The following is a 69,822-nucleotide window of genomic DNA, read 5'->3' as shown; positions in this document are numbered from 1 at the left end:
GTAGTAAAGCTGAACCTCGTGACCCCTCTTTTTTCAGGCAAGGGCTTTCTCTCTTCACTCTATAAGAGCTTATCGCTTGTGGTCATACAAATATATTGTATGACATGGGAATGAAATGTGGAAACAAAATATATAATGTGTGTGTGTGTGTGTAATCATATTTTATGTAGATAAAGGGAGTTGAGAAACACACATGACTGACTCACAACAACTTCTAAAGACATTTCCTAAGAGGCATTCCCGTTATCTGACCAAGCCGCTGAGAACAGCAGGAGATTTAGTAAGAAGGGAGTGACCATCACAAAGCCCAGAGTGTCGACCTCCCATGTCAGCAAAGCATCCACCCTCATGTAGAGCCATTACTCTGTTGCTGACACAAGGCTTTGGCCTGTGATCAAGCAAAAAAAAAAAAAGAGACATTGCACCATCAGTGCTATTCTATTTTTACATAAGTACAGTACTAACACACGAGAGTGTGGAGATGGCTTGATGAATACGGAGCAAAATTTGCAGCTAAACAACCTTCCCAAAAGAGAGAAAGCATATCGTGATGTTTGACACAAACCACAGTGGCAAGACATGCAGACAGAGCAATTGTTTCTGGTATCTGTTGTGTCTCGGTCACAACATAACTGCCTGCTTTGTTTAGCTAAACACTGCTAATTTATTCCTCGAATGGGCGTTTGTGTGAAATGTTCATCGAGATGTGTTAAGTTTCAGCTGCAGCCAGGAAATGTGATACATAATATTGTGCTGCATTGACATATGTGAGCATTTCTGCAATTTGATTTGATTTGATTTGATTTGATATACCTAATTGTCTTTATGGGACTCAGCAATGTGCTTATCATGTTGTTCCTCAAAAAATGTGTTGTTGCTATCTCCCAGCAGGTATGTGAGAGGCCTTCTGTTATATGTATGATAGCATTCTTAATATGTATTTGCTAATTTGATCAAAATAGAATTAAATTGTTGATTTTTGTAGACTCAGTAGTTACCACTGTAGTGATCAGTAATATGTCAATGAGATAGTTACGTTTTAGAACCAAGAAATCATCAATGGTAGCACATCACATTCAGTGTTTATGTATTTTCATTTGATTTGTCCTGCAGTGTGAGGACAAATCCCACTGTGTGCTATTTCTATTTAGCTTATATTAGAAAGCATCCAGCCTGAATTTTAAATTATCACAGCATATTTTTATCACAGTGGGTATGTGAAATGCAAACAGACATGTAAAGGATGATTATTTGCCTGAATAGAATGAAATAATTCAGCTGATACACGGGTACCATTGGTTACTCCTGTTTCTTATCTGGAGCACTTTAGAGTCACTGACGTGGTTTGAAAGAATGAATGTTTGAATTTATTCACTACATCACTGCTAAGATTTATTACACCTAGTAAACAGAGAATCTCACTTTGACCAGAGAAAGGCCTTTGCACAATTTACAGTGTAATAACTTATATATATACATACACATCAGGGAATATCTTGCCTCCCAGTGAACCATGTTTTTGCCAAGGCACCATCCTTCAGTAGGTTTAAGGATTTTGTCAGGTCATCGTAAATAACTGTAAAGGCTGTTCTGTTTGGAACATAAGGATCACCCTGTATTGCAAGCAAAGCTGACCAGAAGATATACACCAGCATTCATCTGCCATAAAAGCAGCTTAGCATCAGATAAAATATTATTTTCAAATTTGCTGTGGGAGGGATATATGTTTTTGTCCACACATCAGGCTCATTTTATTGTGTAAATTTCTAGAAAGTGATATTTAGTACTGTGCTAATAAGATAATTACTTTAAAGCTGCACTAATCAATATTTTTATATCAACAATGAATCAAATAAATGTATACTGCAAAAGGGGTCATTCATAATGACAAATTCACAGATAATTATCATCCCACTCTGTAATTCCCCTCAGCTCTACAGAGCATTTTAGCATCTTTCAGCTAGTTGTTTTGGTTTCCTGTGCTGTTGTGGTTCACTCTCACTGCTCTCAATTAATGCTGCTTTAAATTACTGCTCTAAATATGTGAGAGAGATGTTTGCATTTCAGACATGTGTACCTTATAAACCAATAAAAACAATTCAGATCTTTTCCTCCTCCGAGGAACATAAGTAAACAGAAACGCATCATATTCAGTTGCCCTCGTGAGCAAGTTTAGGGATAATAGTTTATCATTATACGTGTTGGACTAAAGCCAGAGATGAGCTCGCTGACAGTATGAAGTCCATCCTTATCAGCTGGCAGTCTACATTTTATTATTTTATTAACTTGTTTTCATGACAGATAGTTAATGTTATCCCAAGGCATCCAGGTTGGTAGTTCACCATAAAGACAGAATAAAGTGCAGTGTTATCTAGGGGAAAAGTAGGTTTTATCGGGAGATAGTTGGACTATATAGGACCTTGCTATTCTTGCTATGTGCAAAGTTGTCATAAGATACTCTTGTGTTTTGTCCATAATTGTTACACGCATCATGGAGAGAAGAAATTTTATCATTTGTACCATCAATTCATCAAATTTTTTCTTTTTTTTCAAACACATCATCTTTCATGATGTGAAGTTTGTGATTTTTTGTGAATTTTTTTCTGTTGGTACTTACCTACCAGAGTTCAGCAATGATTCACTGAACTGTGCCAAAATCCTAATGTGGTTAGTCAGCAAGGTCTCCTTGGTGATCTCACCACAGAGATGCGTAAAACATGATATGGTCTCCGAAGCGGGAAGAAGTCTATAACGTTGGCGCTGTTGTCATGGCATCACAGACCCCTGACTAAGCCTTTCAAAAATGTTTTTGTATAGGTTTTGTAGAGGTGGGGGACACAGGCAAGGGGCTTTACAATGGTAATAAATAGGCAAAGAGCCAGGAGCCACATGTAACAATTGAGGGGAACTGATCCCTCTAATAAAAGGGCCCCCTATGTGTTTGCAAGTCTGTCAGTCTCAAGAGAACACACAGAGTGGAAATATAAATCTCTTTGGAGATGGACAAATGTAAGTATCAGTCTGGGACCAAACCACTGAGACTCGTTCAATGCAACCAGTCTCAAATAATCAAACCAAACAAAAAGATTTTAGATCAATCTCAACAATTCACCACAGTTGCCTCATTGAAAGACCTGAAAAAGCTGCTTTTTATTTTGTGAGCACAAAATCCCTTCAAAGACGTATCAGTTAATGATTAAAGTTATATGAACCCACCAGAGATAAGACACTTTGAAGCCGTTGCAGATATTGTAAAACAATCTGAGGGTGCTAAAAATATCATTTGTTGCACTGAAGTGGTATAAAATGCCAGATAAAGTTGATGGATACACAACCCAGGTGTTAGAATGAGCCCTAATACATTCATTTATTCACACAGCTGTTACACCAAAATTGATTTTATGAACAAACAGCAGATCTGCACAGTTGGCCTAAAGGAATTCACTTTCCAAAGACCTGCCAAAATCGATGATGAATGGAGTTGAGGGGCATACAAATTTACAACAGTTCCTCTGCCATGAGACACATGCAGAATAAGAGGATATCCTATGATGGTTGTTGCAAAAATAAACAGTTTCACCTTATAACTTACTAATTACACTCCCACTGTGGAAGTCAGATAAGCCAAAAACCATTAAAGCGACATTAGACCTGCTAACGTTTCCTATCCTAAAGGAGCCACACCAGACATTACACCTTGGATATTATGTAAACAAATAAACGTGACGCAGAGGCAGCAGGAAATTCCCGGATGTCATAATTCACCTGTCCTCTCTAACAATATCTGGATTCAAGGCTATTTCACCACATTAAAAAACTGGAGTAAACAAACTTAAGATCTTAAAAATAGCCCTTAAAGACAACATTCCTGAGAAACCTTTATGTATATGTATCCTTTTCTGGCGACCCTGTTGTTTAAAACATCAATGATGAGAATAATGAGAGGATAATAGGCTAATTTGGGCCAGGCCTCTTTATTTTGAGATGCTTTATGTTACATAACTGACAGTCCAGTCTGGGGAAGCTCAACAACACACTGACCCGAACTCTCTGAGCAGCAGCAGTCTCATGACTGTGATTTGCTAGCCAATGCTACTGTCTCCTTGGGTTGAATAGAAGCCTTTGAAGGAAGCTGATAATTTCAGTGTGTGTACACAGGGGTGCAATGATCGGCGTGTGTGTGCATGTGTGTATCTGGGTTTTTCCTGGGCAATGCATAATGACATTCAAGCACATGGTAAGGAATCTGTGCCCTGGCAAACTGTTTGATTGGTCATTTGGCTCTTTTGTCTCTGTCCATTTTCACACGCTTGTAGCTAAATTCCTCTTCTTGTCAGTGTGAGGTCACTGTGAAGAATGACCTCTCTTTATCCCAGCAATCAAAACATCTGTTTAGGGAAAAACTTATCAACCTTACCAGTGAGTGATTTCTGTTTTGTTTTTGTTTTTGTTTTTTCTTGTTTCTACTGTGGCCTCAGTAAAAGAATATTCTTTTTCAGTGAAGCAAGCAATGATGCAAATGTGTCATATTTGTTTTGCTGCAAACTATTTTTTTCTTTGAACACAAAATACCTTGTGACCAAACTGTAATTAGATAAGTTTGAGCAATTAGTAAAATGAGTTCCTAACTGTCACAGGAGGTTTCATGGGTCACTGCATTTCTGTGTTACTCCTCAACCTTTAACCCTCTGGTGTGTTTGTTCAGCCACCAGCCACAGTATTCCCAACAAACACTCAGAGCATCTTTCCTTTTTTCAGTACATTCTACCACTTTGAATTACTTTGGGAGAAAGAGTGTGGCAGGAAAGCAAGATTGATATCTGTGGGCCAAACCTCCTTGTCAAACTTTTACTAAATATGTTTTATTATTTGTTGTGGTCTGACAATTACAACCACGAAAATAGATTTGAGCAGATTCCTGCCTCAGTCCTGTTCATTTTACTCCCTCTGCCCCTCAGTCCCTGCCAGCACACAGTCTTTTATCACAGTAACTTTTATCAGCTATCATTTTGACTTTATGTCCTGTCCCAGTCACCTGACTTTCGGTCTCCCACTCGTGCACCTGTTCCCAGTTATCCTGCCAGTATTTCAGCCTGCCTGTTTCACCAGATCATATCATGTATCAGTGTGTTGTCCCGTTCTTGCCCAATGAACCTGCTTGTAAGCCTTTAATGTCATCATTAGATTTAACATTAACGTCTCTGAGTTGCTCCTGCCTACCTTTATGTCTGCAGTTGGGTCTTCCCTTCCTATGCCTGCGTCAATAATTGTGACAGTAGATATAATATCTGGTAAAGTGGAATGATCTTTTCTGTCTTTTTCATAATATTATAGCATGTTTTGCACCTTTTTGATAAACACTTTTTGCATGGTTTTTCAGTTTTTTCTTTTCTTGCAGTTTCTTTGCCACCATTTTGATTTTGAATAAGACATAGTTCCACAAAAAAGTTAATGTATGATTTGCTCACTTTCACTTTGCAGTTCTTACGCATTTTTATTGCAGTTTGTACAGTTATTTATGGCTGTATGTACACTCTACATGCATGGTAGGATTATTGTGGTTGTAATAGCAGAAACCAGTGTCACCTTTGAATTGAAATACCAAACAAACTTCTCATGTGATAATCAAACCCACCATGACCTTCACCTCCCCTTGACATCAACTTGTTATAGAAGTCAGTTCCATTAGCTGGAAATTTTAAAGGCTTTCAGAACATTTATTTCAGCTCCTACATAAATCACTCATACAGGTGTTTATACTTTGTGTTTTCAGGCATTCTCCACATTCCTTTAAATAGTAGTCCGAGCACCTCACAATTCAGCCTGAGGTGACATCCTTCCACTAGCTCCTGCAGAGGTTTGTTTTGGAGAAAATGTAAGCAGAGGCAAAGCGGGAGTGGTCTGAAAGTCTGATAAGATGCAGAGACATTTCATTCCGCAGACTGTGAAAAGATCTGTGAGTCACTTACCGTAACTGATGTCAAAACAGGCCATGCCTGATGGTTGCTGATGTTCAGCATCACAAAATTAAACTGATATGCACAAAAAGTACAATAGAGAAGTCACTGTTCTCTATATGGCATTTCTGTGTTTATTTTATTTGTCATTCTTTTGGTTAAAGTTGACGTCATATCAAGGCGGTGATATTAAAAAGTGAGGCACTATGATGCTGTTGAATATAACAGATATAGGGCTATAATTAGACATTTTTAAAGAGACTTTATGATTCAGCTGACTCACAATTCTTTTGTGCATAAATACACATAGACTAATTATTTATTATTTTTTGAGTCCTGAACAATCAGCTACCTTCCTCGGAGGAAATGGTTTGTGTTTCTTCTACTCTGGGGGGCATCTGGGTCATCTTCCACATGCCCCCATGCATTTCAATTACCTAGAGAGATAATCCTTGTTATTTCGAGCAGCTTGAATTTTAAGTTAAGTTTCCATAATCTGGGGGAAAAAATGCAGAATGTTGCAGATTACATTACTGCTTTCACAGACATAAAACACTTCCAGATGCATTTTTTGCATTTTCCATCTGAATGGATATTTATTCTCTTACATTGTCATGATTTTGGATACTCAGTGTTGGCAACACTTCCCCAGGCATATGGAGAGGTTTATTAAATGGAACTAATGAGATGTGACAAATGTCAATTCATAAATGAGTTACTAGTTATCTTATAAGCCATCAGATTTGTTCTTTTAAATGTTAGTAAGTCATTACTAATGTTAGTAGGTCATCTCTCTGCCGCCAAATCTGTCAGTCCAACCTGCAAAGGAGCACATTGCTTTTAAAGGGACTTAGGGGAGCTGATATGATTGACTCTAAGTGATGTCAGTCATGACTGTATACTGTATGGCTCTAAGTGCTGTCTTATTTTTAACAGTGCTGCTTGAGCACCGCACACCCCCACATACACACATACCAAACTTCCACCACTCCTGCACACCCACATCTAATTCTGTGTTTCCGTTATGATAATATTTCTCAACCGAGTCCTCAGGCCGCACCTGTCATAAATGCTGTATGTGTTGCATCAGGTATAACAAGAACAGAACAAAATGTGCACAGCACACAGCTGAGTCAATAACTTGTCTGAGAAATGCTCCTCTGTCCACCACATTAATCAGCTGTGGATTTCATTTGATCAAGATGAACGGCCATGCTTCCAGTTTGAGTGTCACAGCAAGTAACAGATTAGAGGGAGTTGGTACTCAGTGCGTCAGTCCTCACTTATAAATTAATTCTGTTAGTTAGTAGATTATAGCAGTATCCTAATTATTGTCATGCAAACACTTTAACTGAATTACTTACATAAGATCAAAAACACGGTAAACAGAAACCAAGCAGACCTGGATTGGAAAATATTGTGTAATTTAATTGATTTCTTACACTCTTGCTGTAGTAAGGTCAAACAATGATATTGGAAGCAAAACTGCTTTTTTAATACATTTGCATATTGTCTTGGCTAACAGTGGGGGAAATTAAAGTGACCAGTGCCAAAATGAAAGTTCCATTTTCCTTCTCCTATTTTGCAGTGCTAATAAACTGCTTCCTGTCGGCTACCACACATCCATCCAGACATTAACATGATTATCAAACAAATCAGGTAAACTCGGGTCACTGGACAACTTGAAAATTGTGCAAGCATTTTAATTATTATTACAACAACAATTTATTCACAGTAATCACAAGTGCTGTATATGCATTAAAAGCCTCTGTACATCATTGGCTTCATCTGCAGTCCATCAGGCTTAGCTGTACTTTTGTCTTAATGCTGACATAAAGATGCTACTCTGCAGTAATACTGCAGTAATCTAAACATGACGGTTACAACATTTATAGCATACAGCAACTTTGATACTGCCTCAGAGAGCAGCCTGATAAACTACAGATAAAGAACTGCTTAGAACAGTAGTACTGTGCGTACTTCACTGCTCACTGAAGTTATTTATGCTTTGCATTTATTACTCCACTACATTTAACAAGGAATCAATGTATTTTGTTCTTTATTACATTTATATTACATTTAGTGTTAATATAATATATAATATTGTAATACTGAATAATATACCTCTGACAGGCTAATTCTACAAATTACAAATCTGTTTAAAAGTTAAATTATATTTTAGCTGATAATACTTTTACTTCATTTTGACTGAAGTTGTCAGCTCCTTACTGACAAATGGTCCTTATCTGCATCCTGTTCCTGGGCAGCAACACACAAGAGGAAAATACAAAAAACCTGGACTCTATGTGTGTCGCACTCAAAAATTTGATGTGGTAGAATGTGAAAGTCAAAATGATTTTTATATGTATAGCCCCCCTTTCCAATTTTGCTCTTGAAGTATCCTTTGCTCTAAATAACAGATTAAATGTCTGCTCTCAGCCATATGCTGACAGGATGATATTCAGTTATTAAGCACATAGGAAGGATAATATCTGTTTAATTACATCAACTGAAAATGTCTGATTCAGTAAATAACAAATTCCACTTCTGATTTCAAAATCTATGTCACAGACCAACTGATGACACAGTGCTGAGCCGCATCGATTTATGTAACAGCCCTGTCAGAATTAGTCATTGTGGTTTTAGAACTTGTTTTCATTGTATTGCAAGATCTCCTTAAGCAATGTCACCGCCCACATCACTGTCATTTGTCACTGTGAGGAATGTGCTAAACATGTGTGTGCATGTGCCATTAAGCGCATCGGAGCACATGTTGGCACAGTTAATTATTAAATGGTCATAAATTTGTTTGAGTACAGAACACTTTCTCTCATCTGCCTTTGATGCTGCTTAAAAATAGTTTCTTAAGCATGTGCTGCAATGACACAATCAGCCAAAACTCTATTTATATACTGTAAAATCCTACAAGCTGAGTTTAGACTCTTACATTGCAAAGTGCATGTTGTGATTAAAACCAAAGGGAGTTATTTGTTTGGGTAACACAGCAAAATTAACGTGAATTGACCCTTGAATGTCATCAGAAATTAAAAAAATAAAGTAAAACATTCACGTGAGGAAAAAATCAGCAGGCAGCCCACTGGAAAAAAATGTTTTGCAGTGGGCTGCTGTTTCTTGCCACACCCCCCTGAGTTGGGGGCCAGGTGCAACAGGCAGCTCATGTCTCAGAGTTGATGTTTTACCCTGCCTCAACTTTTTCACTCCACTTTACATCTAATATTCATTTAGGAAAAATCCTGTCAGTTAATGAGTTATTGCTGTAACATCTATAAGAAGTATGTCCCATTTGTAAAACAAATTCTCTTTGCACTTTAAAGAAAATTGTGTGTTTGGTTTGCAACATGCTACATATTTTAATCTAAAATCTTTAGTTATCCTCATTTGCTTCTTTTCAAAGTTCCAAACACCATTTTACTCCAATGTAAACACCCAAAAGAAAAAAAAAAGAGACTTGTTTTTATTTGTTTTTAATATTGAAAGTAAGTGCATAAGAATTTTATACTCTTAACCGTTTTCCTTGTCTAGGAGCTGACGTGAGGTGTCACTTGGCCAGTCTTGTAAAAGCTTGCAAACCTTTTCTGTGTCAGGAAGGGTGAGACCTGAAATTACTATTTGGGAGTTGCCTGGCTTCTTTCTGACTCTCCCCTATGTGCTGTCAGTGACCCATAGTATGATTAAGTCCACAGGAGAAAAAAAAAACTCAGTTATGCAAAATTGTTGTTTTCTTTATTTGTACAGCTAAAGCACAAACAGAAATGGGACAAATTAAAGTTAAAATGCTGATAATTCACATGAATTTAAAGTCAAACTATTTTCCAACTGAAAACTCACAGTAAGAAGCTGTGCAGTACAACTAAGTGGAAAATGTATCTGTGGATACAGCTATTTTAGGACCCAGTTCTATAACACACAAAAGTCCAAAGACCAGAAAGTGGTGCACAGGGAGGTACTGGGAGAGGGGCCGGAGGACAGGGAGGGGAGGAGGGAGGGTGAGGGAGCAGAGGGAGGGAAGTGAGAGACCAGTCTTTTGGATTTCTCATTAATTCAGTGTGGCCCTCTCTTTCAGTTTTTTTCAAAGCCCGCCCACTGACCATTATCAGCTCAGGCCTTATATATGCAGCTTGTTGCTGTTGTTTGTGAGTGCAGACACTTTACACAGCCCCAGCTGAAACCCACAACCCGGACAGCCACTCTGCCACCAACCATGAGAGAGTTCAAGAGCAAAGAATTCTGGAGGGCCGTTCTGGCCGAACTGGTTGGCATGACCTTTTTCATTTTCCTCAGCATCGGTGCAGCCATTGGGAACATGAACAACACTCACCCAGACCAGGAGGTGAAGGTGTCGCTGGCCTTTGGACTGGCTATCGCCACTCTGGCCCAGAGTTTAGGGCACATCAGTGGAGCCCACCTGAATCCCGCAGTTACCCTCGGGATGCTTGCCAGCTGCCAGATCAGCGTGTTCAAGGCCGTCATGTACATAGTGGCACAGATGCTGGGTTCAGCCCTGGCCAGTGGCATTTTGTATGGAGTGCGTCCAAGTGCCAGTACAGCACTGGGGCTCAACGCTGTAAGTAAAAACTTTCATAATGTTGTTGCTGACAGAACATGCAATAATATGTGATTTGAAACTGGGAGCTCTAAAACATCCCACACTGGGTGATGCACTGCAATATGATGCAACAGTATGTATTTAAAGTTCCTCTGCAGTCTAACATTGACCTCATGGTGAGAACTGAGACTTTTGTGTGGATGTATGCACTGAATTGGCACTGTTTGTGTTGTTCTTTTGACATTCTGTCATTGCTTATTATTGAATAGTGATGACACATTATTAAGGCACGCCACACTGCAAAGAATTTGCAAATAAAAACATGCAGTGTCAACACTCTGACATTTCTCCTCAGCTGCTTTTAGTAAATTTGAGGTTTTGCATGCTAAAATGATTTAATGCTACTGTTCTTTAACCTTCTTTAATCAGCTGTGTTCTTACTGAGGAGCTAAAGACTGGCAAGGCATGATATCTTCTCACTGTGCTCTGCCCAATACATGGTGTACCACAGCTACATTATACTGAAAAATAATGATCAGATCTTCCACAAATGAAAAATGAATAAGCAATGTGGCACTTCAGATTCTCTGCCAAATTGCTGTCAGACTTCCAGGGCAATGCCAGCAGCTCCTGAGTGGGAAGCGGTTGTGACGGGAAATTATCCATCTAAACTGACACAGACTGACAAAACTCTGGTTGTTTTGGATTCCTCTCTAACTCTTGCAGCTCAACGGTGTCACTCCCAGCCAAGGCGTTGGCATCGAGCTCCTGGCAACCTTCCAGCTGGTGCTGTGTGTCATTGCAGTCACTGATAAAAGGCGGCGTGATGTCACCGGCTCAGCACCGTTGGCCATTGGCCTCTCTGTCTGCCTGGGACACTTGACAGCTGTAAGTTGCACCTTACAACCCACCCCCAAACCCCAAAAGCAGTGTAATGTTTATCTAGGATTAGGCACAGCACATTTTCAGCAATGTAAACCAGCGGAAAACGTGATAGAGCTCTGTGGAAGAATTTCATGAATTCATATTGTTTTAGATAATACCCATCACCCCTGCCAGACTCAATTACACCATCAGACCATGTAGCTGAAGATATCCTCTTATGTTGTCTCTTTGTTGTTGATTACAGATCAGCTTTACAGGCTGCGGCATCAACCCCGCTCGTTCTTTCGGTCCAGCTTTGATCCTGAACAATTTTGAAAACCACTGGGTGAGTCAAAGGGGGGAAGCAGACAAGCACTTTACGCATGCCTTACATTTTTCTCTACGCATATTATATGTCAAGCTTAAATAATCTATAACAGACAGATGGCTCCATTATCTTCCTTCTTGAGTTAATCAGTTATAGCGTTCCTACAGATATTGACAAAAGTAAACTTTTTGAACTAGACTGGAATTTTTCCTGTTATTTCTCGCTGTGATAACAATGGTTTGCACATGACTCATGTAAACGAATACAGATCCAGGTATTGATCATATTTTTTCCTTGTAGGTGTACTGGGTGGGGCCAATGTGCGGTGGTGTAGCAGCAGCTCTCATCTACGACTTCCTGCTCTCCCCCAAATTTGATGACTTCCCCGAGCGCATGAAGGTCCTGGTCAGCGGCCCAGTGGGCGACTATGAGGTCAACGGAGGCAACGACACTACAAATGTGGAGATGACGTCAAAGTAGCACTGTGCAGACACAATCACTTAGTGCCATTGTACATGTCTATACTCCTGTAAAAAAAAAAAAAACTTTTGAATTTAGAGTAGGATGTTTTTGTGTTCCTGTTGAAATACCAATGAGGACTGTGGTCACGGGTCAGTTAGTGTCTCATTCTAATTCACTCCATTGTTTGACCCCCCGCACACAATTTCTGTCCAAACTGACACTCAAACATATAAGTCAAGGTTGTGAAAATCTTGACAGAGCAGTGTGTTCTGAATTTATTTCCCATATCAGTATTCTATGTTGAGCCATTTTTTTGTAAACATATTTCTATGTGCTTGTATCACTTTTTATCTCTGATGGATAATGTATTGTGTGTACACTCTTGAAATGTCTTTCAGTTTTTTAAGTAAATAAAACACTTGTTGTTAACACTTGTCATATTTTTCCTTCTCTATTCAATCAGCGTGCAAAACTGTTGAAAGTATGGCTGTAAGTATCAACACTCACTTACATACTGGATGAGTACAATATATTGAAATTGGGGAACTTGTCAGCACATTTACATTTCCAGGTAAAAATGTACAGATTCATCCAGGGCCAGATATATTTTCTAGAAGTCCCCAGGGCAAAAATTTGTCACTAGGCCCCCTCTGCCACCCTCCCATCTTCAGTCCTCTCTGCACTATATATATGCATCCTGTTACCTCCAAACTATTGATGGCAAACTGTTACTGGCCAGTGGTTTTCTGTGTGTAATTTGATAAAATAAAACCTTTTCTGTGCATCTAAAAAACTAGATTTTGAGACAATTTAACAGAATAATTTAGAACCCACATTGGGTAATATGATACTTTAATGGTTCAAATTTCCCTACAAATTAGCAGGCAGTGAACCGAACCTGGGATCGCTGGACCCCCTCATGATATGAGGTCAGATTTTCCCAGATGGTAATCTAGCCTTGAATTTAAGTTATTCAAGAGGTTTGCACTCTTGAGAAAAAAGTGAGAGAAAGATTTAAGAAACAAGCTTATGATGTTAAACAAATAGCAAACTTAAAGTGTGTAAAGCTGAGCAAACATTAGCGCACATCATGTCTCGAATGTAAACAACAAAAAGATGACCACCCGACCAAAAGAAAAGAAACTAATGTCACACCCAAATCATTTGACTGGTCTTTAAATACACCAGATTAAATAAGAAAAGAGATAAATCTGTGCATTAGATTAGTGTTATCTGATGTTGTCAAAGGTTGATTAGTGTAGATCAGTGTGAGTGCACATACATGAGTATGTATTTTTTTCATCTATAAGTCAAGCTCTTCAGTTATATTTGTAAATGTACCTACAATTTATAGCATCAAAATTTGGACCTGGGTATTCAGTCATCCTTTCTGTCTCGCTGTGTTTTCTTTGTACTGCCCAGCTATTGCTGCTGATTGATGGATAGCTTCTCTTATGTTTTCAACAGGTGAAGCAACCAGTGGCAGGTTGCCAGGTTGGTGAGAGTTTCCTGTCAGCAGCCAAGAAACAGCGCATACAGGAGATTCCTCTGACTCACCTTCTCGCTCCTTCTCACTCACTCCCCCATGGATCAACTGGTCAGTTTATGGCAGTTTGCCAGCGAGGGATGACAGAAAAAAGACTGAGTAGCTTTTTGGCTTTGATGCTGCAGCCTTTTGCTCATCCTTTGACAAAATATGCTGGTTTTAAACTTCCATTATGTTCTCCACAGAGTTGCAGAGTGCTCTCTCCAGTGAGATTTAGGGATTGTTGCACACTCTGAGATAGCAGGCACAAAACCACATGCAAGGTATGGGTAGGGGGATAGGATGAATGTTGATTGATGGAGGTTCATTTTTGCTTAGATTGTTTGAGCTACAGAGAAAGACATTAGACCTTATCATTGCTTTTTGAAGGCCAAATTGGAGGATGATGTGTGCATCAGAGTCAGATTCAGGCTGCTAATGTGTGCCCTTGTTATGACATTAGGACAAAAAGGATGGTGGACGAGGCATGGACATGTCCCATTATGGCCCAGACATATCTTAAATGAACTGCTATTTAGGATTCAGCTAGCAAAAAGGCCAGAGCCAGTTGGCCATTTAACACTTTTCAATAGCTTTTAGATGATCATTCTGCAACAGCTATTGGAGTTACTCCATACTACAGTATGCTGACTCATATGCCAGTGGGTCACCCATTGCTTTGGTGTTTTAAAATGTACATCTCCCATCCATGTGCATACAGTGGAAGCAAGCTACCATGCAAGGTGCTGATCCAACCATTGGTGTCCAGTGTCTTGCCCAGACTGTGGATTGGAGGAGCAGGGGATCAAACTGCCAATGCTCTGATAGGTGGAGATTCACTCTACCCCAATGGCTAGTAGATAATGTGAACAGCATATTTCTGGTTTATACCTTGCAGTCATTGATGCAAAAGCCTTCAAAACTCATGAGTCTGTTACTCAAAGTGGACGTCCTGGATCATGTTTCATCCAAGAAGTCCACCAAATGACATTTTCAACCACATGGTCCCACCCCTCAGTTTCTGGGGACAGATAAACATGATGATCCTGATAGACTGATGTTCTGAACTGTTGATGGTTTTGGCCTTGAATGCCAATGATGGTGAATATAGGACTACACAAATTATCCAGAGCATGTGGGCTCAGTCCACTTTCACTGCTTACAGAGCCATATCGATGAGAGGCATGACCCATTGTCCTGCTCAGTTTCATCCTGTCTTCCTGTTTGAAGATTCTCAGTCAAGTATTTGTACCTTATTGCCCCACTCTTTATTTATCTATTCTCCCTCTCACTTGTTCTCTCTTTCTTTATGCTTGTTCTTTAACCACCTGCTTTCCCTTCATATAGACCCAATGAAATAATAGGGAAGGCAGCTTGATAGGAGGAATGGAAGATTGCCTGATTGTTCCACAATTTGCGATGACTGTTTTGGTCAAGGTTTTTTCAATTATGCCCACTAACGCAGGGTGAGATCGTCACTGAAAATACACTGTTTTCCTGGAAGCAGCAGTTTTCTATGAATCTCAGTATTATGGGGCCTTTAACAGTTTGCACTGGCGCACAGCCTGTTTTCAAGGAAGCAGCAGTTTTCCAAGAATTTCAAGTCCACATTTCAATGGTTTACTTCAGCTCCTCCTCTCTGTCAAATACCAGTTAGGCCACAAAGATATTTTATATCGATATAAAGTTATTTTAATGTATATAACCAATGTCTGTCACGTCTGGTCTTACTGTACAGTGTTTGTTGCAGTTGTTTTGATCCATATGTTTTTGCTCATGAGTTATAGTATATGTACTGTCCCTTACAACAATAGATGATGTCATTGTGGGTGGTCATAGTCTATGAACAGTTCTAAGAAAAACGTGATGGGAAATATGTGATTAGGAGCCTTATTTAAGGAAAACCACCAAGGCTCAGTTAGATACTTTGCCCCAACAGTCCACCTGTACCTGGGACTGTATTCTCTGGACCTGATTCAAGCTGTGGACCTGGTTAAACTGCTTGTGATGTACTAGACTCATTGAATTGGACTCATTTATTGCCATTTTGACCATCCTAAATTAATTTTTGGATGTTTTTCTGTGGTCAGGCTTGCTGTTTATTCACCATGTTATCAATTTGAAATGAAATGTTTCAAATTATTTTGAGTACCTGGGGGGAAAAAACCTTTGAAGCTGTAAGTACTATTTTAGTCTGCTTAACAGACCAGCATACATATTGATTATATACTTGACTTGCTGCCATTTCTGCATAATTAAATACTCTGTGTTCATCCTATAATCTCTTGAGTTAAGTGAGAGTTCAACTCTCATGACAGACCTCAATAATGAATCCTTACAGGGGCTTTTCAAAACACCTGCATTGTGATGTTATTTATGCTTCTGGAAAACTAGATTTAGAGGATGACTCATATTTGTACCTTATTTACATCTGAAAGCCAGAGAGAGGTGTTAACATCATGGATGAGTGGAGGGCGCTCACATCATGAGGTGTTCCTCCTGGCATCGGATCAAAGGAGGTTTTGGGTGCGATCTAAAACTGTCCTCGACCACAGACAACACCGGTCAGTTAAAAGCCTTCTTTCTACTCGTTGGACATATGCTGCTTGATGAAATCATACCACAGCTGTTTCTGCATCTGCTGTTGTATTTGTACATCATGCTGTTCTATTTCAAGCTCCTTTTTGACTAAGCATTAAAAACACAAAAATAGCAAGTTCAGATATTACCACTGACAAACTAGTTATCTGCATGTGACTATCAGGTATTTGTCTTATATCGTGGGCCTGTGTGGTAATGATGGCTTAAATCAATAGTCTTAATAGCTCTGGCTGATTTAATTGAATCATTTCCCTATATGTTATTTGAATTACTGCAACTTCAGTTATTATTTACATCCTTGAACAATTTTGCAGCATTTAAAATGGGAATTTGTATGGGTTTTAATATAGGTGAATTTCTTTATACTTCCTTATTACATAACAAAAATAATGTATTGCTGAGGTTCTCGTTATTGCTGCTGAGAGATTAGTAAATCCTGCTGTGCACTGATTTGCTGCCTGATGTGATAATTGTACCGTAGCTTAACTTCAGTAAGCCAGCTCACGTGGAATAGATTATTATGTGAATGTATAAAATGTACAGACTTGACATTTGGCCTCTTGGCTCTGACCCCTTCACTCCCCTCAAGGAAACTCCAAGCTCACAGCAGGGAGCAGGGAGTGATGATGACAGAGTCCTTCCAAGGGGAATGTAGACTCAGAGCCTACAGGTGGATGCTGGGGTGGAGGTGTTTATGAAATGCTATACAGTAGAGTGGTACAATATCAGATGCACACGTGCCAATGTGGGAAAAAAGGTGATTTTCTACAAATGAAATGTTGGTTGACAGGTTGCTGCTCTGCAGTGGTGAGCTGGCATGCCCACAGAGCTGCTCCTGCTCATAGGGTTAGAAAGCATGACCTTTGTCCTATCCTTCAGTTCTCCAAGCCGTTACTCCTCCTCCATCCTGCTCCTCCGATGTAATGAATCCTATATCCTCCCACTTATGCTGTCGTCCTGATCCCAGCTGTCAATGTTACTGTAGATAATCAAAACTACAACATACTTGTAGTTTCGTGTTAAATATTTGGAGATTATTTATTTAACCTATTTTTAGGTTAGCTATTTAGCTACAGGAACAGCCACAGACAGAAACCAAAAACTGAATTAAAGAAGTCAAGAAATAAATAATACAAATAAATTATATATATTTGTTTGGAAAAGAAAAAAATTTGGATATGTCCTTCTTTTTGGACCTAAGTCAAAGGTGACGCTTTGACAGGGTTTCTTTTTCTTTCTTCTGACAGGAAAACAAGAAGCACAGTGACCCTTTAACCTGTCAGTTCTTTCACACAGAAGGGCAGAACAGGAGGCTTGGTTTCCTCATCGTGAATTCAAAAGGTCCCATTTCCTTCACAGTGGCGTATGACTGATGTTAACTTCAATGCAGTCGGCGTTGCATGACACACGCTCAGAATAGAATGAGTAGATTGAAAGATAGGAAACCCATTTACAAAGACTTCTGGGGAAAAAAAGAAAAAAGTAATGGTTAATAAGTGTCCTTCACACATCTGGTGGATGTCCTTCACACGTCTAATATCCCATGTGCCTGTAATTATGCCAATATATTGATAATATATCCCATAATATTAAGATGCATGTCAATTTTTAAAAAATGCATTTATAGTTTCACTTCTATATTAGAGTAGTAATAAAAATACAAATTTATAATTGGGTTAACCATGGAATAAATTAGGCTCAGAAGCTGTAAATGTTAAATGTCCCTGCCCCCCCCCCCCCCCCCCCCCCCCCCACACACACTTTTCTTCCAAAAACAAAATCACTTACATCATCTATTTGAAAATGTTTTCTAAATCATTCAGTTTACACTTCATCTTTACACCAAAAATAACACTTTGGTGCGGTCTTGACTGAGTTGTGAATAACAGTAAAAGCAGCACCGCCTTCTGTTAAACTGGAAAAGTACTGAACAGAGCAGGAGACGTGGAGGTCATTCTCACTGGCTGAAATGCAGATCTCTCAGCTGTTTCTAATCAGGCCTGATTCTTTAAAGCCACACACTTGCTGAACGCTGCTGAATGTCACTCATAATGTTTTCAGTCGGGTTGCTGGTGGGACTAACTCGCTAATTGTGTCACAATCTTGGCGTATCGTTCAAAAACTGCCCCCAAAACGAGTAGCCATGTCAGAGATTAAAACATGGGCACTGTGGAGGGCAGTTCTTGCTGAGTCTCTGGGAATGATCATCTTTGTCTTTGTCGGCCTCTCTGCTGCAATAGGGGACAGAAATAACACTTACCCTGACCAGGAGATAAAAGTGGCATTTGCCTTTGGCTTGGCTGTTGCCACGTTAGCCCAGTGTATAGGTCACATTAGTGGCGCCCACCTGAATCCTGCCATCACCCTGGGCCTCCTGGCTAGCTGCCAGATGAGTGTCCTCAGAGCCTTTTTCTACATAACTGCTCAGCTTTTGGGAGCTGTAGGTGGCAGTGCCATTGTGTATGGTATTAGGCCAGCAACCACAGATTCACTTGGTGTTAACAAGGTAAGGTGGAATCCATGTGCTTCCAGTTTTCCTGAGCAATGTTCCCCTCAATGAATGACATTTAGCGCTCTGACTGAATGGCATTTGGGGAATTGCCTCGGGCCTGCTCTAGTTTTCTGTGAGAGCCAGACGCTCATTGTCTAAAGTTTCATGTTCTTATCTATAAGATTTCCTCATTTGCTAACTGCCAGCGATAAGTTGTTCAATATAAATGTCAGATTTTAATTATCACTGTTTTGTAGCTGTCATGCAACAGAAGCAGGCCTCCTCCTCAGGGAGTGTTTATAGAGTAGCTTGTGCTGTCCTCAGTGGTAATTTAAGTGCTCAATCTGTTAGACAACTTATTACTTAAAGCATGGGTCCAACTGTTTTCAAGGGATTTTTCGTAATGTAAGGGTTGCAGAAGTGGAAGCAAAAAGAATCCCCCCTAACTGTAATGGTTTGTTTTGTGTACAAAGAAGGTGAACAAGCTGAGGTCTTTTTCCTCTTTGCAGCTAAACGGAATCAGCCCAAGCCAAGGTTTTGCCATCGAATTCCTCCTCACCCTCCAGCTGGTCCTGTGCGTGCTCGCAGTCACCGACAAAAGACGAGACATCGGTGGATTTGCGCCTCTGGCCATCGGACTGTCTGTAGGGTTGGGACACCTTGCTGGGGTAAGTACCTCACATAACATTCCTTTATTTCCCCTCCTCATTAATTTGGTAGATGTTTTCTCCATCTTGCCGTGGCCTGATACAATAGACTTGCGTAGGATGATCTGGCTGTAAATCAGGGTTTGCATGTAGTCTGCTGATGTGCAGCCAGAGAGCCAAGTGGTGTTTTCCTCTGATACGCCTTAACAGATCCGCTACACAGGATGTGGTATCAACCCAGCTCGATCCTTTGGGCCTGCAATCATACAGGAGTCTTTTGATGATCACTGGGTATGTAATGTGGAGCTGTAAATCAAATATTTTACAAGATCTGCTTTCATGAGTCATTTCTATTGAAACAGGGACGTGTCTGTCCTGCTACTTTGTTTTCAGGTATACTGGGTAGGACCAATGAGTGCTGGTGTAGTGGCAGCTCTTCTGTATAATTATCTGCTGGCACCTGGAGATGAACCCTTGAGTGAAAAAAGAAGAGTCCTGCTCTGTGGTGGTTCATCACCAGAAAATGAAATTCAGGAGCCCCTTCTGGAGGAAGTCAAAGATGTAAAACGGTCAAAAGAGCCAGTCTAAGTGGAAATGTTTTACTCCATACAGTATCAAATAAAATATTTTTTTCAAGATGCTGGCTCCATCTTCTCTATGATGCTCAAATGTGTGGCACAAAAGCTTTTTCCTGGTTCATCTTTTTCTCCTCCCCTCTATAAATACTGTAGTAGGTGACACTTTGGCTTTCGCACAGCATGCACATTTGAGGCAGAGATGTCAGAAATAAGAAGCTGGGTGTTTTGGAGGGCTGTGGCTGCAGAATTTGTCGGTATGTTGCTGTTCATATTCATTGGTATATCTGCTATCGTTGGGAAAGATAAGAATGAGGTTCCCGGGGAGAGCATTGCTCAGGAGCTGAAGGTGTCACTGGCCTTTGCGCTGGCCATCGCCACTCTGGCTCAGAGCGTGGGCCACATCAGTGGAGCACACCTGAACCCTGCAGTCACTCTGGGCCTGCTGGTCAGCTGCCAGATCAGTGCCCTCAGATGCTTGTGCTACACCCTGGCTCAGATGCTCGGGGCAGTTGCAGCAAGTGCTATTGTGAATGGATACAGCCGCCAACACTCCCTTGGTGTTAACAAGGTAAAGGGCTGTCCTTGTTATTGTGCTCTCAAAACTTTTCGTGTCTAACTTTTTGCATTTAACTGTAGCTGTTGTTTGACTTTTGCAGCTAAATGTGACTATAGAACAAGGCTTTGTCATTGAGACCCTGGCCACCCTTCAGCTGGTTCTGTGTGTGATCGCTGTGACTGATAAGCGACGGAGTGACGTCAAAGGCTTTGCACCACTGGCCATTGGGCTGTCAGTGGGACTCGGGCACTTTGCAGCTGTAAGTGAATCACAATCCTACAATTCTGCACACAATCCTACAATTTTACTGCAATTTTGACAAGACCACCTGTAGATTAGTTATGACTAATCCTGAAATCTGTCATTTCAGGAAGACCTTTAATTTTTATGAGCATCATGTTCATTCAGGGGCAGACAAGGGTTTCATTTTAATAACAGTGGGTGTACAAAAGCTTTTGATCATTTTTACAAAACCATCTGCCATGTTGTAAAGCAAATATACTGTTCAGTCTGCACTGGTGAGGCTCCACTGTTTCTCTTTGCCAGTACACTTTTCCTGTGTTCTTCCTTGCTACATTACATAATATTGAAGTGTAAGAGGCTGATGTGCCAGCAGTTCAGGAAGCAGGTACAACAAATCACAATTGCAAAGGCAGTGTCACATAAAGTTGAATACAAATTAGCGCCGTCAACTTTTTAAAGTGTGTTTTCCTGGTACAAATGGGTCACTGCCCTAGATTGCTGCTGCCAAAACTGAATACACAATGTAGCCATGGAAGAAGGTTACAAGTAGGTGCTTAACATGTGCAACTTTTAAAGAATTTATAAAATACAGTGTAACACTATTAAAAAATAGTTTATGTAGATCAGGCAACACATAGATTTAATGCAGGACTACTGTAATGTAAGCTGTTTCTGTTATTTTCTCTCCACTGCCAGTGTACAGTACATTTTAAAAAATGCTTATGTAAGAATAGTCGGCATGATTTTTACATGTATATCCCTAAACTGAAAACTTGAATTAATCCATTTCATTATTGTAATTTGTTGAATAACCAATATGCCTGATGCATTGCCATTTACAGATAAGTTTCACTGGATGTGGTATCAATCCTGCTCGCTCCTTTGGACCAGCTTTGATACGTGGTGAAATGGAAAACCACTGGGTAATGCACTTTTTTTTCCCACTCATTTTATTTTGTCAAAGAAAAATGTAGCTGATCTCTGCTTTCATTCCAGGTGTACTGGCTGGGCCCAATGTGCGGAGGAATAGCAGCATCTCTTATCTACGATTTCCTTCTGTATCCACGTTCGGCAAACCTCAGAACACGCAAGAACGTCCTGCTCCACGGTCCAGAGGATGAAAATGATGCAGTTGAAGAAACTGCAGAGGACAACGGCAGCCCAGGGCCAAGTCGGTGGCCACCACAGTGAACAGTATGCAACATTTTAGCTTTTCTATCTTTCGGCACATTAACAAATGATTTACAAATATGCTTTAAAAATGGCTATGAATTACATTTTTAGGTTGCAATGAATGTTGTCTTTATATTATATGTTTTTAAACCAATACATATCTGACAATAAAGATCCTTTTTTCCATTCAGTTTCAGTGTTTTCATCTGAAACTATTTTCTAAATGGCAAGGTTCAAAGTAAGGTTAACATATGTTTGTTTACATTGTGCAATCACTAGAATAAAACAATGTATATTTAGGTCTGGATGACCTTGCCTAGTTTCTTCATAATGTATGGCATACTGTGTACGGTATTATTGTATTCAAGCTGTTTGGCGACAGTCCCAAAAATCTCTCTGCGGTGAAACAACACAAGGATGTGGATCAGGTAATTGCACATAAAGGCACTTTAAATTCTTCATAAGAAAAAGTATGATTAGACAAGACGTGGTCATCATGGAGATTTCCTGTTTGGCTTTGTCACAACAATGTCCTTTTTCCATCTACGCACACGGCATGTCTCACATCCCGTTTTATGGCTTATGAGTATTTGATGGTCCCCACACCCTGGGCTAATCATTGAATAACCATCAAATGACTTTAAACTCAACAACCGAACATTTCTCAACAGAGGGCCTGCAGTCTGAGGGCAATCCAGCCAAGGTTGTTTAAGTAGATGTAAGTTATTGTTAGCTGAGCACCAATCAGCAGGCAGGATCGCCGCTGCGGTTGGATGCACATCCCCTTGTTGAGCATTGCTATTATTCTGTTCTGTGTGAGATGATCATTAACAAAATGCCTGTGTCCCAAATAATTTTACAATGTCCTGTTAGGGAGTAAAGGTGTGTATTTTGTTATATTGTCTGCTGCAACTTCCATCTATTGCCACACAGCTGGACAGGTGAAATCCATTATGGAAAAACACTCTGATATAGATACCACCAGTTTAAATGCAACAGACAGAAAGTGGTGATGGTGTGAGCAAGGGGAGGACACTATAAGAATCTACAGAGCCTGAAAAAATCAACATATTTCATTGAATTTAATTGCAGTGGCTGGTACAATCAGATGAAAAATATTTATCTACATTCAGTCTGTACATCATTCTCCATGGCCCTCCTCCCTTTAAGGAGGAATATTGCTTTACTCTGGTGTATGTTACCACAACTCTGTCAGTTTGGTTCCTCATGAACCTGCTAAGGTGCACTGTGCTTTTAAATGCATCGGTGAAGAATAGCTGTGCTGATGGGATTATCTCACTTATATGACATGACACCTCTTCACATGATTTTTTTTATGGTGGAAACTGCAGAGGCCGATCATGTGACAGCAGCCAATCTAAAATCTCCCTCCTTTTGTGTGCTTAACCTCAGAGGTCAGAGCATTGTGTTTAGCCCCTTGTTTTGAAGTTTGTCCTCAACAACATGGACAATGCTCTTTTTGTTGCCCCTCAGTCATTTTGTCTGAGAGTGTCCTTCATCAAATTATTTGGCTCTCATGTTGAGCTTGATTATTCCATGATTTGGCATGGGAGAATGTTTGGTGGTCTTCCCATTATATTTATCTAGACAAAATAAACAATCAGTAATGGAGGCCTAACCTGATTTTTAACTGATTTCAAAGTGACAAGTTAACAGTATAATATTTAACCCAACAATACAGCCTATTTAGCACATTCTGACTAGTCTCGTCATTCTCTCTGATAGAAAACCAGCGTCCTTTCTTTTCACTTTACAAATCAACAGTAATACATTAAATGACAACAAATCCCATGAAAAGACCGAAATCATGAATTAATTGATTCTACTAACAAGTGCTGTATGTATAGCCAAAGCCTGATTTCAGTTGAAAACTATTAAAAAACACATTAAGGAGTCACACTGTTGAACTCAGTGACAAGTTCCTTCATCACATTGAAGAAGGCACTGTGGTTTATTTTAACCCAGTCGCACATACACCATCATGCAACAGTAAATACTCACTATAGCATCAAATGTGCATTAATCTGTTCCCAAAAATAGCAGCTAACAAATACACTGTTTACGCTAAAAACTACAGTTCCCAGCTGTTATGGAAAATTTTGTGGCCTTTTCTTAAAAATAAAACGTAGAACCTGTTCTTAAAGGGATATTGTCTGCCTGCCATACCCCTTTAAAAAGACATGCACCATGTTTCTTAGGACCCAGCAAAACATGTAGGTTAGCATTCCCAATGTGACTAATTGCATTTAACCATAATCTTAACCCCACCACTAGCCCTCTTCACCCTGTCTGCACATACTGACAAATGCTGGGCCCCTATCTGTAACCCTGGAGTTACCCGCCACGCTCACTCCCTCTCTGCTTTTCATCAGTTTTTGGCAAAGGTTCAGTAAATGCTGTGTCGGTGGGGGGGGGGGGGTAAATGTGGTGGGGGGTGGGGCACAGTATGATAGCTGATGAACTTGTGTGGCAAACCCTGTGTACAAGAGCTGAGGTGCCAATCAAAAATGCAGCGTAAAACAGTTCTCACTTCCCCTTTTTAAGACCACAGCAGTCACACAGACGCGATGAAAACGATCCCTCAGCTCTCTCTACATGCCAGCACTGGCCTATATTTTCACAGCTTTTAGTGTTTTTCTCCAAACATCAGCAGAACACCTTTGGGTTCAGTTAACAGCCTTCATAACTGTACGGCTATAAACACTTGACTGGGGGAGCAGAGGATGAATGGTCCCACTACAACAAACTACTTCACAGGTCCTGACCTGTGAAACGGTGTTCACATTGGTTCTGTCAAAGTTAAAGCCACAGTCCATGCTTCATATGTAAACCAAAGGCTCACCCCACCACCAAAAACCAAAACAAGGGAACCTGCTAGCACTCTCAATGATTAACTGGTCAGCACTTAGCAACAACCAAATTTATATTATTTTTTTATGTTGTTAAAGGTTTGTTTACTAAATAAACTTTGTAAATACAACCCAGAAAAAAGCAATCAAGTAGGTGTATACACCTTTAATTTATGTGGTCAAAATATTACATTATGGGCCTTTAATTATTGACGTCACAGTGTAATGCCCTGTTGGTTTTTATGCGCCATGTGACATTGTTGAACAGTAGATCCCATCAAAGAATTCAAGCCCTGCAGCTCAGTAGTTGTAATATAAATTGTATGCCCACAACACAAATCAACACACAAAATATGACTGCTGTGACCTCTGAGAAATACTCTAAATAACTATAGCCCTGTCCCTAACCAGAACTCTCACTAAGGACACAGTGTAACATTTTCTTATCAATAAGTAATCAGTAAAAAATAAACCTTTTCATTTCAGCGACATTTTGAAAATTCTATTAAATGGGGACAATAAAATAGACAGAGGATGTTACGTCAAGTAGGTATTCAGTAGTTGTATGTTCATATAAATGCCTCAGGGGTTATCATCAGGAAAGGGTGGATTTCAGGTTTATCCCGATATGGGTACAGGACTCACACTCATACTCACACACATACACACACACAGCCACCACTTAGTATTTCAACTGTGCAGACAGCAGTGTATGATGTGACAGCTCCAACTACACTGGCCATAAATGGTGTGCAACACTGCCGCCCCCTGGTCTAAATTGGATTTAGGCCTGCCTGCTTACAGTTTCTCTGATGGTCATACTGCAGCTATATCAATAACTATCACATTAAAATGCATCTTTTTGATTTGTTCCATCACTATGAAACTTAATTTTCTTCTTCTGTCTCAGGGTTCAGATGTAATCCTCAATATCACCGATGTAGAAACATGTTTGAGTGATGAATCATGTCTTGCCTGTGCACTAAGATATAATGGTTTCAAGCATTTTTGATTTTAAAGAAGGCATGTTTTTGAAGATGGTTATTTAATATTTTACTCGACTCGACTTACTACAGTGTATAAACCCTACTTTGTTGCTGCAAAGATATTCTACAGCGCAGAGATCAACAGCTTTCTCATCTGATCACTGGCGTCGTTGCCTGTATGTTGGTGGGTGGAGTGAACTATTTTGTCCTTACTGCAAAATCTCTCCTCAACAAGGTGGTTAATCACAGGTAAAATTTGGATGCCATTTTTGATGACATTTTTCAGTCAATTTCTTGCATTTCTCTCCTTACTAACAGCAACCTTTGGTAATTAATAAAAGCTTTTCCTGGTTCTGCGGTCTGATTGATTTGAGAGACCACAGAGGGTGCAAACTCATTGTACATTTTAAGAGCCTGCCATGGGTGTATTATTTGATCACTTCCGGGCTTTCAGCTGTGTTATACTGAGGTCATATGCAAACAAACTATTGACCTGCACTCTGTCCAATCACAAACAAGAAATGTCGCCCTACCTTTTGCGAAATGTTGTGTTTTATGAAATGTTGTGCTTTGACTCCCAGGGTCACAGCAACAATTTGATCCTGTGCTCTAAAATGGGAATAGCATTTCATATAGTAGAGAATGAATTATTATTTTCCTCATAAATTCTTTTTTTTCTTTTTATTGATATATCATTATTATATTTTTATGACCAGTATAAGCCACACTGGGTCAGAGAGTTCCTGAATGCAACTCTCCCAACAGCGGAACAAACCGGAAAGAGTTTTGCGACAGTTCCGGTTGCAAATGTGTAAAGATGTCGCCGTCCTTATTTAATTTTGTCGACGCTAAAGACAAATTTACGGTGAGAAATAGCTGAATTGCCTTTCCTTATCAAAACACGAGTTGTTATTATATGCTATTTATCATCATTTAAATCATAGCTAGAATGCAGACTCGTTACTGCAACTTAATCCTTGTTCTCGTTCTGTTGTCGTAGCAGGTAGCAATGCTAGCTAAGCTAACCGTAAACGGTCTGTTAAGATGCATTTTTTCCTCTCTTAAATGTTTTCCTTTTCTCTCGCACACACTTACAGGCTTCTGCCAGATGTGCCCTAACTACGAAAACCAGCAAACCTTTGATAAATGCCTTCAACCAGATCCCCGGCAAGTAAGTCATGTTTAGATAGCGTCTGAGGTAACAAGATTTGACTACACTTCATTGCTCAGTGTAGTAACTAAGTCACGCGTCTGTAGCCATCACTTGTTTTTCACCTGTGTTACAGTGAGACGGAAAAGAAATCCACTCTTGACCAGGCTTTGAGGGGTGTTCTTGGTGATCAGATTGTAAGTAAATTAGTGGCTGCTTACTTCAAGTTAGTCCTGTAAACTTCATTAAATTAACTTTACTTCTTATTGAACACGAAAGCTTGAAATGAGTGTTTTTGTCTGCAGATTGAGCAGAAGGCGAGCTGTGATGACTACCTGTCCCTCATCTACCTGAGTATTAGCTCCGTTACAGAGGGTATGCCACTCAACCAGTTCATTTACTTAAGTGTCGGATGGGGTCATGATAGATCCAGGAACAATACACATCAATAAAGACTTGAAGCGGCTGACATAAAAAAAGAATGATCATTGCTGCATAACACATACTCTACTTGTCATGCTCCTACATTAAAGAAAGTGCAGGGACCTACACCAAATCAAAACTGAGATGGTAAAAGCCACTCACAAAAAACTTCTAGCCCCTTTGCTTTGCTTTTATACTTGTTTACCACCGTGCATGGTGTCTTTCTCATCAAAGTACTCATGTTTGCCTAGCTGCAAATCTCTTCATTGCAATACTGCATGTGTTCTGACATGTGGCTTATTGAGTGCTTGTAAAGCATTTATTTTTCAGCTAACTGACTGAATTGCTAGTGTGGAAGTGTCTTAAGTCTTAGGAGCAAAGTCTCTCACTGTGCTCAAAGCTGAAGATTTTTTGCTGTGTGGGATGTTGTGCCATCCCATTTCCCTCTCTCCATGCAGGTATCTGCTCTGCTACAACTCCTTTCCTCCTGCTGGGAGATGTGCTGGACTGTCTTCCTCTCGACCAATGCGACAAAATTTTCTCTTTCGTTGAGGAGAATGTGTCCACCTGGAAGTCGGTAAATGAGCTGCATCCTCTCATTAAAAGGCAGTTTAAGTATTTGTCCAGCATAATCTACATCACTTGATCACTGTGTTCTCTCCCTTTCCTTAGAACTCCTTTTACACTGCCGGGAAGAACTACTTGTTGAGGATGTGTAATGGTAATCACATTTCACTCTTTTTTTTTCTTCTTTTTTTTTGAGGAACAAGACTATATGTATAAAAGTCATAACTGTAACTGCTACTTTGTAACTCATCTGTCCACCTGTGTAGATCTTTTGAGGAGGCTGTCCAAATCTCAGAATACAGTTTTCTGTGGGCGAATCCAGCTTTTCCTGGCACGACTCTTCCCTCTGTCAGAGAAATCAGGTACGAGCAGCAATATCTGTATGTCGTTTTCAAATAAATAAGACGGCATCAATCCCTCAGAGATGCAGTTTACGTTAATAGTTAATTATGTCTGGCAGCCATGTTTTCAGCTTCTCTTATGTGTGTGTTCTGTTATGGTTTTTCCAGGTCTCAATCTACAGAGCCAGTTTAATCTGGACAATATAACAGTGTTCAATAAAAATGAACAAGAAAGCACTCTTGGCCAGAAGGTAAAGTGTCAACACCTGATAACAGCTGTGAACATTTTGAATTCAATCAAAAAATTTCAGTCTAATAGTATTTTATGTTTCCATGTTCATAGCACACAGAAGAAAAGGAAGATGGTATGGAGGTGGAGGAAGGAGAAATGGGAGAGGATGATGCTCCTGCACCATGGTAAATTAAAGTCTTTATCTAAAATGTTCCATAAAGTTTTTTGTGTGTTTTTTAATCTTTATTTAAATGACATGTTGGCTTGTCCCTGTTTGCAGTTCCATTCCGATCGACTACAACTTGTACAGGAAGTTCTGGACGCTGCAGGACTACTTCAGAAACCCTGTGCAGTGCTATGATAAATTCTCTTGGATGACATTCCTTAAGGTAATACGCCTGACTGCAAAGATAGAGAGAATTTTTCCTCCCCTGCTCTGCAATTGATCACAACAAACACCAAAATAACAACTCACTGCTAATGTGAATTCCTGCCTGTCCTGGTCAGTTCTCAGATGAAACCTTGGCAGTATTCAAGAGCTACAAGCTGGACGACATGCAGGCGTCTAAGAGGAAACTGGAGGAGCTGAGAGCATCTGGAGGAGAACATGTCTACTTTGCCAAGTTCCTCACAAGTGAGAAGGTGAGATAACAGTTTTTAACCCTGGGAATGATTTGCAGTTTGTGTTATTTTTATCTAGCTTTGACACCGCTCGAGGGCTGGATGACGTATGAATCCAGTTAGTGAACAATAAGCTGGTGTAGTCATTTTTTAACACATACTCAGTACTCTCTTTCTCCTCTCCTCAGCTGATGGATTTGCAGCTGAGCGACAGCAACTTCAGGCGGCACATTCTACTTCAGTACCTCATCCTCTTCCAGTACTTGAAGGGTCAGGTCAAGTTCAAAAGGTGAAGCATTCCTCTGACCTTGTAGGACAGTAAACAAACTTTCCTTTGCATGAAAAAAAAAAAAACATACACAAGTTGCTGTTGCAGGTTCATTTTTTTCTATGTCCTTGTGCTTGTGCAGCTCCAGCTGTGTTCTGAATGACGACCAGACTACGTGGATCGAGGAGACAACTAAACTGGTTTATCAGGTCAGTTTTAAATGTCATTGACATAGATCGTACATACTAGAGGCTACTGTAATCCATCCTTTTTACCAGAATGGTGTCCAGAAACCTGTATTAATCTGTGACTGTTCTCTTGTAGCTTTTGAGAGAGATCCCTCCTGATGGAGACAAGTTTGCCACCATGGTTGAGGTAAGCCAAGTACTGGGAATACTGAATACTGACACCCACATCCTGTAAAGGTTGTTGTTAGTTCTCTGTACGCTAGTGACACTGGGAATGTGTCTCTTGTTTGACAGCATATCCTCAACACAGAGGAGAACTGGAATTCCTGGAAAAATGAGGGATGCCCGAGTTTTGTGAAAGAAAGGTATAGCAACGTAAAGTTAAAACATAGTTATGGCAGATAATCTTTTTTATAATCATGTTTCTTTATATTTTACCACTGATTTACATGCTGCTTAGTCAGTTTTAATATGTCGTGTGTGAGGTTTGGGCGACTGTGCCAAAATGACTTGTTTCCTTTTTAACAGGACAGTAGATGACAAACCCAAAAGACCCACACGGAAAAGACAAGCACCAGAAGACTTCCTTGGAAAAGGGCCAGACCGCAAGATCTTCATGGGAAAGTATGTGATCTAACACAGGGCTGAGTAGTGCAAAAGGAAGAGAAGTGTGTTTTTTTATATATATATTAAGTCTCAGTTTTACTTCCATAATTTAAGCTCTTCTGTTTTGTTAGTGATGAGTTGACTCGACTGTGGAACCTGAACCAGGACAACATGGAAGCCTGCAAGTCAGACAGCAGGTCAGTGGCTCAGAGAACGAGGTAGCACTTCCCATTTACATTCACACTCACTCTATTGTATATATCAGTTTTGGTCTTTTTTTGTGTTTGTTTTATTTTGTCATTTTGCTTTGTTTACTGTAAATCTGATGTTTTTCTTTCAGAGAGTTCATGCCATCCCTGGATGAATTCTTTGCAGAAGCCATTGAGCAGGCGGATCCTGCTAACATGGTGGAGGAAGAGTACAAGTAAGTTTGCACTGTCACATGTCTTGCCAGTACCTTAGGGGCTTCATTCCCAGTTTCTTCACAAGTATCTGTTTTGTGTCTTCCTGTAAATCTGTGCAGGGTTGTACGGAACCCAAACTACGGCTGGCGTGCTCTGAGGCTGCTGTCCAGGAGAAGTCCACACTTCTTTCAACCAACTAACCAGAAGTTCAAGAGCCTGGCAGACTACCTAGACAGCATGGTCAGCAAACTGGCCAAAGAACTGCCGGTGAGGATTTTTTACTTTTTTAATTCATCATTATTAAAAACACATAATGATGCTCACACTAACTGTTTGCTGACACTAATACCATGATTTTTCATTCCTGACATGCAGAAGGACATCCCCTCTGAAGAGATCAAGACAGGGGAAGAGGATGACGACGATAATGGAGACAATCTTCTCAAGGACAGCAATGACAGTGAGTATGACCTGTCACTCCTTTCGATGTTGGTTTTTCTTTTGTGCTTTCATGTCTGTCTGTGGTGGAATACCCACCTGCTTTATTTTCTTTCTTGTTTGTGTTCTCACAACAACAACAACAAACAAACCTCTGTATTTTTTAGGTCTTAGTCATGATAATTAAGTCACCTCATCCACCACATATCCTTTCTTTTCCAAGCGTCTATTTTTATCATCCCTATTGTGTCTTTGTTCCAGGTCCAAGCATACAGAGCAAGCTGGTGACAAACCAGCAGATGGACGACATAGCAGCCAAACTGGGCGCTCAGTGGAAGATGCTGGCTTCTCATTTGGAGATGAAGGCGGCAGAGTTGCGGGAGATTGAAACAGATAGCGAAGATGTTGACATGCAGGCCAAACTGCTGCTTGTAGCCTGGCAGGACAGAGAGGGAACACAAGCCACCGTGGAGAACCTGGTCACAGCTCTTAATGCTGCAGGATTCTCCCAGATTGCAGACAACCTCAGTGAGGCTTAAAATAGATTATTTGTTGCTTTAAATCAGTACCTCCATTACATTGTTGCAGCATTCTTTTTCATACCAAAAACAATTGGAGACTAAAATTTTTGTATGTAGTTCAAGTTGAAAACCCTGTTTTTTCACTGTAGAAAATCCAATAAATGTTTTTTCTAATAAAACATTTATTAGATCATTCATTATCACATTCTCACAGAAATGAATCTCACATTTTGGTATAACAGTTTATTTTCACCACCTATGAAAAGCAATCAGTCAATAACTTATTACAGAGTGTTGATGGTTAGGTCTTACACATTGTGGCAGGGTGAGCAGGAGACCTGCACAGAAAAACAAAAGTCAAGCATAGCATTTTAAGGGTATACTCGTAGATGTCGGTGTCAGCAAGAATGTTCAAAGCTCGTCGAGTAAACCATCGTGGTTGAATCTCAAGCCTTTATTTAACTGCGCACAGTTCACCACAAGGACAACCTGTTCTGCACCAGGTTCCCAACACACTTCCCCCCCAAAAGAGCATTAGTGAAATTTTGGCAGAATTAAGCTCATCTGTCACTACATCCGAGAACAATTCCAGGAGATGATGCAAGCCAAGCACTTAAGAAAAGACCTTAGATTGAACCCAGATTTCCCAGAGGGCCAACAGGTGAACAAGGGCAAGTCTTTACAGTGTTGAGTGAAAATCTCCATAATACATCTGAGAAGATACAAGCCAGAATGTCAAGAACAACAGCTTGGCTAGGCATTTTTGTACAAGTTGATTAAATGACTAAAGAGAATATTTTGCTTTTATGATATGAGCACCTTATCAAAGGCTTTAAAAAATATACAATGTGTATAAAACATTTAATGAAACTGCAGAGCTAGACTTAAAAACCTCTTTCAAGGATCCAGTCCAGAGATCTCCTCTCATCAATCTCCATTTTCAAAGCCCACTATGGTTGAATATTTAACACCGTTTGACAGAATTTGTTTTACAAGCATCTGTGTTGGTTACAAAAAACAAAACAAAAAAAATTAAGGTCATCAAATCTTTAAAGACACCAGTTTTATTGCACATCTATGCAGACAGTGCTTGGAAATGGCAATTTGTATGTGTGTTGGATGTTGTCTTTGTCTTCTAGGAAATCTTCCATAGCTACTGTTCCTCTTCAAGTATTTCCAGCCGCCGAGGGCCGTACAGTAGAACATATGCTATATGCCAGTCTCCGCCACCAGACAGTCGCAGGATATCCTCTGGAGACACCAGACTCACCTTGTCATCATCAAACTTGACCCACTCATCTATCAGCGGGTGAGACCAAAGTACAAAGAGGAAACAGTAAGTTCCTGAGCACCTGGGTACACTAAGGATTATGTTCCTGTGTGTTTATGATATGTGACTGCAGTCACGACACAAACGTACTGAATATGCTGCTGTATTAAACATCTGTGGGTTACCTTCTTTCCTTTTGACCCATCCCACATAATGACCCGATGAGCTACTGCGGCCTTGGTGTGTCAACACAGCCTGCAGGTCGTAGTAACCGCTGTTGTTGGAACCAACATCTGCAAAGACAAAAAAAAAAAAAAAAAAAAATCAGCAGTGTGTTACAATTATTTCAACTTTGGCTCATAACTGACTGAAGACTTGCAAGGAAAATCCAACCTCAAATACTACTACAGTGCAAGATATCCAAGTAGAGTGCTTGGTATTGAGGCACTAAACTTTGTGACAGTGATATACTACAGAGACTAAAAAAACTCAAGACTCTGACATTTAACTATAACCTTTGTAAAGTGTAGGTCCAACAAAAAATAGTTTTGGCAGTAAAAGAAAAGGGCCATCTGCCTTTTGTAAATAGATTTATGGATAAATATTAAATACTGGTGGAAAATGTAAAAACCTAAATTAAAGTTCTCTCTGCTTCTGGAGAACGACACACTAAAACACTGGACACTAAAACCTGGTGTCGATGATTCACAGTTGAACACAAAATTATGCATAAAAATGGTGATGTATTTCCACAATATTCATACATTAAAGGATTTTTATTGTTCTGGTGAAATTTTCTTAACTTCTGGAATCAAGTAATGACAAAAACATTTTTTACAGCATTTAAGTGTCTTTATGGTGTAATGTCCCTTTAAAAAGTATACACTGTGTCAGTGTCATGTCTCAACGTACCGTCAGGGAATGAGAAAGGCTCATATTTCACCTCTTTCGCTGCATCTGGCTTCTTCAACAACTGATACAAAAGATAAAATAAAAATAAAAAATCATCAACATTTGTTACACTGTTAGGTTAAGGGTTAGGTTAAGTACAAAAATAAAACATAGGCCTTACCTTTTGCTGCTGTTTCTCTAGCTTCTTGTCCTCAACCTCCTTAAACTTTGACCTGATTGGCAGCATTTTCTCCTGGATCTCTGCGGTGCACAGCTCATAGACATCCAGCATGAGTGGGAACTTGACGTCCTTCAAAAAGAGACAATACACTATTGTTCCAGTGTAAAACTGTCAATAACAATGACCTCTGTTACAAGAGATTTTATCGACTCGAGACAAACCTTAAGGACTTTTGCATTGACAGACTCCTTCTCTTTATAGTAAAATCGGACCATCTGAACAGTCAAGTAGGCAGGGAGACGGCTCAGTTTTGACTAAAGGGGGAGGAGGGGGTAGATAAATTTCAAACTTGAGTTTGCAAGTACAGCGCTAGACGAGATCATAACTTTCAAATATCCAAAGGAAATTACCGGGAAAGAAAAACTTACAGATTTTATATACAAGGCGTTTCTTTCCAAGGATGGAGACATTTTTGTTATCTCTTCCTGCAGTCTCTGCAGAGATCAAACAGGCAGATGTGATTAGATCCTCATTACTCTGGAGACAAACTAACCATATGCCAGTTGGACATATTACACATTATATTGTGTTCATTTGTTTCATATGGACTAGACCTGGACAGACACGAAACATCCAAGATTCCCAAAGTGCATGACACCTTCAAAAATACTTCACTCAAATACATTCCTGAAGAAAGTAAAGTTTTTCTGATACATACCAGCCTTAGTCCTGTTGCAAGGTATTTCACCTCTTGGTTAATGAAGCAGCTGAGTTGGAGCTGGCTTTCCTTGCCCTTGATTGGCTCCTCCTCCTCAGACTCTGTGCATTTCATGCTGAACAAAAGAGTTAAGAAAAAGTCTGGCAAAGTGATGCCACGCTGCTCAGAGACCTTCACTGGGTCTTACGTCATTTCACACTGCTGTTTATGACTCCGATTTTTAGGGTCAAACCACACTGAACCAAGAAATAACATGGTAAAAAGGTGCTATCAACAAAAGCACACCGCAAGGATACGAAGTTTCAAATTCTACACCAAAATACTGGTCGATGAAGTTCTTCTTCGCAGAGGCAGAAGCAGCTCCGCTCTCAGACTCAGTCTGACGATTGGAAAAAAGCAACATTTTACATGTTATTTGTCCTCCAGTTCTCAATGATGCAGGCATTGTTCCATATCATTTAATTATAAAAACACAAGGTAAATAGAAATACAAAATAGAGTTCACCTCCATGGGAGTCTCTGGCTCTAGTGGCTCCAATTTCTGCTGAAGCACTCTCATCATCTGCAGCCAGCACTCGTTCGCATCCTGAAAGAACAAAAAAACGATGCCAAGAAGTGAGACCATGTGCTTTGTGCTATTATAAGAACCTAACTGAAAGACATATGACATGATTACATTAATTTCAGAGACAGTAATAAGTGGAGATTCTCACCTGCTGCAGGTACTGTCCCTGGTCCCCCTTCTCAGCAAACTGTGGAAAGGCCATGTGAAGGAACTGCAGCAAAATAATGGGTGGGAGGCTGGACGAGGTCTTGTCCATGGTCTCATATAAGTCACGAAGGGCTGAGGATACAAATATATATGTAATAGTAAATTTAAATATATTAACATATACCTGTGGTTAACAATACACTACACCTCATACCTGCTGTGATATATTGCGATGGTGCGTTTGCCCCTGAAGATCGCAGAGCACCTGTATACCTGCAGAGGGAGACAGATAATTTCAGCAGGATGGAAAGTATAAAAAACAACAACAACAAAAAGCAGGACAAAAAAGCAAATTTAAATCAATGCATTTCATCGTTGTAGCTTACTTAAGCAACTCAAGCTTCTGAATATGTTGCGGAGATCCAAAAATAGCAGAAAAACCCACCTTCTAAGGGCAGTTTTGAGCTCTGGCACAGAGCGCAAACACTGCACTGTGGCGTTCATGTAACAGGTGTTACCCAGGTTTGTCAGCCCACAGGGCAGCTCCATCTGAAAATAGCAAGAGTGTTGGATAAGATCCTCTGCAGTTAGCAAGATAAAATTCAGACAGAAATAAATATACTTAAAAAACAAACAAACACATTTCTTTCTTTTTTTGTCACTGATCAATCTTCATTGTTTATGTAAAAACCATTGGAAAAACCTGCCAATACCTTTTTTTCCTTTCCACATGTTTTAATCAAATAAAAAGTTCCGTTCAATTTTTTTTAAATGTATCCTTAATTAACAGGTTTAATTCAAGTATCTAAGAGTTTCCATTAGTGTGGGTGTGATTAGTGCCATGTAGCTACAGTGAGTCACTCTGCTCTGACAATTTGCGAACACATAAAATGATTAAATTTGTGCAGATTTCAATGAAGAGCTCTAGATGCTGGCATCGTTACAGGCAATCAAATCAGCCACTCTCTTTCCCTTTAAAACATGATGACACTGCTGTGAGGAACTGATAATTTCCTAACTGAGATAAGACTGCAGACCAAACAGCAGCACAGTATGGGGTGACAAAGCAGTTTGTAATTCATACTGCACTTTGTGTTTGTCTCCTCAGTAAAAATATTCTGTAAACAATGGAATAAATTCATTACGATGAGAAAACACCTTGCTTTGAATGACTAGATTTCTCTCTGAATCACAAAAATGCTTAAGTTATTTTCAGGAACAGGTGCACTCAAGAGGGTATGTACTGTGTATTTTGTTTTTAGTTTATTATATTCTCTACTTGGTAAACATCACACGTCAGCTCGGAAAGCAACAATCAACATATTTGTTTTAGGCGTACTGGTAATTTTCAGGCTTACTCACCGCTGAGGCCAGCTGCTCCTCAGTCATGTCCTCTACAAACATAGGCCGGACAGCAGGCTCCTCCGGCAGGGCATCTGCTGAGCCCATCATCAGCAGAGTCATTCCCTACAAAAAAGAGAAATACACTAAAATGTAATAATATATATTTTTTTTAAATGTTGTAGTAGGAACTGCTTGTTACAGTATATGCTTCCTATCAAAGTATAAATACTCACATTTTTCAGTTTAATGTTTCCCCACTCGTCATCCTAGGGTAGAGACAAGACACAAATTAGCTCCTAAGGAACTGATACAGGACTCTTTATTTCGCTTACTGTCAACAAATCCCACAAATGTGTTAATACATCTCTCAGTACTATCCTACTTCCCCTATCATGAAGTCAATTTTTTCCTAAACCAGCTGAGCACTGCACTTTGTAATAAACGCTACTGTATTTGTTGGGGACTATTTTAAGCTGTGGATTAATACACATTTGATGCATTAGTGAATATTTATGAAAGCAGGATGGTCTATGAAGGATCAGCTCAAATGAAACTACAGTGCCCATGTTTGCCATGATAAAGGAACATGTCAATACATGCTATGGTGCGGCCAATAATTTTTTTTAACAGTTCTTCTACAACAATGGGATTCTATAATGTGTTATCAAGCTTTACGTTTGGTAGGATCAGATAATTAATGGCAAAATTGTTTGTTTTGATCTATTCATGGGATCTGTTGACAGCAAGAAAATGTGTAATTGCCTTCTCTTTTGATAAAAGAAAAGCTGTAACACAGTATTTTTCCTCCTTCCCACTTCAGAACCGGGGTCTTGATTATTGTTTACCTTCAGAGTGCCTCCCTTCACCATGACCTTCTGTCTGTCTGGCTGAACTCCTGTCAGTGCAAAGAGCTGAGCCTTGAACACCATGGGTGGTTCCTCCGTGTTCAGCTCTACTGCATCAAACTTCTCTTTGCCCCATTTGACATTTACTGAAACGGACACAGTGGAATAGCACATGCCCATATGTTAGTCTCCATGGGAAAGTGTTGGGAAAGACCATAACTTTGTCAAACTGCTGCCATGTATGACACAGCATCTAGATGAAGTGAAGTGCTTCAAGGAATCGTGCAGCTAGCGGATTTGTCCAACTCACTACCGGGCTAAAAGCACAACGTGAAAGCTAACAAATAAATAGCCCTTGGCTCCCAATTTAATGCGATACAGCGGCTAATTAGCCATTACAAGATATATATAACGCCTATATAAGGTGACTGTCATTTGTAAACGGAAAACTCATGTTTTACATGCATTGTTGATCTCCAACAAGCCGCAACTGCAGGGTAAAGCTTATAAACTGTACACTCATGATTTGGCTAGCTTTGTTAGCAATGCTACTTGAGCTAGAAAAGGCGTGATTCAGTTATTTTCATACGGGTGCAAAGTTTAACATGCAAATGTCTTAAAATCACAGGAAAACAAGATAAAGTCGCTGCGCTGTGCTATGAAACAAAGACCTTAAATAACCACTTAAACCGCCGTAGCTTTCTAACTGTTACATAGCTAACATGGCTAGCTGACAGTTAGCTAGCTGTTTTATGTTTTGTCAGATGGCAGTTAGCATAGCCGGCTTCACCTAGCAAATCCTCTTAACACCGCAAACAAACAGCAACACGGTTAGTGCCAGGTAACAAATTTCTATGCTCCCCTACGTCAAAATATTGTTTTAAGGAAAAACTCAACCAGTGGCCTAATAAGGCTGACAGACTGCCTGCTACCATTAGCATGCTAACTGCAGATCATGCTAAAGCTAGCTAAGCTAACAAGCTAATGCAATTTACGCTGCTGCACTAAAACACGTGTAAGGATTGGTGTTTTTATTCTCTTTTTCCGTGGCAATGAATGTGCTGTGTTAAAATGATAACATACCTGTAAACACCGGCATATTTGGCAAGCTTTCACTTCCTCAACTCTTTATTTTTTCCTGTTTCAATCCACCGGGGCGCGAATGAAGAGTTGGCTAGTTCTCAGTCTGAACTTCATTCAAACAGAATGACGCTGCAACAACACGCTGGGAACTTATCGATGTGCTCTGACATCTGCTAACCACCCTGCCGCATGCAGCGCACTCCGCGCACTCAGACTAAACACACCCAGATTCTTTTTGAACGGATAATTTAAAGATATTTATTACGGTGTTCACGAGAGTCAGGGTTGTTGTTTCTGAGGCTTAACCAGTCCACAGCACTCCGAGCAGGTAACATAAAAAAATGTGTGTTCTGTAATTGACGCACCATAGATGGATTCACCTGCTGGATGAAAAATAATAAGATAATGAGCCCCAGGAAGTGTGTATAGTTTTTCCATGCTGAAATACTACCTGGACCAGCATTTACTGTATGATCTGATTATACACTAACTCATTTAGAATATGCTGTGTAAGCACAAAACTGAAATAATAAAAGGTCTTAAAAGAGGCAAACAGAACCTCTTTTCAGACATGGCTTTAAGAGGAGAAAATAAAACAGAACCCACCCTAAGGCCTTTAAGTCAGATATTGTGCTTATGCACAACATATTCCCAGTTCTCATAATAATGCAAAGTTGGCACACACTAAGTCTGGAGCTTTCCCATTTGGCCTCATTAGCAGTCTAGTTTTGGGATGGTTCCATGTATAGCCTGATAGTAAAAATATAGAACCAACATTGGGTATTGGCAGTGAAAACTAGCATACAATGAATGATAAAGATATGTTTATTGACATATCCATCAGTGCGGACTCCAATGCAATTAACCATGCAAATTATCCAAGACAAGAGTAGATCATAGTTCCAGTGCTTTTTTTTTTAACTGAACAAAAAGTTACAAATGAAAAGATTGCGGAGGTATTCCATAATCCTTATGTCTCTCTTATTATATACACTGTTGGGGGGGTCTGCATTAACGGGACATTACCGCGTTAGACACACAACCTGTAATTGTTAACAAGGACAATCATCGACACAGGTAGGCTCGCTTTAAGTACACCATCCCAAAATTTGTCATGTGATATGAACGGAGTCTGGGGACTTTGTTTTTGACACGCTAACTCTATTGCAATGTGTCCATAGAGAGGTAATCTAATATATATATTTTATATACTCAAACCAGAAAAAGTAAGTTCTGATAAAACCACAAATGTGTGGTGATTTCTTAAAAAATGATGGAAGAGTTAAGATTTGTCTTGTTTTGGAGGAAAAAAAATAAACAGACAGACAGATATGGCAGTAAAATCAATATCCAAACGTTAAGGCACTAGGTGGGCCAAATGCTACACCTGTTTAGTCTTCTACAAATAATTTACAATTCAAACAGTGCAGTTTTACATTTGTTAACTTAATGTTTTCCTTTTGAACCATTTATCTATGAATCAATGTAAGGCAATACATTACAAAAAAAAAAAAACAATACAAGAAAAAAAATATTACAATGTACCAAATAAACAAAAAAGAAAAAAAAAAATCAATTAAGTTTTAGGACTCCTATATGCCATTACAATGGAATATTCCTTATGGCTTGGAGCAATAAAAATAATTATAATAATAAAAATAATGCATAGATTTAAATGATGATCTTGCATGCTCCTCACTCAATACATCTAATACTCATGTCCCAATACTCTGTCCCAAACCTGATAAGTGACTTGCAGAGTGATAAGAATAAAGGCAAAAAGGTCAGAGACATTAGATGAAGGCATCAGTCTTTCTTTTTTTTTTTTTTTCTTTTTTTTTGTAGCTGGAAACAGAACTATGCTTGCATTTAAGCTTGAGTATCTGTCAGGTGGGGAAAAAATTACAGAACACATATTTATTTTCCACCCCTGAGACACAACCACTCACTGCAGATCTGAAATACCTGTATGACAGTACCTTAAACCAAACACATACTTGCAGGAGTCCCAGCAAAACCCCCTTATACCTTCCCGTTTCCATCAGAACTGTTGTATAATATGAAACACAGAATGGCTCCATGACATAAGTCCCTCTATTATCGCTGCATTGTCCATGTTTAGTTTGAGACAAGTGTGCCATCTTCTGGTAGAAATGGAGAGCTGCAAGTTTGTTGAGTTGGATGATGGTTTTTCTCTTGAAGAAAGGCAGCGGAGATGGAGGGGAGGAGGGTATCAGGCCTCTTAATGTCCATGATGCCTTGTGTCTGACGTGTTACAATTTCCAGCGCTGCTTATTTATTGATATATTTTTTTCTTTTTAATGAATTTTCTATGCAATACAGGTTTCTCCGTTTTTGAGGATGAGGAACGGTTCAGATGGTTAGCTGAAAGAAAGAATAGAGACAGGTGTCCAGTAAAAGAAAGATAATATTTTAAGCTTGGTTAGTAACCCAATTTAAGTCAACATACAACAGGAAAGCTTGCTTACAGACACTGCAACACCGTTAACACCTTTGCATCGTGTTTGACAGGTACTGTCAAAATCCTTAATGTGGACCATTGTAATGAGAATCATGTAGTAAGTCTACAAGTTAGTTACTGAACCCAACAACACATTAGTGCCAATTAGAAAAAAATGAGAATCCCAAGTGTCAACTGGAAAGAGCCCAGGAGTCAACCAACCAACCAGGAAGTGTCTCGTGTTAGAAACACCCAGTAACACAATTAATAAATAGACAAGTTTGAAGCTGTAGACAAAAAGTCTAAAAAAAAAAATAATAATAATAACATCAACACTTTCTGAAGAAGTTCCTGTCAACAAGTGCTGGATGTTGTGTCTGCTGCTTGGAGGCTGGACTGCGCTCTGCTACAACACAGGAGACAAACAGCAGGTCATGTGACTGACTAGACCACATTTCAGCCCACCAGATGGGATAAAATAAGACTTCTGACTGCAGCACACCCTCACTCACTGCCTAAAACAATATTACAGTGCCTTATTGTTGGCCATGTAGTTAGCTGTAGCTATCTGAACGCAAGTGAAAAAAAAAATTATGCACAACCAGAGTAAAAAGAATACAAATTGTCAAGTTACCTCAGTTTTCCTGTATTGCTTTTAGGGTTCCTGCGGAAGGACTGGTTTGGTCCAGAGCGAGTGGACATAGAACGAGGAGAGGCTCTTGAGAATGTAGATGGTGGGGTCTTGGGAATCTTCTTTCCCAGGTGACCGATCCATTTCTTCTGCTCATCTTGGGTCAGGGCCAGCAGGAGCATGTCCCGGGCAGAGGTCACATCGTAATTTACTGTAGGGGACGGCATAAGATGAGGTTTATCAAGAAACACCTCTGACAAGTATGACACTGAGGTACCCTGGATCTAAGGCATCTTCTTGATGAGCTGATTATTTGTTTGGTCTATAAGATATGAGAAAGCAGTGAAAAATGCCTGTCAGTTTTACGAAGCCTGACTAATATATTTCAATGGCTTGCTTTGTCCAACCATTACTCTAAACCCAGGAGGATTTGGTTTACTATTGCAGATGAGGAAAACCAACAAACTATGACTGAAATTAATTATCTCTTATCAAGATTAATGCAGATTAATTATCAGCTGATCAGTTTATCCACCATTCCTTAGACTCGTATTTCATGGTAAAATTGCAAATAAATAATCTGTGTGACTCAAACTCCTTAAAGGTCACTGTGAATCTCCCCAATGCTTATAAAGTCATGTCTAGATCAGGGCTTCAACATCAACTGGAAATATATATAGTTTACAGCCCATCAGCTATAAACAGAAAATAATCATATGTATAACATATAAAAGCTCTAAGAGTAAAACTATGTATGTCCAATATCACAGCTTAGACAGTTGGCAGGTTACCTTTGCAAGGAGCAATAACGTCCTCCTTTTTGTCGAGGTGGTCCTTGTGGCACTTGACGTGGCAGCGGCGACACTCAAGGGCCGGAGGCGGCTTGAAGACGTGCCACAGAGGCTTGGCACAGGCCTCGCAGTTGGAAGGGAAGTGATATAGCGTGGGGATGAACTCGTGGCCTTTGTGTGGGAGACAGTTGGTCTTGTCGCCCTGAGGGACCGTCTCCATGTCCGCCTCCTTCCTGCACTCCCCCTCGTTGGCATAAAGAATCTGAACGCAGACAGAGAAAAAGGAGCGCATTTCTGAGGCTAAGCATAACTTCTCGGAGAATCTGACATTTTGACATCAGAGGGAAGTGCAGAGGAGGACACGTGGTCAGACTTCAAAAATCTAGAGGACAGGAAAGAGTCTCCAACCTGGAATATCCTTGGAATCTCTTCTGTCTCAGCCCGGTACACGTCTCCTTGAGTGACTGGTCTCACATGAAATAGTTTGCTGCAAAAGAAGACACAAAATTAGCAATTACATATCAGCACTACTGACTAGTAAGCGCACCCCCTGCTCCACCTCCTCTGTAGATAAGTTGTGTTCGTGTAGTCTGCATTTTATTGTCAAAAGGAGCAAACAACGGGAACAAAAAACACTTACTCGATATCTAGTACCATTGACGGGTTGGACTGTTCCTTATCCTGCTCATCGTTGTAGAACAGAATCTTCTTACTGCTCACCACCACATACTACAAATATTACAAAGACAATGAAAGGAAGGATGATATTGTTTAAAAAGTTGGCAGCATAACAAAGTTTAACACAACACTGGCTAAGAGAGGAAATGCCAGGAAATAAACATACCTGCTTCTTCCATCCGTATCGCTTGATATTAGCACGATTAGGAATGGACAGCCAACCCTCCAATCTGGATTCTGCATGTGAAAAAGTTACAAATCAATACAGTGTATTTAAAGGCACTAGCCATACAGTGATTAAATCCAAACTCAACTAGGGGAAAAAAACAAAACAAAAGTCAAGTCATAAAAGTCAGAACTGTTTGGTAAATAACACCAGTTGAACCCCATGAGGAGCTCCGCCAGCATTATGGTAACTGCGCTGGAGTAGGTGACAAGGGACAAGTTTAGATATTCCATGCTGCTACTTACACACTCCCCATGCAGGAGGAAAATATTAGACATAGGTAAGTGCTTCTTACAGCATGTTAACAGAGCATGGAAGATTTTATCATTTCAAATCATGTTAAAAGCTCCATAATAATAGTTTTGCAGCAGGAATTAGCGATTACATCCTTCCAAGTAGCTTGATCACTCACTCCTTTAATAAAAACAAACATATTCCATATTTAAGTTATTTGGTGTTAAAATTATAACTTCAAGTGCATGCAGCTGAAACAACACAAGCTAAACAGGAACAGTGAACTAAGAGGGGCTTGTCTGCTAACGTGACACTGTGAGGGAGGTCTTTGTGTCCAAAACGAGCAGTACATCTGGGTGAACATGCCGACAAAAAGACAAAAACAAAATTAGAAACTAAGAGTGTTAAGTGTTTGAAGCACAGAGTGCCATTAAAAACAGCTTTTTCAGTTTCAAGACACATTTTGAAAGGTGCTGAGAGTGACGCGGCAAACCTCACACAGGGTGTAGTCAGTAACCTCTGATGTGGTGGTTGTACTGTTAGGGCTGACCTTGTAAGCAAATTCGCTGCCAGCGTCGTCATTTAACACCCCATTAACGTTAGTCAATACATTTTGTTTGCCACGCTGTTTACTTCCCCACTCTATCAGGCTTCTTTCAAAAGTGTTTGATGAACTCTCCCCTATCAGAGATGGCTGTGTCACCTCTGGCAAAAAAACGCTCAAGAAAATCAGAAGAAAAGACAAAACACACAACAGCTGCAGCACAGGCCAGGCAAAAAGGGCTCGTCCACTCAGTTACTCACAGAGGGAAAGGAATAGAAGTTACAAAGATAAGAAGAGCAAGGAGAACCAACTGGACATGAGGGAAATAAAGAGAGAATGGTTTAACCACAGACACAGGACAATGTACATTGGTATTCAAGTTAGATCTTGTATGGGAAAAAGATGAGTTTACTTTCATTTATCAACTGGTAACCAGTCGCTTGACTTTCATAACTCTGTCTCAGCTTTCAACCTAAATGTACCAAACCTAAACCCACAAGCACCTGTTGAACAGTCTGTTCAATAAGCACCTGCTACTATTTCTAAATGTACGCAATACATTTATAGACAGTAAATCAATTTTTTAACTCCCTAAAAGCATATATTAAACACTGCAAATAAAGTGACAAAACTAACAGTAACATTTAACTGACAGTAGCATTTCTCAACGTGTTATGTCCTTTTTGTTAGTAAGATGTTTTAAAAAAAAATCCAGACAACCACATATATCCTGCATTAACCAAGACACAGTAAATCAAGATCTGTAACATTAGAAACTTCATAAGTGGAACACGCAGTGCCTTATTAGAAGAAAACACAAGGTGTGTGTTTTTTAACTATGCAGATACTACTAAACTTCATTTCCAATATTTTTTGTAACCTGTATTTGAGACTTGTGTTCCTTTATTAAGTACCAGAAGCAGCAGTGTCCAATTAACCCCTGTGGTGACCTTACCTGCGATGTTGCTGTCTGTCTCATCTGTCTGCAAACTGGTGACGCTCGAGTTATCCATGCGCTGCTGCAGGTCGTTCAGTTTCTCCCGCAGCTGCTCGATGTCACTCTCCTTGCTGTCCAGCTGCATCTGCAGCTCGTTGCGATATGTGCATTCTTCTGCCAGTTGCTGTTGGTAGGGAAATTTTGATTTTGATTAAGAACAAGGAAAAATCCTGATTATACCAGCCTCTAGCATCCTGAGTAACAGCTTACCGCCTGCATCTCGCTTAACTCCTTCTGGTACTTGATGGCCATGTGGTTAAACTTCTCTTTCTCCTGGTTTAGCTCCAGCTGAAGCTTGCGGTTCTCCTTCTCCTTCTTCCGCAGGTCGGCAGTGCTGCCCTTCTTCTTCTGGTCCAGCTTCATGTCCTTGCGGTTCATGATCTCTGCCAGCTTGTTCACCGCCTGACAGATTGAAGTAGATTAATCAGCTACTGTTCTCCACTCGTATTACCAGCCCTCACCATCTGACTAAAAGGATGCATCTTTACCTGAGTCTTCAGCGTGCGCTCTGTGTTGAGGACCTTCTCGTAGTTGGCCTTGATTGTATTTGCAATCTCCTCCTTCTGAGCTACATACTCTGTCAAGGGAAAGACAGTCAGCTTGTGCAACAGCATCATTTAATTACAGTATAGCAGGGGGATACAAAGGTCAACAAAGGGATTGTACCTTCTTCCTGAGTACGAAGCTTCTCATTCAAATCTGCCTTCTCTTTGCTGAGGTTCTCCACATCTTTGGTCAGAGTTTTATTAGATTCCTCGAGCTGCACAGAAAGATGAAAGTTACTAATCTTCCCACTCAATGTTGAGACAAACAAATCTGATTAATATGGTATCTTACTGAGAGAGCAGTAGAGGGGGATATTTAGGTTTCACTCACCCGAGCAATGGTGGCCTCCTTTTCCCCAACCTCCTGCTTATGTCTAGTCGCTGCCTTCTTGTTCTCCTGGCTGAGCTCAAAGTACTGCTCCTCCTGAAGTGCCCGGGCGAGCTGCTCTGACTCCGCCTTGGTCACTGTCAGATCCAGCTGGGCAGACAGGGAGTCCCTTTGTCCAGGATAAAACAGATTTTCAAAGTTAAATGAAATCCTCATCACTTCAGCTCTCTTCAAACATGGGATGATAAAATCTTGACAAAACAACAGGATATATAAACACCAGCTGATAAATAATCAGTATTTGGATGGTTAAGTCTGTGAGTTGCAGGAGTTGCAGGGCTGCAGTGTGCATGAAGAGAATTCAGTTTCTTACCTTTCACTGCACAACTCCTGCACCTTTTTATGAGCTTCTTGTACCTGCCGGTTCCTTTCCTCAATCTCCTCTTTTAGTTCCTTGACCTGAGTTTTGTAAAGCGTCTGAAGGAGGACAGAGAGATAATTCAGACATTCACTTTCATGCTTAATAAAGAGGACAGAGAAACTGGATGGACTGAGGCTTATACTCACAGAAAAATACTGTTCGGCCTCAAGCTGGTCCTGAAGTTCCCTCATCTGTCCCTCGTTGCCTCTGTATTGTCTGGTAATGCATCAACAAAGATCATTTCATAATTAAATCCACATTTCTGACTAGTTTTACACACTCAAAAGTTTGAGCACTTTCTAAACACACTCCTCTAAGTCAGCCACTGTAGTAAATGCAACTGAGCAGCACAACCAGCAGCACTGGCCACTGCGCTCGCCAGGGGATTAGCGATGGAGTGGATGGAGCTGGACTCGGTAAACCTTAATCCTGTGGTGTAAACACTGTCACAGAACAGCTTTGGCATAGTCGCCCTCTAAGCTGGAATAATAGCACTTATTTGAAAATAGCAAGCAATTGTGGGGCAATTTACGCCTTGACTTCCAAAGAGCATTACTGGGCAGCGCAGCAAATAACAGAAAATTGGAACTCCTGGCTGGAGCTGCTGCCAGTGTGTATGAGAGTAAAAAATAACTGCACAATGGTGCAAATAACCTCAGACTTTCAAATTTTCCTAGAAAACATAAGGGTTTGTTTATTTATTCATTTTCTATTCTGTTTCTATTTGTTTATTTTATGCACATTAAATTAGAAAATATCTTGAGTAATGTAAGTAGTAGATAGAAAACATATATATTTCACAAAAAAAATTGTAAAAAGATGACTCACTTGGTCAGCTGTGCCAGCTGGAACTCCAGCGAGCGTTTACTCTCTAGTGCTGTGTTGATCTCCTGTTTGAGCTGCTTCTCTGAGCACCTGAGACGGTCCACCTCCTGTGTGCGGTTCTTCAGGTCACTCTGAGCCAGGAGGCGCTTGCTTGACTCCTGCTCTACCTGTATCCGCAGGCTCTTCACCTGGGAGAAGAAAGACGTGAGAGAGGTGAGATATCACAGATATGAGGCCCACATATGCTGTGCAAAGGCATCTTTATTTGATATGCTTGAGTATTAAAATGACTGCCAAGTTGAGAGGGGTTACTTACCTCATCTTCCAGCCTTTCCTTTTGCTTCATCAGCTGCTCCATCTTCTGCACAGACTGCTTGAGGTCAAACTCCAGCATCGAGCACTGCTTCTCAACCTCCACTACCCGGCTCTCAGCTCTCATCCTCGCTCCGTTCTCTTCAGACATCTTCTGCTGAACAGCTGCAAAAGGAAAGACCAAGAGTCAATTCTTCCCTACTGCCTACGGACAGAAGGTATGGGAATAAATGTGACAACTGGATTAACACAAAATCTGATTATCAGCAGCTAATGCATGTTTTCTCACTGTTTTCTCTTTTACCAAACACATATTCTGATCTTTGAACCTTGTTTTCTGTCAACTATCAATGTGAGTTGAACCATTTGAATCATTTTAATCAAGAGAATCGTAGCATGGAACATACTTGCCCATGAAAGGCTAGAGTCTTTTCCAGCATACACTAGGTGAAAGGCAATAAATCACCTGGACAGATCATCATTCTATTGTAAAAACTGTTAAGTGTCCGGCTTTAATATGCAATGAGGCAAAGTCCTGACACGCTGACTGGCTTACACTCCTTGAATTCCTCCCACCCAAACAGCCCCTGGAGGTAAGGCTGATAAGATTGTGGAAAAGAAAGACAAAGCAGGAAGAAAGTGATGGGCTGGGAAAGAAGTTACATAAAATGCAGGTGGAAAGTCAACAAAAAATAAGAAATTGAGAGAAGGCAAGGGAGGATTGTAGATGGAAAAAAGGAACTCAAATAGAAAAAAGCATGGGGGAGAAACAGTGAGTGGGGCATGCTCCAACACAGGACTGGCATACCGTTCATGGCAGCTGATTTGGCTTCTTCAATAGACTCGTATTTGTCAGTGAGCTGTGCCCGCGTCACCCTGTGTTCGGTCTGTTCCTGCTCCAGACGCTGCTGCAAGGTTTTCAGTTTGTAGTTCAGGTCTATCTCCAGGTTGTTCTTCTCCTGGTGGGGGGGAGGGTTAGAAGCAGGAAAACTTGCATGAAGCAAACTGAACAAACCACAGGGTAGAAGCTTTTACATATATGTATAAATATTACTACTACTAGTATGTGTTGTGTTTACCTTCTCCAGGTTATTGCTCCTTTCTTGAGCCTGTTTGCGTTCTGACTCCACTTTGGAGAGGCTGAGCTTCAAGTTTTTGTTGTCCTCTTGCAGCCCTGCCATCCTCGCTAAGAATGACAGATAATGACAAATGGTCACAATCATGGTTTTTATTATATATTTATTATGGTACTTTCATTGCTAAAAACTATTTCATAGTTTTCACAGTCTGTGCCTCATACTTCTTTGACATACTGTTTGACTTATGACTTTCATATCTTGTTTCCTATTAACAGATAACTGGCTGACAGATAAATCAGAGATTGATTTGTCTGCTGTGGGCGTTGTCAGTGCCCAGGCATGTCTGACATCAGTGGGAGAAGTGAGGGATGGCTTCCATTTACATGGCATTTGTGCAGCTGGTCTCAAATGTCTGAGCAAGAGTGAAATTTGAAACCAAGCAGAGTTGGTTTAAAATATTCAATTTCTGTGATGCGATCAAGCTGTCATTGATTTTAGCCAAATATTTTAAGTACAAGTGTTGGATTAGCATGCGTCAGTGCCGTCATTTGCGTTTCAGCAGGCCAGTCACCTTGCAGTTCCCTGATCTCCTCGGATCCTTGGCTGTAGTTCCTCCTCTCCGAGTCCAGGGTGCTCTGAAGAAGCAGGACCTCCTTCTCCAGCTGCGCCTTCTCTCCGTCTGCCCCGCGGCTCCTCTCCTGCAGCTCGCGGTTCAAGCTCTCCAACTGGCTCATTGACTTCGCCATCTCCGTGTGGCTCTTCCTCAGCCTCGCTGCCGTGTCCGACTCCGCACGCAGCAGGTCGTTGGCCTCTTCCAGCTGCCAATCAAAAACAGAGAAGAGATAGAGCTAAATGCTTTGCCCTCCATTAGTCCAGACTGTGTATGTGCATGTGCCATGAATACTGTACCTGATTCTGCAGCTGGGCAATCTTGTCATTGGAGGCTTGCGAGTTCTGGCTGATCTTCCTCATATCTTCAAGCTGCTCCTTTAAAGTTGACACTAGAAATAATAATACAGGAAATTAATTAGACAGGGCTTCGTTTAAAATCCTATTTCAAAACCACACAAAATAACATCTGCAAATTCCCAATTAAAATCACATTAATTATATGCAGTGTATCAATTCTAACAGCTTATAGCTTGTTAATCCACTTAGTGCTATCGTCTGTAACAAGAGGAAATTCAGAGAGATGTGCAAAGTTTAGCACTTAACTAGATCTGTAGTTAGCAGTGAGCAAGGAGAAGGGGGTTACACCAGGATACCAAGTAATCCAATAGGGCATACAGTATGTCGTGGCCAGATCGAATGATACTGAGAGGTTGAGGGCATTACCATGTAACAAAACTATGTTTAAACACCGACTATATCACCACTTCACTCTGCAATTATGCAATGCATCTGAATTCTACATCAGCTGCACCTCATTATTTTTTACCCTCATTCTCCAAATTGCGCCTCTTCTCTGCCTCCTGGTCAGCTTTTCTTTGGTACTCGGTGAATCGGTGCTGCAGCATGATCTTGTCCTTCTCCAGCAGAGACATGCTGGCCTCTGCACTCTTCCTAAGGTTTGCCTGTGGCAAGGAACAACAGAGCAGCTATCATGTGGCAGGAACAAACCAAGCCTTAATCTAGCCTCTGATTGTAAACAGTCATTTATTCAACTTCATTGCATTACCAAAACATAAAAACTGTAGCTTCAGCATATCTTTCTTCATATGGATGTAACTGCAAAACAATTAAAACTGTCCTAAAGAAAAACTGAAAGAAAAAATGTGTCAGAATTTTACCTCTTCGTCAAGTTCTTTCATTATTTTGTCAATCTTGGTGTTTGATGTCCTAGGAAGAAGAGAGTTTGAGAAAAATACATTTAATGTCTCTTATGTCAAGCTCTGAAGAAGTTACATAAAAATCTTATTTGCACTGTAGCATGTAAAAGAACCATCTTTTACATGCTACAGTGCAAATAAGATCTTGATAAAAAAAAGGTCATAATAAGTTATCTATGGCCCTTTTTGCATTTACAAATATCACAATTTAACTTGGCATGATAAAACAACTTTTTTTTAGAAGTAAATTTGTATAGGTTGGTTCTCACTAAAACTCAATGGTTCTTCCCATGTCTCTGTAACACTGTTGTTTGTCAACCTGTCTCAGAGACTCAAGAATTTGCATCAGGTCTTTGGTTTGACTGAGTAAACAGCTACTTTTTTGTGTATGAGTAAATTAACTGAACCATACCTGCATTTCTGCTCCAACTCATCCTTCAGCTGCATCTCACTGTGGAGCTGCTCCTCCAGATGGTAGATCCGTTTCTGCAGGTTTTCCAGCTAAACAGAAACATGCATAAAATGCATGAGGTGAGATGAAAAATTTGGTAGATATTCCACATCCTGAAAACTTTTTCTTAAAAACAGTGGTCTGCTACTCACATGACTCTTGTCTTCCTTTGTGGAGCTGCTACGCTTGTCACTGGTCTTTGTGGCAGTAGAGCTGCGCAGAAGGCTGGAAAAAGAAAAACACTTTTTATGAGTATCTAAATCCAACAATTAAACTATTAATACTTCTTCTTAAAGTAAAAAATGCCCTATTTCTTAAATAAGTTGAAAAATATACATAACACCCTTATAAACTTCATAAACAGGGCAATAGAAGAGTTCACATATCTCATTCAAACAATGTCATCCATAACAAATTGATTTCCACCATAACGAGTGAACTGTATAGATTGCTAATGAGGTCAAGTTACTTTAAGTCGTAAAATACAGAATGAACAACGCATCATGTCACAGACACATCGCTGTAAAAACCCTAATTTTATATACATGCAATTGTAACACAGTGTGCAACAACATCAGGCAGACTTACTGCTGATTACTGTAGTAAGTGAAGCCTACGAAGGGCAGCTGGTTGCCCACAAAGGCCTTTGGTATGGGAAAGGTCTCCTCCTCCCCCCGATCCTCCTCAATGTCGTCAAAGTTACTGGTGTCAATGTCACTGCTCAGTTCGGGCACTACTGGAGCAGCCGCTGCACGTAGCAAGGAATGAGATGGATGATTCATGATGATGTAGGAGAAATAGGGCCACCACAGTTCATCACATATAATAAGTCAGTGTGTTAAAGGCACAGTCTGCGATGCAAATGCCTCAAAACAAAAATTCAAAATGACTGAAGGTCTTCAAATACATGGCCGAACACTGGACACAAAAATCTAAGTAATTTATGTTCTCTAAAGGTTTGTTTACATCAGTGAACACAGCAGTAAAACAAGCCAATTTAAGTAAGATAAGTTAACAATCAACATGTTCATTCTTTCTCTGGGATAGAGAAATGACATAGCAACCACTGTTTCCAATTTTCTCTGCACAGAGTTCTTCTCTATCACAGATCTCTTTTGAAACTCTCTTTAAAACAAGGGACACCGGCCAGCTAGCAGAGCTGATCAGCCAGTGGAATGATAGGGGTGACAGTGCTGACTTCAGCCTAGTAAAGTATCAAATATAAAGCCACTAAAGGACTAACTGTAGCTAGTGGATTTAGCCCTACATTTCTAATCTCTCTCTGCTCCAGTGTCAATCCCAGCGCATTAAGATTTGCATTGAGCCGCTTCCCCCTGTTGTTGGCCTCAAAAACGCTGTGCTGCCAGTTGTTACTCGGAGCAGGAATCACGTTTAGTCTTGGAAAGGATGCTGAATGAATGGCTCGTCTACAAGAATTTCCTGCAACTGTCTGTAGTAGGTCAAATGGAAAACATGATCGCTGGCTACATGATTGCAGTAACAGTGAGCAGGCAGCCAAACGAAATGGGAGGTGTGAAAAGCAATCTGTAATTTTAGCAGTGAAAAATGTTCTTACTCTCTCTAATGTTCTCCCACGTCCATTGGTCATTCTTGAAGAAAGGATGCCTCTTGATCTCATCTACACCGTTACGACCAAGTCGAACTTCCCTGTGGGGGTCAGAAAGACATGCTTAGTTTGATACTTGATACATTTTAACAGTTCTGTGTGTGATTTTCATAATATCTGGAGAAGAAAGCAGTCATGCATCTTGATGCAAAGAGGCAGAGCTTCTTTTGTAGTACAAACATTTCTATCAAAATTCTTTCCACAGAGGGTCTTCTACACTAGAAAACACTTAACACCCCAATGAGGAGAGTGGCCTTAAGATAAGGACCCTCTTCATAATCCAGCGCTTGTTCTGTCGTTCTCTAACCTGTCAGTCAGGAAAGCACAGATGAGATTCTTGGCATCGTTGGAGATGTCGCTGTCTTCGGGGAAGGTCAGGGCGTTCTTGTGGTTCATAATTTTACTGTAGGTCCCCACCAGTGAGTCTGCATAGAAAGGAGTGTCGCCTGTGCACAACACAAGACAAACCAGAGCCAGTGGTTACTGATACGTCCACAGGAAATTTAGTGAGACACTGAAAGCGGTAAAAATATACAGAGAAAGCTAGAGCATGTCAAACAATTTTTTGAGTTTTATATTGGAAGTAAAGGTAAAAAATGGGTTTTTGTCAAGATTTATTAAGAGCATAAACGTTATGATTGATATAATAAAATCAACCTGAAAGTGTTGACATTTTCAGCAAATACTTAATCAAAAACTCACCAACTAGCATTTCGTACAGGAACACTCCCACCGACCACCAGTCACACTCTCTGCCATAATAGCCATCTCCTCCTTGGGATTTCAGTACCTCAGGTGAAATGTAGTCTGGAGTTCCCACCGCTGTGTCGCATCGTACCATACCATCCTGAGGGGAGAAAAATAAACAAACATGAAAAACAGTCTCAATACTTTGCTGGAATAAGGAGTCTCAGATGTCAATCATAAGCAAACTAATCATAATGACTGATACCTTGTTCATTTTCATGCAGGTCCCAAAGTCTGCCAGTTTTAAGTGGCCTGCTTTGTCTAGCAACATGTTATCGGGCTTCACGTCCCTGCAGAGGCAAAAACAAAGTGATATCAAATATATATACACTGCAGGAATACTACATCAAACTCCAAGTATATAACAGGAAAACTAAAGCTCTCTGCAGGTGTGTATGTGTACAGTTTAAGTAAGAGCTGCTTGAGGGTGCCATTTGGGAGAACAGCTCTCCAAATCAGAACTGTCTGAAGTTGCTGCACTCCACTGCAGCGATAGGTCAAAATTAATGAGGTATGAAGGGAGGTGGGAATTGGGAGAGTAGAATTTAGGTCTTCGTGAAATTTCCTTTAGCTACAACTTTCAGCAAGCTAATGGAGAAACAACAGAGAGCTATTTGATACAACTGTCAGGATGTGAATTTTCCACCATGGCAGCTGCACGGAGGTTAGTGTGCAGAACAATATTAGTAACGATTTCATAAAAGGGAAAATATTCAGGCCTGTTGTGCATAGAAATAATACAATAAAAAGGTGGTGCCATCTCACACAGATTGATTCCCCTAAAACTTATTACAGATCCACAGCCAGCATCATGGAAATGAACTGAATTTAAACAACTCATAGACAATTTGAATCTCATAAAAATCCTTGTTGAAAGAACACAACAGAAATGATACAACAATGACAGGAACCACAACTTATTTAAAAGCCTGCCCCTTGTTTGAGATTCAGTTTGTTTTTAGTTTATAATATAAATTCAGAGGGAATTCTGCACCTAAGAAAACAGAGTCTCTGCTTTGAAAACAAGTAGTAATGTAACATGAGAGTTATAGTTAGAACACTAGCAGCTAGCACCAATGCTAAAAACAGTGCCTCTGTCCCTGAACTACTTCCTGCTTATTACAATGCCCCCTTAGAGCGTAGGGTGCCACCACACCTTCTAGATCCTACAGCATATCTCATAGTTGTCATGGACCAAAATAGATAAATGACTTTACACATTTGGTGGGGAGAGGTTTCAGAGGAAGAGAAGAAACTGCTGCACAATTAGATATGTATCACATCCACGTGTTTGACTGCAGCCAAAACAAATAACAGGAGGAAGTAGAAGTTTTGTTGTTACCTGTGAATGAAGCCCATGGAGTGGATTCCATCCAGAGCCAGCACCACCTCAGCTGTGTAAAAGCGCGCCCACTTTTCTGGGACGTCATAGTTGCTCATCAAGTTAACCAAATCGCCACCAGGCATGTATTCCATCACCATGTAGAGGTAGCGATCATCTTGGAAAGCAAAAAAGAGCTGTGGAATGAAAAAAAAAGGAAAACTATAAATAGTCAGAAAACTGCCACTCAATTTACTTGTTAATTTCAGATTTACGTCTGGCTTGGTTGAATGACATCAAACTGTCACATCAAACCTGCACCACCCAGGCGCTGTCAGCAAAAGCCATGATGTCCCTCTCCTCCCAGAAGAAAGCAGAGTCTGACCTCTTGATCATCTCAAACTTGCTCAGCAGCTTCATGGCGTATACTTTGCTCGTGGCTTTGTGCCTTACCTGGAAAAGATAATGAGGCAACAGTCAAGTCAGAATTACTCAAATTCTTTGTAAGGTGTTTCAGAGCAGAATATAAGAAATATTACATTAGAAATTTACATACAGAATGATGTTCTTACCAACTGCACCTCTCCAAATGCACCCCTTCCAATAACTTTAACCACCTCATAGTCTTCTGCTTTCATGCGTAGATCACGAATTTTACTAATGGTTTCCTTGTCTGGGAAAAAAATACAAGCAAAGACAGATGTTACAAAAACAGAATCTATGCAGGGAACTACACTCTATTTAAGTTATTGCATTGACCTTTAAGAGGAATCTTATCCTTAGCTTTGCACACCAGTGACGTAAAGTTAATACAGGATATGTGCCTGAGAGAGTTTGCAGATAACAGTTTCTATTTTGTCGTTTTCGTTTCTAGTGGCTACATTTTGTATGCATGATCACTCCCCCACTTGCTGCTACCCCGTTTGTATAATCTAACATCATTAGGTGGTGTGTAATGTCTACATATAGTAGAGGCTTCCTTTCATAGAAACATCCAGTATGTTGGCAGACCAGAAAAAGCTGACAGAGCCTCTGCACAGCTGAGAGACATTGTTCAAGGAAAGTTTGTTACTTACTGAGAGTTGGCCTCTCTCTGATGTAATAATGCTAGTTCCCCTAGGGGAGATAGTATTCACTGTTCAGCCAAATTTGGTCATAGCTGGACTAGGGGGATAATTTTCAATTCACATGGGTCACAACTGGCACGGGAATGCATGGAAAAGAGGGGTGTGCGGGGGCATCCAAGTTCAATCGATCTAAAAATAAAAAGCAAGCCCTGAGCTATTAGAATAAGAACATTTGAGAATGAGTCATTTCCACTCTGTGCAGAGGTTCCCGGGATCATGATCCCTTCTGGAAAAATCCCAGAGGTCCAAAAAAGAAATATAAACCATGTTTAGAAACAGTACTAATAGGTTTTTATGTTGCTGGTACAGAGAATATACTGTATCTATGCGTATTTGTGTGTGTAGGTGGGTGGAGGAAGAGTATTTCTAGTTGGTCCCAGTGCATATACAGTAGAGCAATTGGCTGATTTGATCAGGGTGCAAAGCACAATGTATGGAAGAGCAAATTCAGAGTAAAGAGCCCCTCAGGCAATGCATGCAACTGAGGACCAGTGTCTCACAAGACAGGCAGTCCATTAGTCCATATCCATCGATGCTTTTCAAGCACTTGGGTGCTATACACAAAAGTATGGTACCAAGAGTAATTGAAGAGATTCCTAATGGCAGTTTTTGCCCAAGGGTGTACAGTAGCCCGGGTTGATATTCAAATGTAGAATATCAACCCAAGAAAAGTGAATTTTAGTTTTCCTAAAACATATAAAATGCATGCAAGACCTGACAAAGGTAAACGCTCAACTCTTAAACATCAAGAAAAGAGACATGGATCACACTTTGTCATGATGTCTTACAAAGGCAGGTTGTAGTTGCTGATTTGGCAACCATATTGACTCATGTTATTACAAATGAATACATTTTATACACTGCTAGTCAAAAAAGCATTGGGTTTTAATAAGTTTAATGTATATCTGCCATCGTGGATAAATCGGTGCACTTCCACAGCATGCAGTACACAGCGCAGAGTGCCAATCCTTTCCCCATGAAAGAAATGACTACCTTATCTGCACTGTACATATCAATGAATGACTATGAAGAGACACCAAGGAAAATGAAAAGTGATACAGATGGCTGCACAAAGAAAGGGAGAATATTTTGGGTTGTATGAGGGACAGAAACAAAGGAGGCAGGGAGAGTAAGCACATGTTTGGTTATTGGTGTTTTGTTAAATTATATGTTTGTCTATGTGTTATTCAGGAAATTAAATACATATATCCCCGAGATATAACACTGGTTCTTTGCCCCCCACCTCAGACATTCCTGGCTTTACAAGAACAAGTCCTGCAATAAACACTGTAACGTGAGAGTTGCAGTTTCCTAAAAATGTAAATGCAGAGACTGTTAGACCAGATCTGTTAAGGAAAGATTCAGCCTCGCTCTTAGCTTTCAACTGATACTTTCTGCTTTGTCTAAAACATAGTTATGGGGGTTCCCGAGTCTGAGGGCACTGTGAAAAAGGGAGGCCATCACGATAGGCACCATGTGGGTCACCAGCCATTTATGAAAGCCCCTTTGTTGGGGACACTAAGCAGCAGACACCTATTGTGTCCAAGCCTACAGAGGCGGTGACCCAAAAACAGTCTTCTTTTCTGAGCCTAGGCTTATGCCAACATGTAACAGGGGTCTGCAAATGCAAATGGTTAGAGTGAAAGACGTGGGCGAGATCTGCATTAAAGGAGGACATGAGGAGGAAAAAAAAGCATGACGTGAGCTACTTACATCTATTCAAAAAGTTGTCAATGCTCTTGTTTTTCCTCAGGGCAGGGAAGTCAAGGTCGTACACCAGTGCATCCAAGCCATCCTGAAGGGAGAGGAGAAGGGTTAACAAGCAGGCAAACAGAGTTCCACAGTGTTTATTACTCCAACAACATTCAAGACAACATGTAAAATGCAAACATGTTGTGCTGTCGGGCTACTGGTCTCTGTAGAACGGCTTTGAGCTGAGACGACTGCACACGCCAAGCAGTGGGCTTTCAGCCTGGATTACATTTATAAAGTCTAGGAGGGTTTTAGCTCATTACAAATACCCGGATTTAAGTCCAACTGTAAGCATTCACAGTTTTTTAAAGTGATTAATGACTGATCCACTTAAGGACTTCAAAGGATGCTTGTTTATTAAAAGGAGCTTCAAAATATGTTTTGCATGTCGTCTGGCACGGATAGAACTATGTTCAATTTAAATTAAAATCAAAAATCACTGTTGTAAACCCCCTAAAATGCAGGCAGATTTTTTCATAAATTCATGCTGTCAATCTATAAATACACAAGGACAAATTACTGCTGCAAGCAAAAAGTCTGAATAAGCTGAAGCAAACATGAAGCAGCAGCACTACAGTTTTTTTCTACAATGTATTTGCATAAGAAAAATGGCTGACGTAAAAAGCAAGTGCCTGGAAGATTTTTAACACCCACAAGTCGTTCTGGCTGGATAACCAGAGGCTGAATTTCCCACCCTGTTCACAAAGTTTCTAATAAAAGCAGCTGAGGAAACTAAGTAGTTTTTGATGACTGAGGCAACAGGGTGGTGCCTTACAATAACCATACAGTGAGGTCAACTGTGTGACTTCACAATACAGGACTGCAACACCCACTGAAGTTACAGAAGTTACTCCCACCTCACCAGTTTCTGACCCTCATTAGAATTCCTTGCGTCACAACTTGAAAAGCAACGTGTCAGTGTTGTTAAATAAAACTGAGAAGGACCAATGCATAAATACCCATTTCAAATTATGAAGTGGCAGCTACAACACTGGAATTTCAAGAGCTGTAAACAAACATACAGTAGGCTATCTTGCCTCAGGCTACGCAGAAGCGCATAAGTGCCACTGGTGGGATTTAATCTAATCTTCCATAATCCAGAATGACTGAAACAAGACAGGCACACAAACACTTGAACTCAAAATACTGTTATGCATTTCCCCCTCTAGCTAAGGTGCGGCAGATGTGGAAAATCAGCATTTTCTGACACTGCCACAGGTCAATTAGCCTACATTTAATTTTTTCATAAGAGGCACATACTGCTGCCAAGTTGCCCATAAATTATGAAAAAGACAAGTTTATTTCACTTGTTAATATAGGCTACATCATCTCTGCATTCATTATTGTAGCAGGAATCTTGTCATTGCTGTATTGTGCATGATCTTCTGTTGGAAATTGGCTGATTTCTTTTTGTATCTCTGAGCAAAACAATGATGACACATGGTGAATCAGCAGCTCAGACAAGGCGAGGAATCCTCTTAAGTAACTCTGCTGCTTGGAGGTCAGGGCCATACCCCCCTCTATGACACATAAAAGAAGCAGATGCCCTGCGGGATGGGTGGAAGCAGGGGAAAAAAAGGCAGGTGGGAGGGGAATACGTCAAAATGGGAGGTGAAGAATGGCTGGTGGGAAGAACAAAAGCAATGTAGACTTTCTGAAGAGAGAGAGAGAGAATGTGGGAAATTAATGAGAGGATAGGCTGTGATTAGCGCACATGGGCTGAAAGCTGAAAGCCATCATCTGCTCAACTTAAAAAAAAACTTAAAGTTAACTTTCAGGAGGGAGCATTTACACAACACAGACCATGGGCTGGGAGAAGAAAAGGGGCCTTGTTGGCCACACAGAATCCAGCCAGCCTGCACTGGAAAAAAAGCACTGAAGAACTGAGTCCTTCAGGACCCTAATCACAAGGCTCTGTGCTCAGCAATGCACGTTTGCATAACTTCCTGCCGCAGAGAACTCTGGACAGCCACAGTAACATTCCTTAACAGGACTGTACACGTCAGAGAGCTATTTTAGGTATGTGGCCAAACAAGTTCTCAACAAAAAGTGAAGGAAGGGAGAGGAAAAAAAAATCTATCCCAAGTACAGAGTAACATAGTGAGCCTGACTTTCAATCAGTGCTAGTGCTTAACACTATGACGGAAAAGGAGCAGGGAGTGGAGAGAGCTGGTGCATGTGGGGCTGGCTGGTCCAATAGGAGAACAAATGAAGGAAAAAACAAAGAAAATCGGAAGGCGGCCATGCTCAGAGTCTGCTACTGAAACACCAGGGTGACAAAAGAACCAGGTATAGTAATAAAAAAATCTGTGTTGCAAACAACAGAACCACAACTGGTAAATAGAACATAGCTAAATAAAGGAGTGAACTGGAATAAGCCATAAATTAGGAGTTTGAAGCAGTAGAAGTGAGTAGCACTGGGTGTGTGAGTAGCAACAGTTTGAATCTCAGCATTTGCATCTCTGCTGTGGTGTCTACCAGCTAATCCTCACGGAAAGGGCCAGGTAAGACATTAGTAGTAAGAACATTTGTATTCAGAGATACAGAGGTGTTAGGGAGGTTTTTTGGAAAATCAATTTAGAACCTATTGATGAATAAAATAACCAGGTAGGAGTGTCTGTTTTTGCCTAATCCATCATATTTCATACCTGACACAGATGCAAAAATCATATAAAAATGCAATATTGCCATAGACTTGCCCAAATATCTATAATATGTAATCTCAAACTATATCTCTTCAAATAAAACAACCACAAAGAGGTGAACCTGAATGCCTCACAAACTGGTGTACCAGTATATTTATCTGCAATATCAAGAGTCCTCTATATTTGATTAAACATCCACATTTAGTTTAGAATCACTATACACACGCACACTGGCAGGGTCACTGGGTTCAATATAAATAAGGAACACAAGTTACCTCTGGTGACTGATTTGTGATCATCAAGGTTGTGGGTCAGTGACCAAACATCATCTGTCTCTGTTTGGTTTCAGATATCAAACCACTCAGTGCCAACAACATGGTTCAGCCCAAAATCAGCCCCAGGCTGTGCTAACAAATATGAGAATAATGGTTCCAAGAGCACTGACAAAGCTCTTTCTTAGCTAGTAATTCAAAGTAATTTCCAGAGGTGAAACTGTTCCTAGATAAGCACTTCTACTGCACTTCTCGGAGCTCTGAAATTTCCGATGGCTCAGGAGTTTCTGTCAGCTTTCCGTGCAAACAGAAGGAAAAAAAGGAGTAGTGCAGATAAAAAAGTAATACAAACGATCTGAATTCTAAATGTATGTGGCTCTAGTCTTCAGGCACTGAGATATCCTCAGACACTGTAGGGATAGCCTTGAATCAACGAGGCAAGAGCATTTAATCTTGATCAAATTAAAGAGTCAGTAAGACTCTGTGCTGTTAAAAATGGAGCACACACAATATTCTACTAATCTGTCCTACTAGTGAGTAAAACCATGCATATTATTCAGTCACTGCAACAAGCACTGGGCGGTAGCAGTCCACAGGCTATGTTTCATTATGTGGCAGTCTTGGGAAAAAAAATCGCTGGGAAAACAAACCAAAGCTTGCAGGGCTCGATGTTATCCTATTTCTGCTGATGCTGCTTCAGGCAGAGGGCGACACATCCCTGGGATTACTAAATAATAATAATATGAAAAACCATCTTGTCACCCTATTAATGAAATGTGGTAATTATGTTTTTTTTTAAATGTATAGTTATACAAAACACACAAAGCCGGTGGTTGACATTACATACGCCAATTATTTCTTTAAGCTTTAGGGGAGAGAAATCCACACACGCACAACACACAAGCTCTTTTCCAGACATTAAAGTCTGAGTTAAAATTTCCATGGGAGACTCAGCCACATCATCCCTTTCTGCATGCCAGCACAAGGCATGTGGACTGGCCTAAGTCAAGCCCTACTTCTCACTTCCTTTTCTGCCACCTCTTCAAGACAATATGCTTTCCACATGTGAGCAAATGCTCAGACAGCCATTCAGTTCACCATGCAAATAAAGGCAGTTCCATCGCCGGCTGCACCCGTGTAAACACAAATGTGATCATACAAACCAGTGGAGCCACTCAAAGCATGAAATACCACACTGCTTCCTCACTACTACAACTTTCAGGTACAGCCCTTAAGGTGGAAATGTAAATCTAAGGGAATACATAGCCATCTGTTTTGGGATTAATTAATTTGGTACACCGTGGAAAACGCCAGAGAGTCTCACTTGAGTTTTTTTTAACTAAGCACTTGGTCCAAAAACCTTTTGCACATAATATCTACTGACAAGAAATCCCACTTACCTAGAAGGACTGCATAACTAACAACTCTACTGGATAAACGGCAGTGACAGTGAACCCAGGGGTGACAAAACAGGGGCATTCCATTTCCTTATGAGGTCCCAGTGAGCGAGAATCACTGTCACAAATGCTTTCATGTCAAAATATAATTGAGTTATTCCAACAGTGGAGAGCACTCACGTGTTTCCACTGACTGAGCTCTGGCTTCTCAAGATAAACTCTGCTGTCCTGCCCTGCACTGCCCAAGATTTATGACCTCACCCCAACAAATAAGCATCTCATTAAACATCCACTCAGTTCGCGACGACCATCTTCACTGGACAGGGGTCGCAGAGTCCCTTTGTAAGTGGGACGAATTAGCTGGGAGTGTAGTCCCTTGGGAAATGAAAGAAAAGCAGGAGACTGTAAAGTTCAATGGGTGAATCAAAGGAAAAATAGTTCCATTATTAAAAGACTGGATCATTTTAGTATGCATTCCTGCACATAATCAGTCAGTTGAGGGAATGCAGAGCTACAAATAGCTCAGCCAATTGTTGTTCCCATAGCTGAATAGCTGAGGAGAGCAGTTTACCACTGGCAGCCCCGAACCTTTTTGACAATAGGGACGGATTAAATGCTGACTATAACCGTTACTACAAATGCATGCTTTTCACCTCAAGGAGATGCAATTCAATACAGGACCCAGCTAGTGGGTTTCCATATCTTAGCCAATTAACTACAAATTACATATAGCTTACATAACTTCTGGCTATTTTCCAAAGCATACAAAAGGTTATTAGCGTCTTTTTGTTGCTTTGAGGCAGTATGCTGAGAAAATCTACTTGCAGAGGCTTGAAACACATTCAAAGTGTGTGATCCACCACCATGAAAATGCAGTCACTTTTACTGTTTTTAGTTACATTGGCCTTGCAGGGTATACTGCAGCTGTGAGCAATGGGCCATTAGCAAAAAACTGGTGGTGCATTTGGGGGATTCTGCAACATCCAATATTCCAGTAAGTTTCCAAGTCAGTGTCTCCTGGCAGCTGCATTACCATCTGACAATAAAGAGGCTGGGTAATGTGACAGAGGACGGAATCAATATTACAATAATGTACCACATTTGCCTAGATTATCATAACCTGGATGACACATACATTGCTCTGAATGATCATGAATGAAGCAGGTGAATGGCTTGTACTGGCATAACTTGAAAAAAATGGCTGCCTGGGAGATAGACCAACCAAAAATATTACAACATGCTGTGTTACATGGCCACAACTAATGTTTAGTATGAGAAAAATGTATACAACTTGACAAGTTTACACTTAGAAAACCACCAGTATGGTCCTTCAAAGACTGATAATTTAATCATCTAATGCAGTGCTCCAAATGAATAAGTCATAGAAAATTAGGTTGAATGATCTGATGTCACTCAATATTTGAGTTATGTGTCAAGCAAAATGTACTGGGTGCACCCTGTTAAAATATAATGCAGTGTCAATACTCCAGACTGACAACTACCTCCCTGTGTCAAATCTGTGTGGATCTGTCTCTATGTCTAGAATACAGAGTAGACTATAGCTACATTATCACTGCAGACAACACCCTGCAGGGAAGGTTTGCCCATGAAAGGCAAAGGTCATTGAGACAAGAGCAGGCACTCTACATAGGTAAGACAGGGATTGACTGTGCTCTGGCTGTTACTCATGTTGACTATGCAGACCCTGGTTTTGTTATATGTTCATTTCTTTTGTATACCTAAGCTCTGAGAAGTGGGCTGAATTTCAAACGGAAACTATGCCACATTCTGACTCTGGCAATGCAAGCATGATTAAAAGTGAAAAACAAAAAGACATGAACATTACCAAGTAAAATGTTTCACACTAGCAATTTTTACTCCACAGCTTCCTCACCACACAGCACCATTAACGAGTTACAATGATGTAAGGACTTCTTCCAGTCAATCAATACCGATATCTAATTTGAATGGTAATTACTGGCAGGTGTTAACCTGCAAAACTTATTTTTCAGATTAATTTAATAAAACAAGTGTTTATTCATCAGTAAATTAGCTCATAACTGTAATGACCAAAAATTTAAAATGCACAAATATATGAATAACCAATGCTAACTTAGCCTTTCTGCATCAAAGCAACCTACCACACAAACTGTAGCATTTAATATGTTGTTATTCAAGTCATATTCTAAATCACTTCTAAATAAGAGCACCCAGCCTAATGTGTACATGCAGGATTCACAGTCAATCACTGTCTACAAATCTGGTTTACTAGCCTTGCTGTTTCCTGTAATTACCCTTATTACAGATTTAGAGTCCAAATAGCAGATGAAAGAGGGATCAAAAATGCAGAGAAGCTAATGCACCCCAAGTGTCAAAGTTAGAACAAAGACTATGCCAGGAAGCCTTAATATAGCTCAAACAGAGGCAAAGCCCATGCAAAGCAAGTTCTGACATATCAACCCGACCAATTTACCAAATGATCAACAGACTGCGCCATTTTAGGACCAAGGGCAAAAGAAACTAGGAAATTCTGTTCAATGTTTTCACAAACTAACCAGTGCACCATTTCCTCCATACTAAGATTCAAAGGTGAGGATGTTTAATTCAGATATATCAACTGATAAAATGATTTGATGGAAGCCACTGATGGCTGCCAACAGTAAAACATATAAGGACAATGCTCAGTCCCCTCATGTCAGTGAGCTTTCACATCACAATGTCAGGAATTCTGTCTGTTCAGATTAGCTCTCAGAAGCCTGCCTAGAGCACAATGACGGAAGAGGGGGCAACCCATCCAGATAAGGCACTCTTCTCTCCAAGCAGGATTTATTTACTGGGTGAAGATAAGGACGACAGGGTTGGAATATAGCGCTCGATAGGCCTGCCCAGAGCTGAGTGGTAAGGTGCAAGCCAAGTGTCACCACCACACAACACAGGCCAGGCTTCTAGGGAAAAAAAAAAGGGTAAACCTCACAGTGCTATACTTCAGACAGAAAGCAGCAATGCCAGCTCACGACCCAGGTACAGAAACATGGCCAGTAAAAGGCTTGCATTGTGCATTCTGATGGAACCTATTACTCACAGGCAAGCATGCTGGCTGCTTTAAGAGTTAAATGTCCTGATTCACGGCCTTCAGAAACATGAGTCTTCAGTCCACATAATTTTGGTTTATGGGTAGAGAGCAGAGCCCACACCCAGCTACCTCAGAGCTGCCTGCCTGGTCTCAACTCTCTCCAGACGTGCAGAATGGCTTTGGGACACACAGGGAACTCCAGGCCAGTCAAAGACAAGAGGTTATTTGATTAGCATGGAATTTTATTAAGCTGTGGGTGGAGTTGCATGGTGGCAGAGAGAGCCTCAGCAAAAGGCCTCCATTCATTGATCAGGGGAGATTGTGGAGAGGGGGGAAAAAGAGGAACAACACCCTTGTGTGTGCGGCTGCCAGCAGGAACAGTCCCCACAGCTTTTTGCCATTAAAAATGCAGAACGTGTGCACTTTTAGGTGAGTTTAATTGCTCCTTTCTGCAACAGGATGGGAGGTCATGGAGACTACGCAAGTTTTCTTTTCAAAAGACAGCTATCTACAGCAGCCTGTACACAAACACTCCAAGTTGGGCTGTGTGGGTGGGGTTCTAGGGCAAGCCCCCTTCCCAAAACAGATTGCCTCTGTGATGCTCATTTGCTTGATAAGTCCCATATCATACAATTCACGATACAGAAATTGCTAATCAAGGAGTGTGACCTTATGCTCACACCACCTGACAGAGTCACAGTGAAACTACTGTGCACTGAAATCCAGAGCTACAAGTCTTTCTTTGCTAGTTCAAACAGTGGACCCCGGTGAAAACTCAGACATGACTGCAAACATGAAATGTAAATGCCAAGGTCAGTCCCGGGACATTTAGGCCAAAATGTTCCATCCAATGACCCAAATAAATTTTGGTTTAATCACACAATACATCAGCGAAACTGCTCCAATGAGTCACTGAGAGCGAGATCCTTGTGAAAACACTCAGTGCCACCGTCACCAAAGCTGAAAGGCTCCTGATATCAACAAACACTTGACACAACAACATCCCCTTGGCATCCACTCCACAGTGAGTCAGTTCCTGGGATTGCCGCATGTAATAAAAACCTGTGAAGGTGTTGCTTTAGCACGTGGCAGGAGCCCTCCCACCCCCCAAAAAAGACAGTAGTCACTTCATGAGCTGTTGCCCACAGACAGGAAGCAGCCAACAGGTGTACTGATGCAGCTGGGGGCCTACAGGTTACAACAGGCATGCAGACAGCCTATCACTTCAAATGTAGCTTGGATAGGTAAATCTAGACAAAGCAGCACACCTAACCACACTTCCTAATGATATGAAAGGTACACTAGTGACGACATTATCAGTTTGCAGTGGGTGACAAGGAAACCATTCCAGTTGATTACACGTAATAACACGATTTGTTTTAACCTGGCCTGAACCAGAAATAATCTGACAAAGTGTGTCTGCCTTTGTGAAGAACGGAAAGACGGCTGCCATCTGTCAGTCTTATTTAGTTACCATTGCGTTTTAATTAGTACCCTTTAGTGATGTGTGGTTATCAAGTACAGACAGCACATCGCCGTCAAATAGCAGTCCTATTACTAGCAATTAGTTTCATTGTTTCTGGCTGCGAGTTTATACAGTATCTCGCTGTGGAATGAAAGAGGTTTTCAACTGCTGGCTGTGTTCTTTTAGCAAAACCTTCTGTACACACGATTGCACACACAGGTGTTTAAAGTTAAGTGTGTCTTAAGTGTTAAGTGTGTGAGCCAAACTGGCCTGTCGGAGTCAACATCGACACATTTCTTCAGTGACAATTGAGACGACTCGTTGGTCTCGGAAAGAATTTCTGCTCCAAGGAGTAGACTGACCCCGAATGGCTGACTCGTTAGCATACCTAGCCAGCTAGCAAGCTACAAACTTACCAGAAGACAATCCGTATTTATTTCTGACTTTGGGTCCTTCAACATGGCATCGATTTTTTCAAATCGAGCCTCGATACCTTCTCCAGCAGACATTTTTGCTGTTAAACTCAGTCCCGGTATTGGGTTATGAACAAAAACAGCTCACTGGCGAGGCAGAGGGCTGGCTAGCTAGCTTTAGCAGCCAGCGGTAGCTAGCTAGCCAAATGTTCCTTTCTTCGTGTGAACTTTACACCTCACTTCACAGAAAATACATCGTTCTCCTCGAGCTTTCACAGACGATGAAACGTTTAAGATTGCGCTGAATGTACAAAAGCCACATTTTCAGAGTCGAGAGATATTTTCCCAGTTTGAGTGGCAGACAACTTCAGTGGCAAACGATAAATGCGGCGACAGATTAGTCAGCCTCCGCAGGATGCCACTGAGGATAAGGGCTTAAAATGTTGTTGCATCCAAACAAAAGGCAGTTAAAACTTAAATGTAACGTCTCTCTGAAGAAGCACAGTTTGTGGGAAGGTTAGTCCAAGCCGGTTCCCATCCCTGTGCCAGGCCCCATGCAGAAAACGGCAAACGAATCTGACAGCTCAAAAGTAGAAGTGGTGGGAAAAAAACTTCTGCTTCTTCCAAATTTCGATCAGTCTAAACACGGACTCGTTACAGCGTTTAACGGCAGTCCTTCCGCTGCACCCCGTGCATTGTCACTGGCTGTCGGCTGTTTCCCGTCCAAACTGCTTTATCTCTCAGATCGAAGACTAAGAAATCGGGTTTTGGTGTATGTTAGTTCTCGAAAAAAAACAGCAGACGGTGCCCGATTTTCTCCCACAGCCTGACCAACATGTCCGCCTTCCTGTTCAAACACCCCGGAGAAGCAACTTCAAAATGTCAAGTACTGCGCATGCGCCGTGTCGAGGCGCATTCAAAGAGTTCACAGACTGTTTAAGGCAACATGTTGCTGCTCCCTGATGTTGCAGTGGAGACATTAGGAGCTCTTTGAAAATATGCCGTCAGAGGGACGGAAAGGAGTCATTAAAACGCATTTTGGAGATTTCCAAAAATATTGTATTCCATTCTTTTCAGTAAGTCATCCATATTAGTTACAAATTAAATACATGTTGTTTAGTTTACATTTAGAAGTAATAGCCAGTTCTATTTTATTGGATTCTATTCTATGAATTACTGACGCTCTTAGTCTATTCTTTTGAATAATGGAAATTATCTATATGAGTCGTAGATGCTCTTGGTTCTGGACCATAATCACACCATATACCTGTTCTATTCTATTCTATTCCATTCTATTCTATTCAGCAATTCATCTGCATGAGTTATAGATGCTCTTAGTTCCGGATCATAATCATATAGCCAGCTCTGTTTTATTGGATTCTAATCTATTCTGTGGATTACTGATGCTCTTGGTCTATTATACTGAGTAATGGAAATGATCTACATGGTTTATAGATGCTCTTGGTTCTGGACACTAAATTACAGTAAATGGCCTATTCTATTCTATTCTATTCTATTCTATACTAGTGTATTTGCAACAGAGCTGTCCCATTCATTACCTAAGACAGCTGTCACTTTCACCCCTGTGAGTTACATGATAAGATCAGATGGTCATCACTAAGGTCTAAAAGGTATCAACATGCCTGTGTTTTCATTTAGGACCTTGACCTCTAAATAGCACAGATATTTAACATCCTTGGTTGAGTTCCAAGGGAACTGGTTTCCATTACTATACACCTTACAATTAGAATGGATGACAAAAAATCTAAAGACAGTGATTCCTCTGTTCGAATTTTATATTCTACTTATTGATATTTGACATTGAATATAACTAATTGTTTTGGTTAACATGGGTTGTTTTAGTTATGTTTGACTTATCTATTCTATTGTACTCTATTTATTTGACAGCAAAAGTTCTGCTCTCCTTATCCCATAATAGCCTGCATTGACTGTAAATATCACTGAAGAAAACCTTATCCTCTAAGAGGTGTATGAACATGAGGATTGTTAGTTATGACATGTTTAAAGTTTATGAATACCAGCTCCAATGATGTGATTATAATTCACTTGAGATACGGGCAGCTCTGCAAAGAAACAAATGACAAACAGGAAATGCTTAGGACCTGCTGTCAGTTGCTCCCTGGAGAATGGCAGTTGAACTCATGCATGGCTTTTTTGACTGGGATGTCAAAAAAAGATTAAGTTTGTATCTATCTATCTATCTATCTATCTATCTATCTATCTATCTATCTATCTATATTTATTTATTTATTATGCAAACGCTGCAAACGTCATTCTTTCTTATGCACAGTATCAGCTGTGTAACTAGCTTTAATGTAATCCTTAGTAATATAACGTTGATAACTTTAGGGACTTCCAACTGTACGAGTTAAATCAATATAAATCAGTCCCATGTTCTGTTTGTTCACCGTGTCAACCAACAGAGGGCGGTGTTGTACAACTTATGGTGGGAACTCCTCGCTCAGGAACTTGAATAAGGTCAATGATCTTGACATGAAATAAATTGTTTGCTGAACCCGCTGTCACGTGCTCTTTGAAAAATGGCAGTTAGTTTTGACTAGTATTATTTTGCATTTTGCTAACAATTGCAATGATCATCATGTTCGTACGACTAACACAGTGAGGCCTTATACAGCGTAGCCTGTTGAGCTCAGTGCATCAGTTCTGTATTTCTGCCGACAGAGGGAGGTGTTAGATGTGAGGTGTGAGGGAGAAGTACATTGGCTACTTGATGAGTTGTGCCTGGAAACTTGAATCGTGCACAGGCTTATATCTGCCGTTTAAAAAAAGAAAATATGACTACAGGTAGGCTAATGATAACTTTGTAACATGTTGTAACATTTACGCAGGTATGAATCTATGTAGATGCATATAGGCGTTATATGTATGTATGTAGTCTATGCGTGTATGTACATTGTTTTGTTAATTTTTTGCTTTCATTATATATGAATTTACTATT

The 69,822-nt window shown here is 40.4% G+C and overlaps 6 protein-coding genes across 8 annotated transcripts; 4 read left to right on the top strand and 2 right to left on the bottom strand.

Annotated features, from left to right (window-relative positions):
- The first annotated feature begins 10,087 nt into the window (after positions 1-10,087).
- Positions 10,088-12,607, top strand: LOC108883342 (aquaporin-1). Its single transcript, XM_018676329.2, has 4 exons — positions 10,088-10,542; positions 11,251-11,412; positions 11,654-11,734; positions 12,017-12,607. Exons 1-4 carry the CDS (start codon positions 10,090-10,092, stop codon positions 12,194-12,196), a joined length of 876 nt encoding a protein of 291 aa, XP_018531845.1. The 5' UTR covers positions 10,088-10,089; the 3' UTR covers positions 12,197-12,607.
- Positions 12,608-18,329: 5,722 nt separating this feature from the next.
- On the top strand, positions 18,330-20,080 carry LOC108883341 (aquaporin-1). Its single transcript, XM_018676328.2, has 4 exons — positions 18,330-18,810; positions 19,305-19,463; positions 19,653-19,733; positions 19,836-20,080. The coding sequence occupies exons 1-4, from the start codon at positions 18,448-18,450 to the stop codon at positions 20,028-20,030; spliced, it is 798 nt and encodes a 265-aa protein (XP_018531844.1). The 5' UTR covers positions 18,330-18,447; the 3' UTR covers positions 20,031-20,080.
- A 99-nt stretch (positions 20,081-20,179) lies between these two features.
- On the top strand, positions 20,180-22,182 carry LOC108883340 (aquaporin-1). Its single transcript, XM_018676327.2, has 4 exons — positions 20,180-20,588; positions 20,677-20,835; positions 21,662-21,742; positions 21,816-22,182. Exons 1-4 carry the CDS (start codon positions 20,220-20,222, stop codon positions 22,008-22,010), a joined length of 804 nt encoding a protein of 267 aa, XP_018531843.1. The 5' UTR covers positions 20,180-20,219; the 3' UTR covers positions 22,011-22,182.
- Positions 22,183-26,572: 4,390 nt separating this feature from the next.
- On the top strand, positions 26,573-31,788 carry thoc1 (THO complex 1). Its single transcript, XM_018676324.2, has 21 exons — positions 26,573-26,713; positions 26,946-27,019; positions 27,135-27,195; positions 27,304-27,373; positions 27,880-27,998; positions 28,094-28,142; positions 28,255-28,350; positions 28,498-28,580; positions 28,673-28,746; positions 28,842-28,950; positions 29,069-29,203; positions 29,371-29,471; positions 29,593-29,659; positions 29,775-29,825; positions 29,933-30,003; positions 30,167-30,262; positions 30,376-30,441; positions 30,585-30,668; positions 30,768-30,915; positions 31,024-31,108; positions 31,348-31,788. The coding sequence occupies exons 1-21, from the start codon at positions 26,666-26,668 to the stop codon at positions 31,623-31,625; spliced, it is 1,965 nt and encodes a 654-aa protein (XP_018531840.1). The 5' UTR covers positions 26,573-26,665; the 3' UTR covers positions 31,626-31,788.
- Positions 31,789-31,835: 47 nt separating this feature from the next.
- Positions 31,836-38,834, bottom strand: usp14 (ubiquitin specific peptidase 14 (tRNA-guanine transglycosylase)). The gene is made up of 16 exons (XM_018676325.2): positions 38,652-38,834; positions 37,569-37,714; positions 36,957-36,989; positions 36,742-36,846; positions 35,825-35,928; positions 35,594-35,652; positions 35,381-35,511; positions 35,173-35,253; positions 34,964-35,046; positions 34,668-34,782; positions 34,378-34,443; positions 34,171-34,263; positions 33,950-34,078; positions 33,790-33,850; positions 33,063-33,170; positions 31,836-32,906 (listed from the first exon to the last, which is right to left on the bottom strand). Exons 1-16 carry the CDS (start codon positions 38,665-38,667, stop codon positions 32,761-32,763), a joined length of 1,476 nt encoding a protein of 491 aa, XP_018531841.1. The 5' UTR covers positions 38,668-38,834; the 3' UTR covers positions 31,836-32,760.
- A 624-nt stretch (positions 38,835-39,458) lies between these two features.
- Positions 39,459-67,723, bottom strand: rock1 (Rho-associated, coiled-coil containing protein kinase 1). 3 transcript variants are annotated; one of them, XM_018676322.2, is made up of 33 exons: positions 66,846-67,722; positions 57,539-57,620; positions 55,271-55,371; positions 55,014-55,151; positions 54,720-54,895; positions 53,583-53,667; positions 53,333-53,477; positions 52,938-53,076; positions 52,580-52,671; positions 51,592-51,751; positions 51,156-51,228; positions 50,965-51,053; positions 50,514-50,562; positions 50,162-50,297; positions 49,633-49,724; positions 49,295-49,541; positions 48,724-48,830; positions 48,453-48,603; positions 47,649-47,809; positions 47,336-47,520; positions 46,654-46,723; positions 46,460-46,563; positions 46,090-46,255; positions 45,880-45,973; positions 45,702-45,790; positions 45,424-45,615; positions 45,172-45,337; positions 43,379-43,449; positions 43,175-43,263; positions 42,943-43,021; positions 42,535-42,796; positions 41,747-41,954; positions 39,459-41,036 (listed from the first exon to the last, which is right to left on the bottom strand). In XM_018676322.2, the coding sequence occupies exons 1-33, from the start codon at positions 66,936-66,938 to the stop codon at positions 41,033-41,035; spliced, it is 4,095 nt and encodes a 1,364-aa protein (XP_018531838.1). In that variant the 5' UTR covers positions 66,939-67,722; the 3' UTR covers positions 39,459-41,032. The 3 variants fall into 3 exon arrangements, 2 of the variants coding, with proteins under 2 accessions (XP_018531838.1, XP_018531837.1); XM_018676321.2 differs by lacking the exon at positions 39,459-41,036 and adding an exon at positions 41,045-41,518; XR_007813024.1 differs by lacking the exons at positions 39,459-41,036; positions 41,747-41,954; positions 42,535-42,796 and adding an exon at positions 44,477-44,526 and having other exon boundaries at positions 66,846-67,723.
- Positions 67,724-69,822: the final 2,099 nt, after the last annotated feature.

The sequence above is a fragment of the Lates calcarifer genome, linkage group LG4, assembly GCF_001640805.2.
Source record: "Lates calcarifer isolate ASB-BC8 linkage group LG4, TLL_Latcal_v3, whole genome shotgun sequence".
NCBI lineage: Eukaryota > Metazoa > Chordata > Actinopteri > Centropomidae > Lates > Lates calcarifer.
This window is presented reverse-complemented; position numbering and strand designations above follow the sequence as displayed.

Coding starts and splice junctions, on each gene's coding strand:
- LOC108883340 (XM_018676327.2), top strand. CDS start 20,220: ATGTCAGAAATAAGAAGCTGGGTGTTTTGGAGGGCTGTGGCTGCAGAA. Junction 20,589..20,676: donor ACTCCCTTGGTGTTAACAAG/GTAAAGGGCTGT, acceptor TGACTTTTGCAG/CTAAATGTGACTATAGAACA. Junction 21,743..21,815: donor GTGAAATGGAAAACCACTGG/GTAATGCACTTT, acceptor CTTTCATTCCAG/GTGTACTGGCTGGGCCCAAT.
- LOC108883341 (XM_018676328.2), top strand. CDS start 18,448: ATGTCAGAGATTAAAACATGGGCACTGTGGAGGGCAGTTCTTGCTGAG. Junction 19,464..19,652: donor GGTTGGGACACCTTGCTGGG/GTAAGTACCTCA, acceptor ACGCCTTAACAG/ATCCGCTACACAGGATGTGG. Junction 19,734..19,835: donor AGTCTTTTGATGATCACTGG/GTATGTAATGTG, acceptor CTTTGTTTTCAG/GTATACTGGGTAGGACCAAT.
- rock1 (XM_018676321.2), bottom strand. CDS start 66,938: ATGTCTGCTGGAGAAGGTATCGAGGCTCGATTTGAAAAAATCGATGCC. Junction 48,604..48,723: donor GGAGCAATAACCTGGAGAAG/GTAAACACAACA, acceptor CCCCCCCACCAG/GAGAAGAACAACCTGGAGAT. Junction 45,338..45,423: donor AGTTAAGCGAGATGCAGGCG/GTAAGCTGTTAC, acceptor CCCTACCAACAG/CAACTGGCAGAAGAATGCAC.
- thoc1 (XM_018676324.2), top strand. CDS start 26,666: ATGTCGCCGTCCTTATTTAATTTTGTCGACGCTAAAGACAAATTTACG. Junction 28,143..28,254: donor CTTGTTGAGGATGTGTAATG/GTAATCACATTT, acceptor CCACCTGTGTAG/ATCTTTTGAGGAGGCTGTCC. Junction 30,669..30,767: donor ATGGTGGAGGAAGAGTACAA/GTAAGTTTGCAC, acceptor AAATCTGTGCAG/GGTTGTACGGAACCCAAACT.
- LOC108883342 (XM_018676329.2), top strand. CDS start 10,090: ATGCAGCTTGTTGCTGTTGTTTGTGAGTGCAGACACTTTACACAGCCC. Junction 11,413..11,653: donor GCCTGGGACACTTGACAGCT/GTAAGTTGCACC, acceptor TGTTGATTACAG/ATCAGCTTTACAGGCTGCGG. Junction 11,735..12,016: donor ACAATTTTGAAAACCACTGG/GTGAGTCAAAGG, acceptor TTTTCCTTGTAG/GTGTACTGGGTGGGGCCAAT.
- usp14 (XM_018676325.2), bottom strand. Junction 34,783..34,963: donor GGTGTAGAATTTGAAACTTC/GTATCCTTGCGG, acceptor TCTTTTGTTCAG/CATGAAATGCACAGAGTCTG. Junction 34,079..34,170: donor TCAATGCAAAAGTCCTTAAG/GTTTGTCTCGAG, acceptor CTCTTTTTGAAG/GACGTCAAGTTCCCACTCAT.